The 72,089-nt window shown below is 42.7% G+C and overlaps 1 protein-coding gene and 1 long non-coding RNA gene across 3 annotated transcripts; one reads left to right on the top strand and one right to left on the bottom strand.

Moving 5' to 3' along the window:
- Nucleotides 1-663: 663 nt before the first annotated feature.
- HILPDA (hypoxia inducible lipid droplet associated) lies at nt 664-4,514 on the bottom strand. Of its 2 annotated transcripts, none has more exons than XM_060196531.1 (2): nt 4,399-4,514; nt 664-1,464 (listed from the first exon to the last, which is right to left on the bottom strand). In XM_060196531.1, the coding sequence occupies exon 2, from the start codon at nt 1,429-1,431 to the stop codon at nt 1,237-1,239; it is 195 nt and encodes a 64-aa protein (XP_060052514.1). In that variant the 5' UTR covers nt 1,432-1,464; nt 4,399-4,514; the 3' UTR covers nt 664-1,236. The 2 variants fall into 2 exon arrangements, with proteins under 2 accessions (XP_060052514.1, XP_016045129.1); XM_016189643.2 differs by lacking the exon at nt 4,399-4,514 and adding an exon at nt 3,515-3,679.
- A 9,931-nt stretch (nt 4,515-14,445) lies between these two features.
- Nucleotides 14,446-33,313, top strand: LOC132539796 (uncharacterized). The gene is made up of 2 exons (XR_009551089.1): nt 14,446-14,639; nt 33,067-33,313. It is a non-coding gene; the product is annotated as an uncharacterized LOC132539796 (long non-coding RNA).
- Nucleotides 33,314-72,089: the final 38,776 nt, after the last annotated feature.

Genomic DNA, 72,089 nt, shown 5'->3' with positions numbered 1-72,089 from the left:
CTTTTTGAAGAGGCTTTGAAAATGGGGGAGAGGGGTGGTCTTGCTGTACAAAGAGTAGCTGCTTATTTCAAGTCAATCACTGATAAAGTCAGTGTTATCATCCAAGAAATCAGCACTGTCAAAGTCTATTGTACTACTGGTGCTCTCTTGCCAGCCCTTGCATTATATTTTTATTGAACAATGCTTGATTAGACCTTATCTGCCAACCCCAACAGCCTGACACCTTTCTTAAGCTCTAAGCCCTTGGCGATCAGAAAGCTTTACACAACACAAAGCATTTTCTTCTTAGATTCCACTAGATGGCATTAGAGTTAAGATTGTGAGTTATTAACAGGGCTTTATTTACTTTAGAAAGATATTTATTCATGAAGAAAATAGGTGTTGAGAGAGACAGAACCAGACATCACTGTGGTACATGTGCTGCTGGGGGTTGAATTGAGAACCTCACGCTCAAGAGTCAGTGCTTTATCCACTGTGCCACCTCTGGGACCACAAGGCTTTCTTTAAATATCTATATCTACATGTATGTATGTATGTATGTATGTATGTATATCCATTGTGATCTCCCCAGCCCCCTCTCCAAAGTTTTAAGGTGTTAACTCAGATGTAGGAAGTAAGTCCCTTCCCTATCATTAATGTTAAGGCAACATGACACACTGTGGAAATAGCCATTCAACTTTTATTTCATTAGAAAAAAATCTTGCATAAGCCACACAGTGGCCATAATGCCCGTACTCTGAGTAGGTTCTGTCGTCACTTCACCGCTTCTAGGCCAACAGACAATGTACTTAGTGTTGGGAGCAAGGCATGAAAAATGTAAAACCAGGAGAACTGAACACTGGACAGTTCATCTTCCCCCTCCCTGAGCGGAGAGCAGAAGATGCCCCCCAAGTCTAAAGGCCACCTGGATAAGTGCTTAAAGGAGGAAGGAAAACCTCAGCGTCGTCCAGGGGTTGAGGCTGGAGCACCAGTGCCCCCGCGTGTCCAGGAGGTGTGAGCGCAGGGAGCCCGGGAGGGCGGAGCCAAAGGAAAGAGCAAAGCAGGAGCAACCCACTCACACCTAGAATATTTCTAGGCTCTTTTCCCAGGTCAGGGTGCAGCCGGATGGCGAGGCTCTTCGGAGCTTACTAACAGGCTCTGACAGAGCCGATGGCTCTGCATCTTCCCAAGCACACCTGGCTGGGGGTGTTCAGGTCAGAGTTCAAGGTTATGTGGCCATGTGGTCGGGGAGGAGCCTTACTGCACGGCCCTGGATGGGTGGTCTGGAAGGCCCTTGGGAGGCTCCGCACTGGCCAGCTGACCTCTGGTGGTCCAGGAATCGCCAGGCGCCGGGCCGTCCAGTAAGCCCCCCAGGGATTCCATCAGCCGCACGAAGAGGGAGAGGACTGTCAGCACCACACCGAGGAGGTAGAGGTTCAGCACATTCTTCATGGCTGCCCACTGCTTCTGGGAGATTCTAGGGGCCTGAGGAAAGAGAGGTCTGGGGTGAATTTACAGCCTGGCCTTTTGGGGATGTGCATGAACCTAACCCTGATCCTCTCGTCTTCCTGGGGAGCTGAGGTAGAGGCTTTGGCAGCCAGGGGGACACAGCCCCAAGCTCCCACACTGCAGAATATCCAAGTGTAGTCATACTGTCAGCTCAGCTCGAGGGCGGCTGACCCCCTCCATACTTCCTGGACCAAATCTCGAACATTCTTTACAACTTTTTCTTCCCCTGCAGTAAAAGCGTATTTCTGCAACCCAGGATGTGACGCAGCGGATAAATTACTGGTCTCTCGAGCCTCAAGTTTGATTCCGATAGCACATGTAATCAGAGTGATGTTTGTTTCTCTCTCTCCTCCTATCTCTCTCATAAAAATAAAACAAAGGGAGTCGGGGTGGTAGCGCAGCGGGTTAAGCGCATGTGGAGCAAAGCACAAGGACCGGCCTAAGGATCTCGGTTTGAGCCCCCGGCTCCCCACCTGCATGGGAGTCTCTTCACAGGCGGTGAAGCAGGTCTGCAGGTGTCTGTCTTTCTCTCCTCCTTTCTGTCTTCCCCTCCTCTCTCAATTTCTCTGTCCTATCCAACAATGACAACATCAATAACCAACAATAATGACAACAAAAGGGAATAAATAGATATTAAAAAGATATAAAAAAAACCTTCAAAAAATAAAACAAAAATGCATTTTTAATTTTAAAATTATCATTATTTATTGAATAATAAGAAATCAAAGGGGGAAGACAGACACCTGCAGCACTGCTTCACCATTTGCAAAGCTTTCCCCCTGAAGGTGGGGACCAGGGGGCTCGAACCTGGGGCCTTGTGCATTGAAATATGTGCGCTCAACCAGGTGCCGCCACCTGGCCCCACAAAAAATGCATTTCTCCTCCAGGTGCAAGGCCTAACTGCTGTGTCCTTTGTCCTCAATACAGGAACCTGTGGCCTTTCTCAAGGAGAGACAGACTCCTGTCCTTCTGTGGAGGTGATATTGTCAATACTACAGATTGAAGTTAATCCCAAACTTTTTTTTTTAACTTTATTTATTTATTATTGGAATCCCAAACTTTTTGAAAGTAAAAAAAAGCACCAAAGAAAACGTTGAGTGGGTCACATTTATCAAATCCACTTATTTAAGAAAATGCACCCTGGAGGCCAGCAGGAGCGCACAGCACAATGGAGCAGGCAGGACTTTCATGCCCGCGGCTGTAAGGCAATAATAAGACAGCTGAGCAGTGCTCTGCCCTCAAAACAAAATCTGCCATGTATTAGGCAGCCAGGAGGCTCCCGGGAACAAAGATTCTGCAGGAGTGAATCCTAGCCTCAGGGGGTGACAGACAAGAAAAGGAGCCTTTAGGCAGGGCCAGGAGATAGTCCCTGTGGTAGAAAATGCATTTTTCACCATGTGGAAAAGAAACCGGGTTCAAGGCCTCGGCCACACCACATGGAAGCACAGTGCGCAGGGGAAGCAGCTTCACGACCACCTTCTCTCCCTCTCTCTGTCCTTCACTCTCTAGCTGCAAGAAGGAATGAAGGAAGGTGGGAAGAAGAGGAGGAAGGAAGGAAAAAGAGAGAAAGAGAGAGAAAGGGAACGTGAGCCAGAAGCGGTGGAACCAACCAACCGCACAGGCACACTGCTCCAGTCCTTGCTGGGGAGGAAGTATAGAGGTGATGCGGAAAAAGTCTTTCATGCCTGAGGCGCCCAGGGTGCCAGGTTCAATCCCCAGCACCACCATATATATATACCAGAGCTGAGTAGTGTTCTGAGCGGGGGGGAAAAAAATTCCAGCAAAAGCCCTTGTGGCAACAACAATATAATCAGTAAATATGAAAGTGCTGAAAATTAAAAAATAATTAAAAGGGCAGAGGTTAAGGGTGCTTTGGGAGGGCAGGGCTGAGCCGCCGGAGCCCGCGCGGGCGAGCAGGACGTGGCTCCTGGAAGGAGCAGGGCTGCAGGCGGCCTGGAGGCGCAGATGCACCTCGGGGCCCCGCCACGCCGCCCGCGGAACTGGGGGCGCCCACAGGGCCGCTTACCTCCAGGAGGAAGGGTCGGGGGTGACCCGCTCGCTGTCACAAGGGGCCGTGCAGGCGTCTGGAGGACCGAGGGCCCAGGAGCCGCGCCAGAGACCAGCGCAGACAGCTTCACACAGGGAACGCGCAGCCTGCAGCCCAGCGCCGAGCCAGGCCGTTGCACCGCCCACTTATAGGCGCGTCCGACCGCGACCCCGCGCACGCGCACTCGAGCGCACAGGCCTCCAGCATGGCGGCGCAGGGGGGCCCCGCCCCCTTGAGTGGGGCCGCCTGGGCGGCGCTCGACGTCACTGCGCTTTCTCAACTCCAGAGCCAGGCGCTTCTGAGTCAGTCAGGCCGGGCAGCGGGATTCCACCCGGGGGGGCCCCTCAGGTGTGTGTCACCTCCCTGGCTTTTACCCGCTTTTTACTAGAAACACTGATTCTTCACCAGAGATGTCAACAGAGCGCAGTCTGTCACAGGACATCCGCTCTGTGTCCGTACAGTTTCACATCACCCCATGATAGGTGTCAGCATTACCTACTCCTTCACCAAATTGCCATCGCCCTCCACCATGGGGCGTTGAACCCCCGACGCCCTTCCCCTCCTCTTCCAGGTCCCCTAGGATCTGCGGAAACAGACCTCATTGTACGGATGTTTCACGCTGCCTTTTCCCCTGGCTGCTTTTAAAGTCATCGGCTGCTTGGTGAGAATGCGCTGAGATTCCACTGAAGATCTAGGTGCTTGCAGACCAACTTTCTGCCCAGATGTTGGAGTTGGGAAGACTTTGTACGCACCAGCCTCACAGCTCCCCACCCCACACCCCTAAGACGTGCTGTCTCCACGGCAGTCAGTGGTGGAGATACTGGAAAGCACATGTTTAACACAGGGGAAAAAAAGCAGAAGACCTTAGGCAGGGTCACTGAACTCCACCGCTGGCGATTCCGCTTGTCCAGGCCAAGTGCGAGGGCTACACGACACAGCAGCCCGGAGTTCCCACGCCTCTGCCTGCCTCGTTGAAAAGGGGATTGAAACAGCAGGAAGGGCGGAGTCTGAACCAGCCTCGACCTTTCCCCTACTTTTCCTGGCCCTGGGTCCTGCATGGTTGGGCCCGAGTGGGTGGGGAGGACTGGAAGGGAGAAATTCAGGGAGGCAGACGTGCTGGTAGGCAGGCAGGCAGGCTCTTTGAGATGATTTGTTTTACTCATCTTGGAGGAATTTCACTTACTGAGGTTTTATGCTCAGATCTGTGACTCTCTTAAGTCTCAAATTCTGAAATTACATTTCCAGGCATCAGAAACGCCACTGTTTGCTGGTTGGGGGACCTTGGACTAATCCTTCACCTTTCTGTGTTTGTGTTCCTGTTACATGGGATCAGAGCAGACGTTGCCTGGAAATGTTTTTATTTTATTTTATTTCATTTCATTTCATTTCATTCTTTTTAACTAATTAATTTTATTTAGGGTCAGGGAGATAGCTCAGTGGCTACACAAAAGACTATTTCTGAGGTTCTGAAGCCCCAGGTTCAACCCCAGACATCATAAGCCCGAGCTGAACAGTGCTCTGGTTAAAAAAAAAAAAATACTAGTAGTAGAACCAGAGCATCATTCTGGCATAAGTGACACTGAGGATAAAATTCAGGACCTCATGTGGGGCCAGGTGGTGGCACACTCAGTTGAGGGCACATGTTACCATGTGCAAGAAGGGGGGCCCAACCTCACCCACCCCCAACTGCAGAGGGGAAGGTTCACAAGCAGGGAAGCAGTGCTGCAAGTGTCTATCCCTTTCTATCCTCTCTCCCTTCAATTTCTCTGTCCTATTAAATTTAAATAAATAAATAAGTTATGTGTGTGTCCATAAAAAAAAAAAAAGAAGAATCTCATGTATGCAAGTCCAGCACTGCTACCCCTTTGCCCTTCCCCAGGTTGCTTTACCCAGAAATTGAGTTAATTCATATAAAGTACTGAGAACTAATAACCCAAGGGATAACAAAAGTGATGGTTGGAAACAGACTGACTTGAGTGTGAATTCTGTGATTTGCTGCCTATTTTCCTTGGGCTCTGTTCCCCTCCGTTTCGTTTCTTCTTAAGATTTTATTTATTTACCACATCAAATCAATGGGGTTTACAATCAACAATATTTATACACCTTTTTCATATTTGGGAGCTACTCTCTTCCCTGATCCAGCTTTCTGGTCCTTCTGCCAGCCATAACATCGTCTCCCCAGATAATAATTAGGATCCACCTGCATGTCAAATTTCAGGCTCAGGCCAAAAAAACACTAGTATAGCCACAGACTCTTTGGAATATAACTAAAATATGCCTAGTAGCTATCTATAAAGGAGACCCCCCCCCTTCATTTGCACTATTCCAGCCTTTAGGTCCATGACTGGTCAACAATTTGTTTGGCTTTGTATTTTCACTTTTTCTTTCAACCACTAGGTTCCAGATGCTATCATGATGTTGACCAGACTTCCCTGGACAGACAACCCCACCAATATGTCCTGGAGCTCTTATTCCTCAGAGCCCTTCCCCACTAGGGAAAGAGAAAGACAGGCTGGGAGTACGGATCGACCTGTCAACACCCATGTTCAGCAGGGAAGCAATTACAGAAGCCAGACCTTCCACCTTCTGCATCCCACAAAGACCTTGGGTCCATACTCCCAGAGGGATAAAGAATAGGAAAGCTATCAGGGGAGGGGATGGAATACAGAGTTCTGGTGGTGGAATTGTGTGAAGTTGTACCCCTCTTGTCCTATGGTTTAGTCAATGTTTAATTTTTATAAACAAAAACTTTAAAAAAGATTTTATTTATTTATTGATGAGAAAAATAGGAGGAGAGAGAGAAAGAACCAGACGTCACTCTGGTACACATGCTGCGCGGGACTGAACTTGGGACCTCATGCTTGAGAGTCCAGTGCTTAATCCACTGCACCACCTCCCGGACCACCCCCTCAGTTTCTTCATTTATAAAATGGGGGTAATGATAGTTTTTACCTACTAAGGTTGTTATGAAGATTAAATTAAATAAGGGGCAGAGTGGTGGCACACCTGGTTGAGCATATATGTTAAGGTGCTTAAGGACCCCGGTTTGAGACCCCGGTCCCCAACTGCAAGGGGAAAGCTTTGTGAGTGGTGAAGCAGAGCTGCAGGTGTCTCTCTCTGTCTCTCTCCCTTCCCTCTCAATTTATTGCTGTCTCTATCCAATAAATAAAAGTTAAAAATTTAAAAATAATAAATTAAATAATGGATTTGGAGTACTTAGTGGATGATGGCAAAATAAGGGGTAGTTATGAATCTAATTATCTTCTAAAGTCACTTTTGATAAATTTTCTGCAAAGCTTGGGAACTCAAAATGGAAGAAGAGAAAAGACAGGTTGATAGAGAAATATAAAGTAAGAGTATAACCAGAGTGACAGTGCTTTACTTGGGGATTTGGAATTTGAATATTTGCCATGTAGTGAATGCAACAGTAGAAATGAAGTAAACACTCACCAAGTAAATGACTTGTACCAAGAATTTTATGAAATATATATAATAAATTACATTTTTAGTATTTATTTATTTATTCCCTTTTGTTGCCCTTGTTTTATTGTTGTAGTTATTGATATCGTCATTGTCGGATAGAACAGAAAGAAATGGAGAGAGGAGGGGAAGACAGAGAGGGGGAGAGAAAGATAGACACCTGCAGACCTGCTTCACCGCCTGTGAAGCGACTCCCCTGCAGGTGGGGATAAATTACATTTATTACCTAAATTAATTTTCATAATAATCTGTTAAGTAGGTGCTATCACTTCCCTTCTGTATTTGTTAACCACATTTTAAAAAGACCTATTTAGGGGCCAAGTGGTGGCACACTTGGTAGAGCGCACATGTCACCATGCACAAAGACTTGGGTTCAAGGCCCTGGTCTCCCCTACAGGGGGAAGCTTCATGAGTGGTGAAGCAGTGTTCACCTGCTCTCTCTCTCTCTCTCTCTCTCTCTCTCTCTCTCTCTCTCTCCACCTCTATGCCCTCTCCCTTCTCAATTTCTCTGTCTCTTTAAAATGAATGAATAAATGAACATTTAAAGTAGATCTATATACTTACTTTTTCCCTCTTTATTTACTTATTAATGAGAAAGAGAGAGCTGGGGGAGAGAGAATCAGAGCATCAGCCTGGCACATATGATAGCAAGAATCAAACTCAGGACCCTAAGACTGAGGGTCCAGCACTATTCACTGGGTCACCTCCTGGGCCACACCACAGTTTTTTCCACCAAACGGGGGTAGAGAAGAATGCTTCAACGAGTCCTTTTTCATTCTCTATCTTTGTATTCAATTATCTTTCTTCTAGGGATCTTTGTGATGCTCATATAGCAGTAACAGGAACTATTTATTTATTAACTAGAGCACTGCTCAACTCTGGCTTATGGTGGTACAGGGGATTGACTTTGGAGTCTTGGGCAAGAGGGTCTCTGCATAACCTTGATGCTGTCTCCCCCACCCGAGATTTATCTATTAACAAGAGAGAGAACCAGAGCATTACAAGGGTGAATTGGATCGACCTTCCTGTGGTGCATCCCATGAGTACCCATTCATTGGGGAAACTGACGATCCTTCCTAGCCGACTGAATCCACATGGATCCCAGTCACTTTCAAAGCCAGCAACAAGCAGCTCCTGACAGATTTCAACCTGACGCTGTTGACTGGCTACGGAAGAAGGGCAAACACTAGAAGAAGAACAAGGGTGAATGCAATGCCGAAGGTCAAAATTGGAAGTTTACGATTTTAGAACCAATACTTCTGCCACTGTACCACCTCCTGGGTCTCACCTAGCGTTGGTTTCAATGGCATGTTGCTCCCTTTCCTGTTATTCCTTGCCCTTTTATTAGTGCCTATGTCCCTTCAGAAACCTGGAAAAAATCAATAGAATGAGTGCGTACTGTAATTTTGTTTTTATTCCATTCCATCACTAGCATCACCTAGTAGACTCTCAGAAAACACTGAAGCTGGACCAACAGAGCTTATTTGAACAGTTCACTTGCTTCGTCATGGACATGATCCAGGCTCAAACTTGGCCCCTTGTTGCACTTCGGTGCTGTCGTGTTTTTGTCTCTCTGTCTATATCTTAAAAAAAAAAAAAAAAAGGCAGGTAATGCAAAGAGATTCTCGGGCCTGAGGCTCCAAAATTATTATAGGTTCAATCCCTGTGCACCACCATAAACTAGAGTTGAGCTGTACTCTGGTAAAAAAAAATAATAATAATACATTTAAAAAGTAAAACATATAAACAAACAAAACAAAACAAAAAAAAACACAGTGGAGAACGTAGAGGAGGTTAAATTGTTATGTAGAAAACTGAGAAATAGGGGGCCAGGTGGTGGTGCACTTGGTTGAGTTCACATGTTATAATGCGCAAGGACCCAAGTTCAAACCCCTGATCCCCATCTGTAGGGGGAAGCTTTGTGAATGGTGAAGCAGGGCTGCAGGTGTCTCTCTGCCACTTTCCCTCTGTATCTCCCCCACCCCTCTCAATTTCTTTCACTCTCTATAAATAATAAATAAATGAATAAATAGAAAACTGAGAAATGTTACACATATACAAACTACTGTATTTTATTGTTGACTGTAAACCATTAAACCTCCCCCCCCAATAAAGAAAAAAAAAAAAAACAGCTTGTAGCAGTGAATCCCCAGTGGTGGTCAATAGAAAAACAACATGGGTCTAGGTAGTGGTGTACAAGTTACCATGCACAAGGTCCCGGGTTCAAGCCCCCACTCCGTAACTGCAGTGGGGATGCTTCATGAGTGTGGAAGCAGGGCTGTAGGTATCTATCTTTCTCTTTCCTTATCTCCCTCATTCCTTCTCAATTTCTTTCTGTCCTACCAGATTAAAAAATAATAAAAACCAAACAACAACAGCAACAAGACAAAGCACTGAAGACCTTAAGAAGTGGTTGCATAGTTGACCCACCCAGGAATATCACAGTCATCACAAAATTGATCTGAGGGTCCAAACTCCTTTGGAGAACATGTCCTTACACTGTGGGTGACTATAAGCTGATGTGATCTCTGTGGGAATCTCTTGGCAATATCTATAAAAACGAAAAAATTCACATGCCCTTTACCTTGGAATTCCACTTCTAGAAATGATCATTGTAGACAAACTCCTACATATGGAGACTGAAGTGTTTAGAGATAGTTATTGTCATTTGTAATAGCAAAAGATCATGGTGTGTGTGTGTGTGTGTGTGTGTGTGTGTGTGTGTGTGTAGGCTGCCTTTGACTGGGGCACTACTGGTTAAGTGAACTACTAGCACCAAGATCACACATTCACGCAGACCGTTCCCATAGGGCCAGAAAAAGCAAGCCTTGTGCATACTACCATGGTTTTCACAATAGCTTGTTGCAAATTTTGCTAGTACCAACTTGCAAGACAGGATGTACACAATGAGATGACTATGTCCTATCCACTGGGGCAGAGAGCTATATACACAGACAAATATGGGTTAGGATGCAGAGAAAATGGTATCTTTGTATATGTCTGTTGTGGATGTAAAATGCCCTGGCAACAGTTCCTCAAAAAATTAACAAAATTAATTACCCTATAGCCTAGCAATTCTATTCCTAAGTATAAACCCAAGAGAATCGAGAAGTATATGCTTACACAGAACAAATGTTCATAGCAGGGTCATTCATAGTAGCTTCAAAGTAGAAACAACCCATATATATATATATATATCAATCACTATTTTAAAAAAAAAATGTGTGATAAGAAACGGGGCAGTCGTGGTCCGGGAGGTGGTGCAGTGGATAAAGCGTTAGATTCTCAAGCATGAGGTCCTGAGTTCAATCCCCGGTAGCACATGTACCAGAGTGATATCTGGCCCTTTCTCTCTCTCCTCCTATCTTTCTCATTAATAAAATAAATAAAAGCTTTATATATATATATAAAAGAAACAGGGCAGCGGCAAAGCCAGTAGAATGCTTAACATTAGCACGTGCAGTGACCTTGATTCAGCCCCTGGGTCATCACCTGCAGGGTGGAAGCTTCATGAGTGATGAAGAAGTGCTTTGGGCATCTCTCCTTCTCTCTTCCTCTCAATATTACCTCTTCTTTTCAATCTCTATGCCTCTATATACAAAAGAAAGGGGGGGAGTCACTGGGAGAGGTGGAGTTGTTGTATGGGTATTAAATTTCAGCAATAACCCTGGTAACAATTAAAAAGAAAAGAACAATATAGTGTGATGGAAGATTATTTAGTTTTGTTTTTTTTTTAAAAAAAATCCTGCTCCACACTATAATATGGCTGAGCCTTGGAAACCTTCCACTAAGTGAGAGAAGTCAGATACAGAAGGGCAGACATTATATGGTTCCATTTACATGAACTGAACCTGAGTAGGCAAACCCATAGAGACAGAAAGTAGGTTGGTGGTTGCAGGGAGTGGGAGTGGGGTGGGGAGATGGGAGTGTGGGGGAGGGACTGGGGAATAACAGCTAACGGGCACAGGGTTTCCTTGGGGATGATGAAAATGTCCTAAATTTAGACAGTGGTGGTGGTTGCACAACTATCTGTAAATAGACTTTAAACCACTGGGTTGTACACTTTAAAAGGATGGGCTTTCAGATGTGAACCATATCTGAATACAACCATTATTTTTCAGAAAGGAAGACAAAATATGCCTGACTTAAGAGGACAAACAAAACTAGAATGAGTCACCATCCAGCCTTATGAAAGAAACTTAATTCATTAAGTTTTTTAGACATGGGAGGAGGGAGAGGAAGAGATCACAGCACCAAAGCTTCCTTCAACACAGTGTGGTCTAGGCTTGAACCTGGGGTTGAAAACATGGCAAAGGAGCACACTATTCAGGTGAACTATTACGGAAACTTCTAAAGCACATACCTAAGAAGGAAACAACCTAGAAGGAAATATCGAGGGCTGAGAGAAGAGGTGAGCAAACACTTAGCAAGCATCTGGCTAAATCTAGAGAAATTATGACTCCTCAAAACAATCTCTGATAGCAATGAGTACTTTGGCAAAATGAACATCTAAAAAATGTACTGAAAGTTGGCAAACTTCGAAGATGGGGATGGGGATGGAAAGCTGAGAAAACTGAATAAGACTTTTTTTTTTTTTTTTTTTTTTACCAGACCACTGCTCAGCTCTGGTTTATGGTGGGGCTGGGAATTGGACCTGGGACTTTGGAGCCTCAGGCATGAGATTTCCTTTACATAACCATTATGTACCCCCATCCATGTTTAAGACTTTTTATTTGGGAAAGGGAGGATGATAAATACTGAATGTTTTCAGACATTTTATGTCTGTATTAAAATTGTAGGGACATTTGATGCAATGGCACTGGAACTTTGGTGGTGGAATGTGCTGAGTCTTGCACAAACACAAGTACACATTAATGTGTGTGTGTGTGTGTGTGTGTGTGTGTGTGTGTGTGTGTGTAGCTAGTCTGAGTTGTTACACAGTCATAAACCAATGTTGAAGTTTTAAAAAGTTGGGTAGGGTTAGGGGTTATGTAAAAGACTGTATATGCCTGAGGTTCTGAGGTTTGCCACAGCAAAATAAACAATCAAAAAGTCATGACACTTCACAAAAGTTAAGATGGGCTTCCTGGGAGATGGCACACTGGATAGGACACTGGACTCTCAAGCATGAGGTCCTGAGTTTAATCTCTGGCATTGCATGTGCCAGAATGATGCTTTTGTTCTATCTTCCCACTCTCTTTCTCCCTTCTCTTTGTCTTCTTCTTCTTCTTCTTCTTTTTTTTTAAGCCAGAGCACTGCTCAGCTCTAGTTTATGGTCCTGTAGGGGATTGAACCTGGGACTTTGGAGCCTCAGCCATGAAAATCTTTTTGTATAACCATTATGCCATCTCCCCAGCCTGCTTCCTTTCTTCCTAATCGATAAACAAATAAATCTGTAAAGGCCAGTAAAGTAGCTCCCTTGTATAGTGCAGCTTTGCCATGCACACGACCCAGGTTTAGCCTGCCACCCACTGCACTGAAGGAAGCTTTCACTCTGTAGGGTCTCTTCTTCTCCCTGTCTCAGAAAAAAAAAAAAAAGTCAAGTTAACTCTTCCTTATCTTTCCCTTACTAAACAATTCAGCCTTCAAGCCATCAGGTAGAACAGAGGGGATGTTTTCACTGAAGAGGAGATGGTATTTTTTAAATTTTCTGTTGTGTCCTCAGTGCCTGAAATATGTGCGTTAAGTATCTGATGAATGAACATGTGCATGAATGGATGACTTGCTCCCTCTCCCCTCTGGACCCAATCACATGCCAACTTTCAGGGAGGACACCCCCACCAGCCTATATAAACATAACTCTTCACCCTCTCCACCTCCCTTACTCTGCTTTATTATTATTATTTTTCTCTCCATAATAGTCACCTTCAGCAAGGCTCCTTTCTATATTTATCAGCTAAATCTTCTATTCCCACCCCCCTTTCAGTGTGGTTCCTTGAGGTCAAGGACTTGTAGTAGCTTGTCAATTACTAGGTACTGAGTCCAGAGCAGTACCTGGCAAGTGTTTAGCACATACTTACTGGATAAATGAGTAATACATTCTGCATGTTTAAGGTATGTCCTATATGTTTTCTAAAGGAAAGCTGCTCAGTGGTTGGTTCTGTGTATCTATGTTTTGCATTCATTAACATTTTTTTTTAATTTTAAGAGCATCTATTTTATTCTATTATTAGCTTTTGGTAAAGAAAGAGAGAAATTGAAAGGGGAGGGGGAGATAGAGAAGGAGAGAGAAATAGACAGAGAGATACCTGCAGCACTTCACTGTTAGTGAGGCTTCCCTTGCAGGTGGGGACAGGGCCTTGAACCCAGATCCTTGTGCATGGTAATGTGTGCCCTTTACTGAGTGTGCCACTACTGGCCCCAGGCCTCTCAGTAGCATTTTATTTTTATTTTCTAACCTACTTGTTTTTGTTTTATTGGATAGAGAAATTCAAAAGGAAAGGAGAGATAGAAAGGAAAAAAAATCCATGATGGATGATGAATGACATAGTGGGGGTTGTATTGTTAAATGGGAATCTGGGGAATGTTATGCATGTACAAACTATTGTATTTACTGTTGAATGTAAAGCATTAATTCCCCAATAAAGAAATAAATTATTTAAAAAAAAGAAGAAGAAAGGAAAAAAAAAAAAAAGACCGTGGTCCGGGAGGTGGTGCAGTGGAAAAAAGCATTGGACTCTCAAGCATGAGGTCCTGAGTTCAATACCTGGCAGCACATCTACCAGAGTGATACCTGGTTCTTTCTCTCTCCTTCTATCTTTCTCATGAATGAATAAATAAATAAATAAATAAAATATTTTTTAAAAAAAAGAAAGAAAGACCTGCAGCACTGGTTCACAGACGTGAAGCTTCCCCCTGTAGGTGGGCACTGGAGGCTTGAACCCAGGTCTTTGAACATTGTAATGTGTGTTCTCTGTTGGGTGCGTCACTACCTTGTCCCTTCAATAACATTTTCATTCCATTTTATTATTTATTTTTCATATATATAGACAGGACTGAGAGAAATAGAGAGGAGAGGGGGAAACAGAAAGGGAGAGGGACAGAGACCTGCGGATCTGCTTCACCACTCATGAAGTGTCCATCCTGCAGGTGTGGACCAGGGGCGTGAACACTTGTCCTTGAGCATGATAATGTGTACATTCGACCCAGTACACCACCACTCAGCCCCTTCAATAATATTTTAACAACCACCACCTCAGTGTGATCCAAACCCGGAGCTTGCTTTCTGTTCCTTTGCTCTACCCCTACACTATCTCCCCTGCACATGGGCTACTTTTATAACCAGGGAAAACATTGCTATTTACGGGCATGTTGCAAATTAATTGCTTGTGCAACATTTTGACAACAGGCATGCAGTGAAGGGAAAGCGGCCAAGAGTTTTGGGATGGGGAAACTGGGTGAAGAGCAGTGGCAGCTGTGGGAGGGCCATGGCCATGGCGGTGACCCAGCAGGGCTCGGGAGGACCAGCGGGTCAGGAGGAGTGGGTAGAGCGCAGGCGCACAGTGGGCCTAGCCACTCTGGCTAGTGTTAAGCTAACCTGCTCTACTTGGGCCAGCGGTCACAGCTCTGATGTTGGCTCTTCCCACCAGCCTGGAACCAACCACAATTACTTGGATTCCCATCTGTGAGTATCTGATGTGTGTGTGTGTGTGTGTGTGTGTGTGTGTGTACTCTCACTCTCCAAGCTTTGCAGTCTTAGAGACATATTGGAGTGGGGGAGGGTAGGCATTGGAGGTTCTCAAAGACACAGTTAGTCTTCTCCTCTACCCCCAACTCCATTTGGAAAATTCTGGATGAACTGTGTAGAATACAAAACACCTTCACCCCCCCACCCTGAAAAAAAAAAGAAAATAAAACTATTCAGGGTCATTGAGATAGTTCACCAAGTAGGGTGCATTCCTTGCCATGTGTTGGACCTCAGGGTCCAGCCCTACTACCACAAGGAAGGTGCTGTGGCACTGGAGGAAGCTCATGTGCTGTGGTGTCTCTCCCTCTCTCCATCTCTTGATCTCTGAATGGAAAGCTAGTCCAGAGAGCAGTGAAGTCACACATGTGTGAGGCACTGGCTCTATAAATAAAGAAAAGAGGGAGATCTGGTGGTGGCACACACATATTGCCATGCACAGGGATCTGGGTTCAAGCATCCAGGCCCTACCTACAAGGGGGAAGCTTCATGAACAGTGAAGCAGGGCTTCAGGCCTCTCACTTTCTCTCTTCCTCTTTAACTCTTCTTTCCCTCTCAGTTTTTCTTTGTCCTATCAAATAAAATAAATAAATTTTTTAAAAAGAAAAAATGAGAAGGGACTGGGGAGAAAAATGTTTGTATGAAAAGACTTTCATGCCTGAGGCTCTAAACTTCCAAGTTCAATCCCCCAGGCCAGAATAAGCCAGAGTTGAGCAGAGCTATGGCTTTAATCCTCTAGCCCCTCATCAATGATAAAATATATTTTCAAATAGACAGTTGAAGGGGGCCAGGTGGTGGCACACATTACCATGTGCAGGGTTTAAGCCCCCTGGTCCCCTCAGCAGGGGGCAAGCTTCACAAGTGGGGAAGCAGTGCTGCTGTTGTCTCTCTCTACTTCCCTACCTCCCTCTGACTTCTCAGTTTCTCTCTGTTGTATCAAATAAATAAATTAAATGTTTTTAAAATAAACAGTTGAAACCTAGGTTGACAGAGGGTGGGGGTAGATAGCATAATGGTTATGCAAAGAGGATCCAGAGTCCCAGGTTAATCTCCCCGCACCACCATAAACCAGAGCTGAGCAGTGCTCTGGTAAAAATAAATAAATAAATACCTTAAAACTTGAATTTTTTAATCTTTATTTATGTATTGGATAGAGATAGTCAGATTTCAAGAGGTAAAGATATGATAGAGAGAGAAAGAGAGAGTCAGACAGAGAGACACCTGCAACACTGTTTCACCACTTGCAAAGCTTTCCCCTGCAGTTGGGGACCAGGGGCTTGAACCCAGGTCCTTGTGCACTGTAACGTGTGCTCAACCAGGTGCGCCACCACCTGGCCCAGATCTCAAACCTTTAAAATGAGAGAGCGAGACTGATATGCTTTCAAATATCAATTGACATTAGTTTTCCACACAGTGGGAACTTTTCCTCCATTTGTCACAGTAGGCAAGAGTATCTGGGGGCTGTAGACTTTTCAAAACTAGTTTTTCAAAAGTAGTTGTGATGGGAAAAAATGTAATTCAAGCAAATGTCAAAGGCAAAACTAAAATGAATATTCATTCAATCAAAGTTTCCCAAAATATGATGTGATTCCACCCGGACACACTCAGTTATGCTCAAGAGCCTTTCCTGTGGTTCATGGGTGTATTTTTTTAAATTTTTGCTTCCATGGTTATTGCTGGGGCTCGGTGCTTGCACCATGAACCCACTGCTCCTGGAGGCCATTTTTCCCCCTTTTGTTGCCCTTGTTGTTGTAGCCTTTTGTGATTATTATTGTTATTGTTGATGTCGTTCGTTGTTGGATAGGACAGAGAGAAATGGAGAGAGGAGGGGAAGACAGAGAGGGAGAGAGGAAGATAGACACCTGCAGACCTGCTTCACCGCTTGTGAAGTGACTCCCCTGCAGGTTGGAAGCTGGGGGCTCGATTGGGATCCTTATGCCAGTCCTGCTGGCGCTACTGCCCAACCCCCATGGGTGTATTTTAATATACTGAAGTATCATATGATTACCCATCCAGTCTGGGGAAGTTCTTAAAGTGGGTGGATGGTGGATTTTGGATTCACTTGTTTCCATTTCTCTCGAATGAGAGGAAGGAAGGAAGGAAGGAAGGAAAGAAGGAAGGAAGGAATGAAGGAAGGGAGAAAGGGAGAAAAGAAAAGGAGCAAGCTAAGAAGTAAGCAAGCAAGAAAGTTAACTAAACTGTTTCCTAGACTTTTTGAAAGCAAACATGGTTATTAGAGTGCCTGAATTACTAAGCATTGGGACTCTCAAGTATGAGGTCCCAAGTTTGCCAAGTTTTATTCCCTACATCCTAAATGCCAGGGGTGCATAGGAACTTTGTTGAGGGTTTGCTGTAAGATGTACACAAACTTGCATAGGTGTGAAACTGTACCCATGGGGTTGAGGTGACAACACAATGCTTATGCAAATAAAATTAAAATTACACTGAAAGAAGGGCTTACATCAACAAGTCAGGGAATGACAGGTGTTGGGGAGGCTGTGGAGAAAAGGGGACTCTGCTACACTTCTGGTGGGAATGCAGACTGGTACAGCCCCTTTGGAACACTGTATGGAGAGTTCTTAAACAGATCAAAATGGAATTACCATCTGATCCAGAAATACCACACTCTTGGGCATTTATTCAAAAGATACTGAAACACTAATTTGAAGAGACATATGCACCCCTATGTTCACAGCTGCATTATTCACAATAGCTGGAGAATGGAAGCAGCCTAAATGCCCATGGAAAGATGACTGGTGTGCAACGCACAAGGACCAGTGTAAGGATTCCGGCTCAAGCCCCCAGCTCCCCCCCTGCAGGGGAGTCGTTTCACAGGCAGTGAAGCAGGTCTGTAGGTGTCTATCTTTCTCTCCCCCTCTCTGTCTTCCCCTCCTCTCTCCATTTCTCTCTGTCCTATCCAAGAACAACGACATCAATAACTACAACAATAAAACAACCAGGGCAACAAAAAGGGATAAATAAATTTTTTAAAAAAATTAAATTTAAAAAGAAAGAAAGAAATATGACTGGCTAAAGAAGTTATGGGATAGCTAGTCCATGGAATACTACTCTGCAATCAAAAAAGATGAAATTGTGTCCTTTGGGACAAAATGGATAGAACTGGAGGTGATTATGCTTAGTGAAACAAGTAAAGATATGAAAGACAACATTCATATGTTGAATCTAGACATTTGATTCACATGAAAGTGCAAAAAAAAGGAAGAAGAAGGAGGAGAAGAAGAAGAGGAAGAGGAAGAAAGAGAAGAAAGAGAAGAAGAAGGAGGAGGAGGAAGAGGAGGAGGAGGAAGAGGAGAAGGAGGAGGAGGAGAAACAAAGAAAACCACCAGAAGCAAACTGTTTCTAAGACTCTCACTGTGGTGGTTATCTTTGGGAGGTTGGGAGCACAGAACTTTGGTGGTAGGTGTGGTGTGGAGCTATACACTATAATCTTACAATTTTGTAACCTAATATCAGTAACATAAAACATTTTAAAATGGTCATGCAAATAGACTTCCATGCCTGAGGTTCCAAAGTCTCAGGTTCAGTCCCCTGCAACACCATAAACCAGAGCTGAGCAGTGTTCTGAGGTCTTTTTCTTTGTGTGTATCTTTCTTCTCTCTGTCTCTCTCTTCTTTAAATAAAAATAAATAAATAAAATTTAAAAAATTGTACCCATGAAGTTTTATAATTCAGTCCCCAGCCTCCACATAAGGACACTGCAAAGGGGAAGCTTCACAAGCTGGAAGTGGTGGAATCATGCAGGCGTTAAGGCCAGGCAGCAAAGAAAGAATCAAAAGGAAAACTCATTTCAAAGGAAAACTCATTGAAAATATTTACTTCAGTAAATAAATATTTCAGAAAATCATTCTGGTGGTCCAGGAGGTGGCGCAGTGGATAAAGCATCGGATTCTTAAGCCTGAGGTCCTGAGTTCAATCCCTGGCAGCACATGTACCAGAGAGATGTCTGGCTCTTTCTCTTTCCTCCTATGTTTCTCATTAATAAACAAATAAAATCTTTTAAAAAATTATTCTGTGCTGCACCTGGTAGAGTGAACACATTGCCATGCACAAGGACTCTGGTTCAAACCCCAGATCCCCACCTGCAGAGGGAAAGTGTCATGAATGATGAAGCAGTGCTGCAGTTATCCTATCTCTCTTTCTCTTTCACTCTCTATCTCCCCCTTCCCTCTCAATTTCTTTCTGTCCTCATCAATTTCTTTCTATCCCCATATAAAAGAAAGAAAATTATTCTATCCTTTCCACCAGTGTTGCCCTAATCATTTAGGCTAAATCAATGCCTTAATACTTTACTCTCTCCTTCCCTCACAGAAACATGAAATTATTCTATGTTAACGCCCGTTAAGTGTGGCTTTTTTCCTTTTGTTGTTTTTACTCTAGCGCATCACGGTGGGTTTTATGGAGGGGGAGGGTCAGGTCAGCCTGTCCTGGAGTGAACTCTGAGTTACAGGAGAGGGATTGGTCGCTGAGGAGGACCATGTCGGGGTAGAGGACTTGGGAGGGATGTAGAGGTGGCATAGGGCTCCTGATTTCTGCACTGCTGTGGTGTGTGGACACACACACACACACACACACACACACACTATGATTCTTTACACAGATCTACATTCACAGGCAGAGTGTCCCTGGTCCTGACCAGCTAGCACCTTTCCCCCAGACACAGATGCCCAGACGTGTCTGCCGACAGCCGCTAAAGCTGCTGGGCTGAGTGCCAGGTCTGCTGGTGGCAGGCAGGGGCTGCCCTGTGGCCTCTCACCCTTGCCAAAAAGGGCAGAAGCTGCTGTGGGAAGCATTTGGGAGAGAAGGGAGAACATGACAACTGGCCCCCATCCTTTACTCCTTTTTCCAAGTGATCCCTCTGCTTTGACTGTGACTATTGAACAGGAGAGCAAAGACTGCCAGGTCTAAGCTCTCCCTTGGGCTGGGTAGACAGCATAATGGTGATGCAAAAAGACCTTCATGCCTGAGGCATGCAAAGTCCCAGTTTCACTCCCCTGAGCAGTGCGCTAGTATACAACAACAACAAAATAAACCCTTCCTTCCAGTGGTGGCCCAGATCCTCTTGAGCCCTGTCACCACCACTCTATGCCTAACAGATCTTGATATTTGTGCTTTTGTTTTAGTGAGAGCAGTGCTCAGCTCTGGCATAAGGTAGTGCTAAGGCTTGAACCTGGGACCTCGTGGCATGAAAGTATTTTGCAGAAACATTAAGCTACCTTCCTTCCCAGCCCTTCCTAAAAGGCAGTGCAAATCTCTCCATCCTCCAGCCCTGCTTGTTTTGCTTTATTGTACTAGCCCTTCCTGATATAACAATATTCAGTGTTTATATCTTTCAACTGATAAGCATGCCCTGTCTAGAGAAACTTCTTTTTTTTTTTTAACATTTTATTTTAATGAGAGAAAGAAGAGCACTGCTCAACTCTGGCTTGTGGTGGTGCTGGGGACTAAACCTGGGTCCTTGGAGCCTTAGGTATAAAAGTCTTTTGCAGAACTGTTCTTATTTATTTATCTAGTCAAAACATTTTTCTATTTATTTGCTTTTTATTTGATAGGACAGAGAGACACTGAGAAAGGGGGGAGACAAGGAGAGAGAAGGAGACACCTGCAACATTGCTTTACTTCTTTTTTTAAAAGATTTTATTTATTTTTTTTAAATGTTTATTTATTTATTTATTTTCCCTTTGTTTTTGCCCTTGTTGTTTTATTGTTGTAGTCATTATTGTTGTTGTTATTGATGCAGAGAGAAATGGAGAGAGGAGGGGGAGACAAGGAGAGAGAAAGATAGACACCTGCAGACCTGCTTCACCGCTTGTGAAGCGACTCCCCTGCAGGTGGGGAGCCGGGGGCTTGAACCGAGACCCTTATGCCGGTCCTTGTGCTTTGCGCCACCTGCGCTTAACCGCTGCGCTACCGCCCGACTCCCTTATTTATTTATTAATGAGAAACATAGGAGAAAGAGCCAGACATCACTCTGGTACATGTGCTGCTGGGGATTGAACTCAGGACCTCATGCTTGAGAGTCCGATGCTTTATCCACTGCGCCACTTCCCAGACCACACTTTACTTCTCATGAAGCACTCCTCCTACAACTGTCACAGGTAGGGTGTGTGTGTGGGGGGTTAAACCTGGGTCCTTGCACACAGTAATGTGTGTGCTCAACTGGGTGTGCCGCCTCCTGGCCCCCAGGACCTCATGTTTTTAAGTCTGACACTTCAGCTTCTGAGCTATCTCCTAGACCACTGTTTTGGTTCACTTATCTCTGCTGTGAGATATTATTTTTATTATTATCTTTATTTATTTGTTGGATAGAGACAGCCAGAAATCAAGAGGAAAGAAGGCGACAGAGAGGGAAAGACAAAGAATACACCTACATTACTGCTTCACCATTTGTGAAGATTTCCCCTTGCAGGTGGGGACTGGGGGCTTGATCCCAGGTCCTTGCCATTGTATCCTGTGCACTCAATTAGGTGTGCCACCATACAGCCCCACTGCTGTGAGATAATAAGGACTTTGATAGGAAGAGTAATCTTTTTTAAAGATTTTATTTATTAATTAATGAGAAAGGAGGAGTGAGAGAAAGAACCAGATAACACTCTGGTACATGTGCAGCCAGGGATTGAACTTGGGACCTCATACTTGAGAGTCCAATGCTTTATCCACTGCTTCATCTCCCAGACCACACAGGAAGAGTTATCTTTAAGATTTTAAAATAAGGGGTTGGACAGTAACACACCTACATACATTACCACATACATTACCACACTCAAGGACCAGGATTTAAGCCCCCAGTTCCCACCTGCAGAAGGGAAGTTTCATGAGTACTGGAGTAGTGAAGAAGATGCCTCTATTCCTCCTCCTATCTCTATTTCATGATTTTATTCTTTTAATGAAAGAGAGAGAGAGAGAGAGAATACTGCCCAGCTCTGACTCTTGATGATGCAAGGGATTGAACCTGAGACCTCAGAGCCTCAGGCATCAAAGTCTTTTTGCATCACCATTATGCTCTCTCCAGCCCTATCCAGTAGATTTTAAGTCATTGTTCTAATTGAATTTCGTTATTATTATGGCTTACAGTATAGTCTATTTTTTTCTAAACACTCCCATTACCAAAGGTCTGTGTCCCCATCCCCACCCCCATAGATCACCACTGTAGTTCTCCCACAGTCTTAGATAGAGGTGGACATTTTCCCCCACATTTGTATGTTCAGTTTTCTATATCCCACATATGAGTGAAGCCACTCTGTAGCTGTCCTTTACCTCTTTTTTAAATTTTTTATTTATAAAAAGGAAACATTTACTAAATGATAGGATAAGAGGGGTACAACTTCACACAATTCCACCACCAGAACTCTGTATCCCATCCCCTCCCCTGATAGCTTTCTTATTCTTTAACCCTCTGGGAGTATGGACCCAAGGTCCTTGTGGGATGCAGAAGGTGGGAGGTCTGGCTTCTATAATTGCTTCCCCACTGAACATGGGCTTTGACAGGTCAATCCTTACTCCCAGCCTGTGTCTCTCTTTCCCTAGTGGGGAAGGGCTCTGGGGACGCAGAGCTCCAGGACACATTGGTGGGGTTGTCTGTCCAGGGAAGTCTGGTCGGCATCCTGCTAGCATCTGAATCCTGGTGGCTGTTAACCAATGATGGACCTAAAGGCTGGAATAGTGCAGGTGAAGTGATGGGGGGGGGGGCTATGTTTTGTAGATAGCTCGTAGGCATATTTTATTTCGTATAGCCTGTGGCTATACTAGTGTTTTTTGTTTGTTTGTTTTTACCTGACCCTGAAATCTGATATGCAGGTAGATCCTAATTATTGTCTGGGGAGATGATGTCATGGCTGGCAGAAGAACCAGAAAGCTGGATCAGGGAAGAGAGTAGCTCCCAAATATGGGAAAGGTGTATAAATATTGTTGATTATAAACCCCACCGATTTGATGTGATCTGGAGCTAATGTTCAGCTTAGGAGTCTATGTGACCTCTGCATCCCTGCAGATCTGAGTTCACATTCTGTGGTCATAAGTAGGAACGTTCCAATATCAGGACCCATCTTCCTCAGGTGTACCATAGAGTATATTGTCCAGCCTCCCTTCAGAGGATGGATCATTCTCTACCATTGTTGATCCAAGTTGAGGGCAAGGTCCTACGAGGGCCCACCAAGGGATCTGTTGTGTTGTTCCTGATAAAGATGACCAATAACAATGGAGAGAGAGATTTATTTGAGGTCTAGGCCCATCATGTCTGTTTGGTGTCCTTTGCCTCTTTACTAGCTTCACTAAACATAATTTTTTCCAGTTCCACCCACTTTATCCCAAAGGACACAATATCATATTTTTATTTCTGAATAATACTCCACTGAGTATATGTCACATAATTTTTTTTATTTTTATCTATTTATTTTATTTTTCATTTTATTGGATAGGACAGAAAGAAATTGAGAGAGGAGGGGGAGAGAGATAGGGAGAGAGAAATATAGACACCTGCAGATCTGCTTGCAAAGTGACCCCCCTGCAGGTGGAAAGCCGGGGGGCTCCTTGACCAGATCCTTGTGCTTCCTACTCTGTGCACTTAACCCAGTGGGCCACCGCCTGAACACCTTCCCTTTTATTCAGTCATCTCTTGAAGGGAATTTTGGTTGTTTCCAAGTTTTTGCTATTGTGAATAAAGCTATTCTGAATATGAGGGTGCATATACCCCTTCACATCATTGTTATTATATCTTTTGAGTGAATGCCTCAGAGTGGACTTGCTGGGTCATAAGGTACGTCCATTTGTATTTGTTTAAGCATCCTCTATACTGTTCTCCACATTGACTGCACCAATTTGCCCTTCCACAATAAGTGAAAGATAAGTGTAGTAGAGTTCCTCTCTCTCCACAGCCTCTCCAACACACCTTTTTCTTGTTTTATCAATAGAGCCCATTCTCACAAGTGCGAGGTGGAATCTCAGTGTGGTTTTAATATTTGCATTTCTCTAATGATGTTAGGTGAACTGGAGCACTTCCACACCTGTCTGTGACCCACGTGCATCTCTTCTTTAGAGAACCATCTATTCCTGCCTTCTGCCCACTTTTTTTTTTTATTGGACTGTTCTTTTTCTTTGTGTTGAGCTGTATGAGTCTTTTTATAGATGTTCGCTATCAACTGTTTGTCTGAAGTGTAGTGTGCAAATAAATACCTTTTCCCATTTTCGGGGTTTCCTGTTCATCCTTATGAAGTTTTCTTTTGATGTGTATAGAAGATTTTCAATTTAATATAGTCTCACATGTTCATTATTGTTTTTGCTTCCTTTGCCTATGGGATGGAGTCTCCAAATACATCTTTAATGTTAAGGTCCTAAAATGTTTCACCGATATATTCTCCTATGTATGTTATAGTTTGAGGTCTAACATCCAGATCTTTGGTCCATTTTCAGTTAATTTTGGTACGTGGTATTAGGTGGTGGTCTAGTTTCATTTTTCTACATGTGGTTGTCCAATTCACCAAAAACTATTTGTTAAAGAAACTTTCTTTCCCTCCTTAGGTAATTTTGGCCCCTTTATTGTGACTTTGGAGCCTCAGCCATGAGAGAGAGTCTGTTTGCATAACCATTATGCTATCTCCCCTGCCCTGGCCCAACTTTTGTATAAACAAATGCCATAGATTTATGAGTATTGATTTACTACTTTACTGAATTTATTGATGATTTCCAATAGTTTTTGGGAGAGTTTGGGGAATCCTCAAAGTATAACAGCATATCATCTGCAAGTAATAATAATTTAACTTCAGCCTTTCCTATGTGAATTCCTTTAATATCTTTCTCTCTCTCTCTCTCTTTTTTTTTTTTTTTGCCTCCAGGGTTATTTCTGGGACTCCATGCCTGCACTACAAATCCACTGCTGCTGGAGGCTATTTTTTCCCTTTCGTTGCCCTTGTTGTTATTGTTATTGCTGTTGTTGTTGTTGGATAAGACCAAGAGATATGGAGAGAGGAGGGGAAGACAGGGGGAAAGATAGACATCTGCAGACCTGTTTCACCACCTGTGAAGTGACTCCCCTGCAGGTAGGGAGCTGGGGGCTCGAACTAGGATCTTTAAGCTGGTCCTTGGGTTTGTGGGCTTCAAGGCATGTGCGCTTAACCTGCTGCACCACCACCCAGCTCCCCCTCCCCCCCATATCTTTCTTGCCTGACTACAATGGCAAGGATGTCTAGTACTATGTTAAATACAAGTGGTGAGAGTGGACATCCTTGCCTAATTCCTGATTTTAGGGGGAAAACTTAAGTTTTCCCTGTTGAGCACAATGTTAGACATGTGTTTGTTATATAAAGCCTCTTATTTTCCTTCCAGTCCCAATTTCTTGAGGAATTTTCCTCCCAGTCCCAATTTCTGGAGAACCTTTATTGGGTGTTGGACCTTATCAAATGCTTTGGAAGCTTCAATTGATAAGATTGTGTGATTTTTATCTTTCTTTTTATGAATTACATTGATTAGCTTGCAGATGTTGAACCATCCCTGTTTCCTAGGGATGAATCCCATATGATTTATTTTTTTAAACCAGGGCACTACTAAGCTCTGGTTTATGGTTGTGGGGATTGAATTTGGGACTTTGGAGCCTCAGGCATGAGAGTGTTTTTGCATAACCAATATGCTATCTACCCACTCTCATTTGATCTTGATGGATCTCTCTCTCTCTTTCTCTCTTTTATTTTATTTTTTTTTATTGGGGAATTAATGTTTTACATTCAACAGTAAATACAATAGTTTGTATATGCATAACATTCCCCAGTTTCCCATTTAACAATACAACCCCCACTATGTCATTTATCATCCTTCATGGACCTGTATTCTCCCCACCCACCCACCCCAGAGTCTTTTACTTGGGGGCAATACGCCAATTCCATTTCAGGTTCTACTTGTGTTTTCTTTTCTGATCTTGTTTTTCAACTTCTGCCTGAGAGTGAGATCATCCCATATTCAGCCTTCTGTTTCTGACTTATTTCACTCAACATGATTTTTTCAAGGTCCATCCAAGATCGGCTGAAAACGGTGAAGTCACCATTTTTTACAGCTGAGTAGTATTCTTTTGTTGGACACCTGGGTTGCTTCCAGGTTTTGGCTATTACAAATTGTGCTGCCAAGAACATATGTGTACACAGATCTTTTTGGATGGATGTGTTGGGTTCTTTAGGATCTATCCCCAGGAGAGGAATTGCAGGGTCATAGTGTAGGTCCATTTCTAGCCTTCTGAGAGTTCTCCAGACTGTTCTCCACAGAGGTTGGACCAATTGACATTCCCACCAGCAGTGCAGGAGGGTTCCTTTGACCCCACACCCTCTCCAGCATTTGCTGCTGTTACCTTTTCTGATGTATGACATTCTCACAGGAGTGAAGTGATATCTCATTGTTGTCTTGATTTGCATTTCTCTGACAATCAGAGACTTGGAGCACTTTTTCATGTGTTTCTTGGCCTTTTGGATCTCTTCTGTGGTGAATATTCTGTCCAAGTCCTCCCCCCATTTTTGGATGGGGTTATTTGTTGTCTTGTTGTTGAGTCTGGCAAGCTCTTTATATATATTGGTTATTAAACTCTTATCTGATGTATGGCATGGAAAGATCTTCTCCCATTCTGTGAGGGGTCTCTTGGTTTGGGTAGTGGTTTCTTTTGCTGTGAAGAAGCTTTTTAATTTGATGTAGTCCCATATGTTTATACTTGCCTTAGTCTTCTTTGTAATTGGATTCGTTTCATTGAAAATGTCTTTAAAATTTATGCGGAAAAGAGTTCTGCCAATATTTTCCTCTAAGTATCTGATAGTTTGTGGTCTAACATCCAAGTCCTTGATCCACTTGGAATTTACTTTTGTATTTGGTGAAATACAGTGATTCAGTTTCACTCTTCTGCATGTTTCAACCCATTGTTTCCAACACCATTTGTTGAAGAGACTCTGCTTTCCCCATGTAATAGTCTGGGCCCCTTTGTCAAAGGTTAGATGTCCATAGGTGTGGGGCCTCATTTCTGGGCTCTCAATTCTATTCCACTGGCCAACGTGTCTATTCATGTTCCAGTAACAAGCAGTTTTGATGACAATGGCCCTATAATATACTTTGAGATCTGGGAGTGTGATGCCTCCAGTTCTGTTCTTTTTTCTCAAGACTGTCTTGGCAATTCTAGGTCTTTTCTTGTTCCAGATAAACATTTGTAGCATTTGTTCTATTCTCCTAAAAAATGTGCTTGGGATCTTGATGGGGATAGCATTAAATTTGTAGATGGCTCTGGGTAATATATTCATTTTGATGATGTTAATTCTTCCAACCCATGAACATGGAATATCTTTCCACTTCTTTGTGTCTTTTTCAATTTCTTTGAGTAGTGACTCATAATTTTCAGTATACAAGTCTTTCACTACTTTGGTTAGATTTACTCCTAGATATTTTATTGTTTCTGTTGCTATAGTAAAAGGAATTGATTTCTGGATTTCAATTTCTTCTAACTTAGTGTTTGCATAGAGGAATGCCACTGACTTTTGAATGTTAATTTTGTAGCCTGACACCTTACTGTATTTCCTGATGATTTCCAAAAGCTTCTTGCTGGATTCCTTAGGTTTTTCCATGTATACTATCATGTCATCTGCAAATAAGGAGAGTTTGACTTCTTTTTTTTTTATTTTATTTTATTTTTATTTTTTTATTTTTTTTGAGTTTGACTTCATCTCTTCCAATTTGTATCCCTTGAATTTCTTGCTCCTGCCTGATTGCTATGGCAAGAACTTCCAACACTATGTTGAATAGTAATGGTGATAGTGGGCAGCCCTGTCTAGTACCTGATCTGAGTGGAAATGCTTCCAGTTTTTCACCATTGAGTATGATGTTGGCTGTAGGTTTGCTATATATAGACTCCACTATCTTTAGGAATTTTCCATCTATTCCCATTTTTTGTAATGTTTTGATCATAAAGGGCTGTTGTATTTTGTCAAAGGCTTTCTCTGCATCTATTGATATGACCATGTGGTTTTTGGTCTTGCCTTTGTTGATGTGGTGGATCACATTGATTGATTTACGTATATTAAACCAACCTTGAATGCCTAGGATAAACCCCACTTGGTCATGATGAACAATCTTTTTGATATACTGCTGTATCCGGTTGGCTAGAATTTTGTTCAATATTTTCGCATCTATGTTCATGAGAGATATTGTTCTGTAGTTTTCTTTTTTGGTTGTGTCCCTGTCTGCTTTTGGTATCAGGGTGATGTTGGCTTCATAGAAGCTGGCAGGGAGTATTCCAGTGTCTTCAATTTTCTGGAAGACTTTTAAAAGTAGATGTATTAGTTCTTCTTTGAAGGTTTTATAGAATTCATTTGTAAAACCATCTGGTCTAGGACTTTTATTTTTGGGGAGATTTTTGTTAACTGTTTCAATTTCATTAGCTGTGATGGGCCTGTTCATGTTATCCACTTCCTCTTTACTTAGTTTTGGAAGTTGGTAGGTATCTAGGAAATCGTCCATTTCTTCCAGGTTCTCAAGCTTGGTGGCATATAGTTGTTCATAGAAGCCTCGCATGATATGTTGAATTTCTGCAGTGTCTGTTGTGATATCTCCTCTTTCATTTACTATCTGATTTATTTGGGTTTTCTCCCTTTTTTGTTTTGTGAGTCTGGCTAAAGGTTTGTCGATTTTGTTTACTCTTTCGAAGAACCAACATTTACTTTCATTGATCTTTTTTTTTATTTTTTTATTTATTAATGAGAAAGGTAGGAGGAGAGAGAAAGCTCCAGACATCACTCTGGTACATGTGCTGCGGGGGATTGAACTCAGGACTTCATGCTTGAGAGTTGGATGCTTTATCTACTAGGCAACCTCCCGAACCACTTCATTGATCTTTTGTATGGTTTTCCTATTCTCAATGTTATTTATTTCTGCCCTAACTTTAGTGATTTCTGACCTTCTCGTTGCTTTAGGGTTCCTTTGTTGTTCTTCTTCTAGGTCTTTAAGATGTGCAATCAGGCTGTTTATTTCTGCCTTTTCTTGTTCCCTAATGTGTGCTTGTATAGCTATGAACTTCCCTCTTAGGACTGCTTTAGCTGTGTCCCAATATTTTGATAGCTTGTGTCTTCATTTTCATTGAACTCTTGAAACATTTTGATTTCTTCCTTGATTTCCTCTTTGACCCAGAAGTTGTTAAGAAGTGTACTGTTGAGCTTCCACATTTTGGCACTGTTACTAATCTTTTGTTGATTGTTAAGTGTTAGTTTAATTCCACTGTGGTCTGAGAAGATGCTTGGGATGATTTCAATGCTCTTGAATTGGCTGATGCTGTCTTTGTGGCCTAACATATGGTCTGTCCTTGAGAATGACCCATGTGGATTTGAGTAAAATGTGTATTCCAGTTTCTTGGGATGAATGACTCTGAAAATGTCCAATAGTTTTAGTTTATCTATCTCTTCATTTAGCTCCCTTATGTCTTTATTGATTTTCTGCCTGGATGATCTGTCAAGTTGAGAGAGTGGGGTGTTGAAGTCCCCTACTATGATTGTGTTACTGTTAATATATTGCTGTAGCTCTTTCAGTAGATGTTTGATGTATTTAAATGGCTTCTCATTGGGTGCATAGATGTTAATAATTGTTAAGTCCTCTTGATTGACTGATCCTCTGAGCATTAATTAGTGTCCATTCCTATCTTTTTTAATCTTATCTATTTTCAAGTCTATCATGTCAGATATGAGAATAGCTGTTCCTGCCCTTTTTTGTCGGCCATTGGCTTGTATGATAGTTTTCCATCCTTTCACTTTAAGTCTGTGTTTGTCTTGTTGAGTTAGGTGGGTTTCCTGTAGACAGCATATTGTTGGGTTGTGTTTTCTGATCCATCTTCCTACTCTGTGTCTTTTAATAGGTGAATTCAGGCCATTGACATTTATTGATATCAAAGATTGAAGATATTTTAACACCCTTCTTGTAGAGTTTTAGAGTGTTTTGATATATGTCCTATTTGTGGTGGTCTGGTTGTTTATAGGAGACCTTTCAGAACTTCTTTCATGGCAGGCTTCGTGATGGTTGCTTCCTTCAACTGTTGCCTGTCTGAGAAGGTTTTGATGCCTCTATCTAGTGTGAATGACAGTCTAGCAGGATATAGTATTCTAGGCTGAAAGCCTTTCTCATTGAGCACTCAATAGATATCTTGCCATTCTCTTCTGGCCTGTAGTGTTTGTATGGAGAAGTCTGCTGCTAATCTTATGGGTTTTCCTTTGTAGGTGACTCTTTGTTTTTCTCTTGCAGCCTTGAGGATCCTTTCTTTATCCTTATTCCTTTCCATTCTAAGTATGGTATGTCTTGGTATCTTTAGGTCTGGGTTAATTCTGTTTGGGACCCTCTGTGCTTCTTGAATCTTTATGTCTTTGATGTTGTCTAGACTAGAGAAATTTTCAGCTATTATGGCCTGGAAAATGCTTTCTTCCTCTCCTTGTCTTTCTTCCTCTGGTATGCCAATAATGTGTATATTGTTTCTTTTGAAGTCATCCCATAGGACTCTGTTGTTGTTTTCAGCTTCTCTTAATCTCTTTTTGAGATCTCTTAGTTCTTTTTTAGTTGTCTCTAATTCATCTTCGATCTTGCTAATTCTGTCTTCAGCCTCATAGATTCTATTCTCTCTGTCCTGTACTGTTTTCTGGAGTTCATCTATTTTGTTGCCTTGCTCTGATATTGTTTTAGCTTGTTCAGCTAGTTGCATTCTTAGCTCAGCGATTTCAGCTTTCAGTTCTCTAATAACCATGAGATAATTAGTATTTTCTTCCATATTCTCATTTCTTGTTCCTGCATTTCTGATTACAATTTTTTCAAATTCTTTACTCACTCCTGTTATTATTTCCTTAGCTAATGTTTGGATGTTGAACTCGTTATTTTGTGCTTCACCCTCTGGAGGACTTTTAGCTGGACTCTTGTCCTGGTTCGAGTCTCCAATATTTTTTCTTGTTGTTTTAACCATTTTATATATTATGTTATGTGTTCCCTTTATCAGTACTTTTCAAATTATTGATCACTATTGCCTGGATTGACTTGTGTCTAAGTAAGTTAATTAAAGGGTTCACAGTGGTGGAAGTTAACAGTTGTTTCAATCCCTGAGTTGGAGCTCAGTGGTTTAAAAGCTTCTTTTTTTTTCTCCCTGTAGGCTATGGGAGCCTGAGGGCTTTTAAACTATCAATAGGCTTCTTTGCTTAATCACTGACTCCAGACCAAGAGATAAAGCAGGGTGTGGCAGAGATAATCCAGTGGTTATGCAAAGAGACTTTCTCAGCCCCTCAGCTATGCCACCAAGGTATAGGTCTTCTCCTGAGTTTCCCGGTTAGCTTTCTGTCCCCTGGTGTCCCTCCCTGTTGCTGCTCCAGATTCTGAGGGTAGTAGCAATAGAGACTCAGAGTTGCACTTGGTGAGTCTCTGGGGAGTCCTCTCCTCCCTTAAGCTGTCCCCTTGTTGGTGGAGCAGACTGGAGGTGGTGTCTCCACTGATAAACTTCTGAACTGTTAGCCGTCACTTAATCTCTCCTTAGGCCCCTCTCTCCTCTCTGTCACCAGCCACATGTGTTTGTACTGGGTTCCTGTGGTCATTCTAGTCCTGTCTTGTTTCGGTCCCGGGTGGTCTCCTTTGGTATTCCTAGTTGATCCGGCAGAGGAGAGGAGAAGAGAGGAGAGGAGAGGAGAGAAGAGGAAAGGAGAGGAGAGGAGAGAAAGCGATCTGCTGCTCGTAGCTCCGCCTTTGGAAGTCGAATCTATTTTATTTTTTATTTTTTGGATCTCTTAATATATTGTTGAATTCATGATCTGGGAGGCCACTTCAGTGGATAAACCTTTGGACTCTCAAGCAGAAGTCCCGAGTCCAATCCCTGGCAGCATATGTACCAGAGTGATATCTGGTTCTTTCTTTCTCTCTTCCTATCTTTATCACTAATAAATAAATTAAAAAACAATATTAAAATGCATTGTTGGATTCAAATAGCCAACATTTTGTTGAGAATCTTTGCATCAATGTTCATCAGAGATATAGGTCTATAGTTTCCTTTCCTCTCTTTCTTCCTTTCTTTCTTTCTTTTTTTTTTTTTTGTGTGTGGAGTTCTTTCCTGTTTTGGGGATCAGTGATATTAGCCTCATAAGATGCTTTTTGGAGTGTTTCCTCTTCTATTTTCTAGAAGAGTTTGAAGAGAAGGGGTGTTAGTTCTTCTTTGAATGTTCTATAAAATTTATTAGCATAGTCATCAGACCTGGCTCCCGCCTCTTTCTCTCTACTTCACTCTGTCCCTATCAGAAAAAAGAAAGATAATAAGGGAGGGGGGAAGCCACGGGGAACATGTAGTCATTATGCTGGGAATAGTCCCAGTGATAACCCTGGTGGCAAAAATAAATAAATACAGGGGCAGGGCGGTGGTGCAAGGATCTCCCTTTTCCCCTCTCAATTTCTCTTTGTCCTACCCAATAAAATGGAAAAAAAAATAGCTACCAGGAGCAATGGACTAATAGTGCTGGCACCAAGCCCCAGGGATAATGCTGGAGACAATAAATAAATAAATAAATAAATTTTTAAAAAATTAAGGGCTGGGTAAACAGCACAGTGATTATGCAAAAATAATTTCTGAGGTCCCAGGTTCAATCCCATCAGCCAGAGCTAATCAGTGACCTGGTATTTGTTTATCTTTCTCTCCTCGTATCTCTCTCATTAAAATAAATAAATAAATAAATGCAACAATTATTACTATTATTATTTTCTATAAGGGGGTTGGTGCCAGCACTATGAATCCACCACTCCAAATGGCAGTGTTTTCCTCTTTTCTCTTTCCTTCCTTTTTATTTTGTTTTGATAGGACAGAGAGAATTTGAGAAAGGAAGGGAAGATAGGGAAAGAGAAATATAGATATCTGCAGACCTGTTTCACTGCTCCTGAAGCATCCCCCCCTGCAGGTGATGAGCAGGGGCTTGAACCCAAATCCTTGTGCATAGTAATGTGTTTGCTTAATAGGGTGCACCACCACAGGAACGTTTTCCTTTCTTAGTCTGTGCCTTGCATACACTCAGGGTTGTCCATTGTTTGAACTCTTGTGACTCACACCACTAATGACTACTTAGCCCTTTGGCTAGACTGGACCTGAATCCTCTCCACCCACCCCACTTATGTGACCCAGCTTGGAGCACTGGTCTAATAGTACCCCCCTGCCTCACTCCAACTTCAGCATTCTCACCACCAGTGCAAACTGAGGGCTCAGTGTCAAATGCTTGATTGGTCCTTCAAGTTGGGTAGCTTCCAGAACTCAGTGCTTTCAGGGCTTCTTTTTGCTTCTCATCCTCACGCTTCTGGAATGAACTCAGAACCGTCTCTTACCTCTACTTTCCTTATCAAACAGGGAGAAGAAATTGTGAGTAAGAAGGAGAAAAGGCAGTATGGAGAATTCTCTTTTACCACCAAGAAACTCAGAGCTGGACTGAAGGAAGAACATAATGGTGATGAAGAGAGACTTTAATGCCTGAGGCTCTACGGCACCAGGTTCAACCCCCAACACTACCATAAGCCAGAACTGAACAGTGTTCTGGTCTCTCACTCTGTATCTCTCTCATTAAAATAAAAATCATACTATCAATCAGAAACCCAGAGCTTTGGAACTTGTTCTTTTTGCTTTGGTAAGTTGTGGGATGTGGGGGCATTAGGGTCTCTGAGTGTGTACATTGGGGTAGGGGTGTGTGTGTGTGTGTGTGTGTGTGTGTGTGCTATCTGGGGCAGGGGTGTGTGTGTGTGTGTGTGTGTGTGTGTTTGTGTGTGTGTGTATGTATTTTCTGGCACTGTTAGTGGCTCCAAACCTGCTGGTGTCCTCATTGTCAGCATGACACTCAATGCCCTGGAGTGCCTGGGTGTGTGGCTGTCATAGCCTCCTGGTACAGGTGACTAGTCAAGGAGCATGTGACTGCAGGGATTTCTGTGTACCTGACACCATGTGCTGGGTTCATTAGCGCAGAAAGTTTAGGTTCTCCGGCTGGCTTAGTAAATCACCCAGTAAACAGTGGCTCTGAGCTGTCTGCAGCTCCATTACTGCTAAACCAGGAAAGGTGGGAGGCACCTCCACTTCCTCCTCTTTCAAGAGACCAGCACATCTAAAGAGCCCCTTCCCACAAAAGGGGGAGCATGGTGAGTCACCCTCCTGCCCTGTAGGTGAGGCCCAATTTATGAGCCCTTAGTGGGAAAGGCATGAACTCAAAGGCATTGCACAACCTGTAGACAAGACAGGGGCCTATAACCACATTCAGTCAGCAGCCCTCCTCAGTTCCTACTCACATCATCCTTTACCAGGGGGAACAAAGAAAAAGCTCATTCACATGACTCAGTCAGGTAGGACTGCAAAGTTGCTGCTGTCACCAGGACCTCTGGTTTTAAATCTCTTTGTCCCTGCAGCTGGGGATTGTGCTCTGGCTTCACTCTCTGTGTGTCTTTCTCTCTGTATCTCTCTTATTAAAATAAAATAAAATTTGGAGCCAGGTGGTGGCGCACCTGGTTGAGCGACATGTTACAGTGCGAAAAGACACAAGTTCAAGCCCCTGACCTTCACCTGCAGGGGGAAAGCTTTGCAAGTGGTAAAGCAGGGCTGCAGGTGTCTATCTCCTCCTTCCCTCTCAATTTCTGGCTGTTTCTATCCAATAAATAAAGATAATTTAAAAAATTAAAATAAATAAAATAAAATCTAAAGGAAGAAGAAGAAATATATTTATTTTTGTTTTGTGGCTCCAGGACCTCAAGTATGAATGATCTCCCTACTCCCTGGTGATTTTTTTTTTAATTAAAAAAAAAAAATTCAAGTAGAGAGAGACAGAGAAGACAATAGGGACAAAGGGAGTAGAAACAAAATTAAGGAGAAAGACATACAGAGAAAGGAGAGACACCATACACTACTCCACCATCCATGGAGCTCTCCTGCCTCCACCCCCAACACACACACCCAGTCACTGTCTATGGTACTTCTATGAGAGATTGGCAAGGCTAGGGACAAAAGAAAATAAATGACCAGATGACTGAGTGATCAGCCAAAATGCGCATGTGTGTGGGCAATGATTGCCTCCAAAGAAACCATATGACGTGATTGTTATGACCCAGAACAAAGAGCAAAGGGTCAGAAAATTTAATTATGAAATCGTACCCAAACTGTCTTTGATCTAAGTGTATACTGATGTTATCTGAATTTGGTGTTGGAAAACTCCATTTCATTAGATAGAGCTTGAGTGTGAGGAGTGGAGCCAGACTTTAATATCCCTAGGGCAGGTGGATCAGAGACCCTGTTTGTCTTGCTCGTTGCTATATCCTCAGCACCCAGTAGAATCCTTGGCATATCATGCAATGATCATAGCAACAGTGATGAGAAGACATTTGGGCCAAGGCACAGCTCACCTGTAGGGAGCACAATTTACTATGTGGGAAGTTCCAGTTTAGAGTCCCAGTACCCTATGGAAGTGTATACAGTGATGGATGGTATCTTGGTTCGCCCGCACATTCTGATGGGATATCAGAGGAAGAATCAATAGGACATCGTCAGACTCAGGCTAGTAAAGTGTTTGTTGAAGTAGGAAAGCAAAGGAAAGTGCCTGCATAGGCACCATTGGCTTTCAAGGATGAGAAGCAGAAGGAAAGATAATGAATAGATACATGTGTAGACACACAGGTAGGTCCCCAAAGGATGAGTGACCACAAGCTCTCCAGGAAAGTCTTTTTTACATTTTTTTATGGGACAAAGAATCTTTGGGAGCGTCATTAATGAAGAGGCAGTGCTGTAGTTGTCTCTCAGTGTTTTATCTTGGGGAAGCTATCCCTTCCTCTAGCTCTAAGCTTGCTTGAAATAGACTGGAGTAAGGCGTCTAGAAATGCACAGATCATCCAATAAAACTTTCACTATGCACAGCCCCACTAGAACCCTTCCTTTATGGGACCCTATGATTGGGGAGGTGAATTAATGCATGTACTAAAGCCATCCTCAGAAAGAAAAAAAAAGTTTCATGCTTGCTTTGGCAGCATATATACAGAAAAAAAAAGTTTTCCCAGCCCTGCTGTAGGGGAAGGGGTTTTTCTGGCTACAAAATCCTTCCCTACCTTTTTTCCAGCCATAACATCATCTCCCCAGACAATAACCTGGGTCTACCTGCATATCAGATGTCAGGCTCAGACTAAAACTAGTAATACTGGCATGGGCCCTTTGTAATATACCTAAAACAGATCTACTAGCTATTTCCAAACTAGAGACCCCAAATCTTCATCTGCAATATTCCAGACTTTAGGTTCATGATTAGTCAACAATTTGTTCTGCTTTATATATATTTTTTAAATAATTTATTTATTTATGAGAAAGATAGGAGGAGAGAGAGAAAGAACCAGACATCACTCTGGTACATGTGCTGCCTGGGATTGAACTCGGGACCTCATGCTTGAGAGTCCAATGCTTCATCCACTGTGCCACCTCCCGGACCACTCTGCTTTATATTTTAACTCTTTTTTTCAACCACCAGGTTCCAGATGCTACCATGATGCCAACCTGACTTCCCTGGGCAAACCATCCTACCAAAGTGTCCTGGAACCTCACCTCCCCAGAGCTCTTCCCCACTAAGGAAAGAGAGACAGGCTGGGAGTATGGATCAACCTGTCAATACCCATGTTCAGCAGGGAAGCAACTACAGAAGCCAGACCTTCCACCTTCTGCACCCCATAATGACCCTAGGTCCATGCTTCCAGAGGGATAAAGAATAGGAAAGCTTCAAGGGAGGGGATGAGACACAGAGTTCTGGTGGTGGGAATTGTGTGGAGTTGCGCTCCTCTTATCTGATGGTCTTGTCAGTGTTTCTGTTTTATAAATAAAGGAGCTTGGAGCAAGAAAGATTGTTTAATTTGGGGGAGTGAAGGTACAAATTACCTCAAGGATGCTGACCTGGAAACTCTAGATTGATTGGATTAAAATTCCTCTCTCTCTGCGCCATTACTGGTCACTTCCATCAGTAATGTCATTCTGTTAATTCTTCTTTTAAAATTACTTACTTGTTGGGTAGGAGACAGAGGGGAGCTGGAGCTGGAGATAGAGGAAAAAGAGAGATGCCTGCAAACACTATTTTGTTGTTGTTGTTGTTGTTTTTAAATATTTATTTTATTTATTTATTCCCTTTTTTTGCCCTTGTTGTTTTATTGTTGTAGTTATTATTGTTGTTGTCGTTGTTGGATAGGACAGAGAGAAATGGAGAGAGGAGGGGAATACAGAGAGGAGGAGAGAAAGATAGACACCTGCAGACCTGCTTCACCGCCTGTGAAGCGACTCCCCTGCAGGTGGGGAGCCGGGGTTCGAACAGGGATCCTTATGCCGGTCCTTGTGCTTTGCGCCACGTGTGCTTAACCCACTGCGCTACAGCCCGACTCCCCATTTTGTTGTTTTTGAAGCTTCTCCCCTGAAAGTGGGGACCTTGGATTTGAACTCAGGTCATTGTACATGATAACATGTGCACTCTACCAGGTGTGTCACCTCCCAGTCCCACTTCCTATTAACTTTATTTTTGTTCCTTCATTATTATTTACTGTTATTTTTTGAAACATTCTTGTTTATTAATCTTTATTTGCTTATTGGCTAGAGACATCCAGAAATTGAGAGAAGGAAGAGAAAGAAAGGGAGGGAGACAGAGAGATACCTGTAGCCCTGCTTCACCACTTGTGAAACTTTCCCCCTGCTAGTGGGGGGTGAGGGGCTTGAACCAGGTTCTTGCACATTGTAACGTAACATGTACGCTCAACCAGGTGCAAGACTACGTGCCATCCCTTCATTATTATTTTATTTTTGTTGTTGCCACAGTAGCTTCACTGATTCAAGCTGACTTTTTTTTTTTCTTTTCAGATAGAAATGAAGACAGAGGCCCCACACCTATGGACATCTAATCTTTGACAAAGGGGCCCAGACTATTACATGAGGAAAGCAGAGTCTCTTCAACAAATGGTGTTGGAAACAATGGGTTGAAACATGCAGAAGAATGAAACTGAATCACTGTATTTCACCAAATACAAAAGTAAATTCCAAGTGGATCAAGGACTTGGATGTTAGACCACAAACTATCAGATACTTAGAGGAAAACATTGGCAGAACTCTTTTCCGCATAAATTTTAAAGACATTTTCAATGAAACGAATCCAATTACAAAGAAGACTAAGGCAAGTATAAATCTATGGGACTACATCAAATTAAAAAGCTTCTTCACAGCAAAAGAAACCACTACCCAAACCAAGAGACCCCTCACAGAATGGGAGAAGATCTTTCCATGCCATACATCAGATAAGAGTTTAATAAAGAGCTTGCCAGACTCAACAACAAGACAACAAATAACCCCATCCAAAAATGGAGGGAGGAATTGGACAGAATATTCACCACAGAAGAGATCCAAAAGACCGAGAAACACATGAAAAAATGCTCCAAGTCTCTGATTGTCAGAGAAATGCAAATCAAGACAACAATGAGATATCACTTCACTCCTGTGAGAATGTCATACATCAGAAAAGGTAACAGCAGCAAATGCTGGAGAGGGTGTGGGGTCAAAGGAACCCTCCTGCACTGCTGGTGGGAATGTCAATTGGTCCAACCTCTGTGGAGAACAGTCTGGAGAACTCTCAGAAGGCTAGAAATGGACCTACCCTATGACCCTGCAATTCCCCTCCTGGGGATATATCCTAAGGAACCCAACACATCCATCCAAAAAGATCTGTGTACACATATGTTCTTGGCGGCACAATTTGTAATAGCCAAAACCTGGAATCAACCCAGGTGTCCAACAAAAGAATACTACTCAGCTGTAAAAAATGGTGACTTCACCGTTTTCAGCCGATCTTGGATGGACCTTGAAAAAATCATGTTGAGTGAAATAAGTCAGAAACAGAAGGATGAATATGGGATGATCTCACTCTCAGGCAGAAGTTGAAAAACAAGATCAGAAAAGAAAACACAAGTAGAACCTGAAATGGAATAGGCATATTGCACCCAAGTAAAAGACTCTTGGGTGGGTGGGTGGGAAGAATACAGGTCCATGAAGGATGATAAATGACATAGTGGGGGTTGTATTGTTAAATGGGAAACTGGGGAATGTTATACATGTACAAACTATTGTATTTACTGTTGAATGTAAAACATTAATTCCCCAATAAAGAAATAAATTTTTTAAAAAAAGAAATGAAGACAGAGACAGAGAGAGACATCATAGAACCAAGCTTCCTCCAGTACGGTGGTGGCTGGGTTGGAACCTGAGCCTTTCACATGACAAAGCAGGTGCACTGACAGATAAGCTGTCTCACCTACCCTCTGTTAATCCCTTTACTTCCTTCTGAGAGGAGGAAGTTTTGCTCTTTCATGCAAGTGTCTAACTGTATCTGTTTGTGGCTGAAGGGAGGGAGAAAGCAAAACAGATCCCAGGGATGGCCTGCTGCAGTCTGACGCACGGGAGAGCTGAGGTCCAACAGTTTGTCAGCCCTATTTGTTCAGTCCAGAGGATAAATGAGGTGTTCTGCTGGAGGCTGGGACTGAGCTGGTGACTGGGACTCTCCCAAAGTTAACTCAGCAGGAAGCTGCCCTGGGCTGCTGGTAATGGGACAGAACCTCACCTTTATCCTACAACAAAGCCACTGGAGGGAAGAAGAGTCCTCACCCACCCCGGAGCTAGAAGTCTCAGGTCATGGTCCTAGAACTCTACCTGCCTGAGGAGGGGCCTCAAGGAGCCCCCAGACCCTATATCAGAATCCTAAGTCCTCTGTGGGTGGCAGAATCTGGCACCCCCCACCCCATCCCTGCCACCCTCCACCCAGCAGAGTGAGTGTGTGTAAGAGGAGGTGAGTGGGACAGAAAGGAGGTGAGAGGTCCCTGACAGCTCCACCTCCCAAGGTCAGCAAACCTGACCCAGGCAGGGAGGGACAAGTGGTGACTGGGTCTGTTCCCAAAGCTGTGAGGGTAAAGGTTATGTCCCGGTCACAGGCAGGTAAAGTCTTCAGTGGCTTCCTCTCTTGCAGTATCTCCTTGGGCACTGGATGGTGGTGCACCAGGTTAAGTGCACTCAGTAAAAACAAATAAAAATGTATGGAGGCTGGGCAGTGGTGTGCCCTGTTGAACACATATATTAGGATGCGTAAGGACCTGGGTTCAAGCTCCTCACACCCCACCTGTAGTAGTGAAGCATCATACATTCTGAAACAGGTGTCTGTCTCTCTCCCACTTTATCTCCCCCTCCTCTCAATTTCTCACTGCTTTAACAAATAAAACAGAAAAGGGGGGGAAATGGTCACCAGATGTAATAAACTCATAGTGCTGGCACTGAGCCCCAGTGATAACCCTGATGTCAAAATAAATAAATATTTATTAGTAAAAAATAACTAAATTCATGGGCCGCTAGGAACATACCTAAAATAGACTTCCTACCTTCGATCCACCCTAAGATCTCTATTCTCATTTGCTCTGTTCCTACCTTTTGGTTTCTGTTTACTAAACATTTGTCCTGCTTTTTATCTTATTGCTTGTCAACTACCAAGTTGTAGGTGCTACTATGATTCTTCTTGATTTCCCTGGGCAGATGACCTAACCAATATGTCCTGGAACCTCGCCTCTTCAGAGCCCTACCCCAGTAGGGAAAGACAGAGACAAGCTGGGGATATGGACTGGAATGTCAACACTAAGGCCTAGCAGAGAAGCAATTACAGAAGCCAAAAATCCCACCTTCTGCACCCCAAAAAGAATTTTGGTCCATACTCCCAGGGTGGGGATAAATGTTAGGGAACCATGACTAGAGGGCCCTGAGCCCCAATTCCATCAGGACCCGGAAAGAGAAGAAAAAAGGAAGTAGTAATAGGTGTAAGTGTGACTTAGGGAGAGAAGATAGGACTATAGAAAAAAAAAAAAGATAGTTATAGAAATAATAATCAACTGGGGTCGGGGCAGTAGCACAGTGGGTTAAGTGCACATGGTGCAAAGCACAAGGACTGGTGCAAGAATCCCAGTTCAAGGCCCTGTCTCCCCACCTGCAGGGGGGTCGCTTCACAAGCAGTGAAGCAGGTCTGCAGGTGTCTTATCTTTCTCTCCCCATCTCTGTCTTCCCTTCCTCTCTTGATTTCTCTCTGTCCCATCCAACAACAACGATATACAACAAGGGCAACAAAAAGAGGGGGGGGAATAATAATCAGTCTATACTTGGGAAAACTACCGCACTTTCCATTGGAGGGAATGGTGACACAGAACTCCAGTGGTGGGAATGGTATAGCATCATACCACTGTTACCTTATAATCTTGTAAATTAATATTAAATAAAAATTTTGAAAACTAAAAAATAATACTTTGTTTCATATGAAGACAATTTTATTTGTTTTTGGATAGAGGGAGAGAGAGAGAAAGAGAGAGAGAGAGAGAGATCACAGTATTGAAGTTTCCTTCAATGCAGTGGGAGCTGTGCTCAAACCTAGGTTGCACACAAGGCATAGCAGTGCACTATCCAGATGATTTAGTTCACTGCTCTGAAGACAGAATTTCACGAGAGAGAGAGAGAGAGAGAGAGAGGGAGAGAGAGATGTGGAGAGAGAAGTCAGATCACCACTCTGACATGGCATCAGGGAAGCTCAGTCATACAAGCCTGATGCTCTACCCATTGATCCACTTTCCCAGCTTCTGACTTTTTTTTTTTTTTTTAATTGTTGCTGGGGCTTCACTGTTCCAAGCTGAGTTGAGAAAATGTTGAGAAAGAGAGAGACATGCAACATTGTAGGCTTGAACCTGGGTCCTTGTGCACTGTAATATATGCACTCAGTCAGGTCACCACTCTCCCTCACAACCCCTACACACCCTGCCCCCACCTCCTCTGAGGCATTCATTATTATTATTATTATTATTATTATTATTATTTTATCAGAATACTTTTCAGTTCTGGCTTATGGTGTTTCTGGGGATTGAACCTAGGAACCCAGAGCCTTGAGCATGAAAGTCTGTTACATAGCCACTATGCTATCATCCTCTGCCCAAGAGGCAAATACTATGTCTCACCCAGCAAGTGATTGAACTGCAGGTCAGCTGCTTGGAAGGAAGTGGAAACAGCAGCAATGTCCTGAGCACATTCATTGCATAAGTATCTAGTGAGCGTCTACTATGAGCTAGGGGCACAGGGGCAGCAATGAGATACAGTCAGTGTCCTCAGGCTCACAGTCTAAGGAAGGACATAGGTGATTCCCTGTGGTCTAGATGGTCCCATGTGGTCTAGATGGGCTAGGTTAAAGGAGTAGATGTAGACAGAGTTCACTGGGCCCAGACTCAAATTTCAGCCAACACTGGCTGGAAAAAGTGACATCAAGACTGACACTTACAGAATAAGGAAGAATTAGCTAAAAGAGGGACATGAGGAGCACAGCAGGGAGAGGAAATGGGATGAGGGCCTGGGCGGTAGCGCAGCAGGTTAAGTGCACGTGGCACAAAGTGCAAGGGCCAGAGTAAGGATCCCAGTTCAAGCCCCCAGCTCCCCACCTGCAGGGGGTCTCTTCACAAGTGGTGAAGCAGGCCTGCGGTGCTATCTTTCTCTGTTTCTCTCTGTCTTCCCCTCCTCTCTTGATTTCTTTTTTTTTTTTTGTCTTTTTTTTTATTTTTTATTTTTTATTTAAGAAAGGATTAATTAACAAAACCATAGGGTAGGAGGGGTACAACTCCACACAATTCCCACCACCCAATCTCCATATCCCACCCCCTCCCCCGATAGCTTTCCCATTCTCTATCCCTCTGGGAGCATGGACCCAGGGTCATTGAGGGTTGCAGAAGGTAGAAGGTCTGGCTTCTGTAATTGCTTCCTTGCTGAACATGGGCGTTGACTGGTCGGTCCATACTCCCAGTCTGCCTCTCTCTTTCCCTAGTAGGATGGGTCTCTGGGGAAGCTGAGCTCCAGGACACATTGGTGGTGTCTTCAATCCAGGGAAGTCTGGCCGGCATCCTGATGACACCTGGAACCTGGTGACTGAAAAGAGAGTTAACATACAAAGCCAAACAAATTGTTGAGCAATCATGGACCCAAAGCTTGGAAAAGTGGAGAGGAAGTATTAGGGAGGTACTCACTGCAAACTCTAGTATACTTCTGCTTTCTTACTTTGGTGCCATACTCCAAACTCAGTCAATTTCTGCTTTGCGTTTCTACTTCTTTTTTTTTTTTTTTTTTTTTACATGCATAACATTCCCCAGATTCCCATTTAGCAATACAACCCCCACTATTTCATTCATCATTTTTCATGGACCTGTATTCTCCCCACCCACCCACCCACCCACCCCAGAGTCTTTTACTTTGGTGTAAATACTCCAATTCCATTTCAGGTTCGACTTGTGTTTTCTTTTCTAATCTTGTTTTTCAACTTCGGCCTGAGAGTGAGATCATCCCATATTCATCCTTCTGTTTCTGACTTATTTCACTCAACATGATTTTTTCAAGGTCCATCCAAGATCGGCTGAAAACGGTGAAGTCACCATTTTTTACAGCTGAGTAGTATTCCATTGTGTATATATACCACAACTTGCTCAGCCACTCATCTGTTGTTGGACACCTGGGTTGTTTCCAGGTTTTGGCTATTACAAATTGTGCTGCCAAGAACATATGTGTACACAGATCTTTTTGGATGGATGTATTGGGTTCCTTAGGATATATCCCCAGGAGGGGAATTGCAGGGTCATAGGGTAGGTCCATTTCTAGCCTTCTGAGAGTTCTCCAGACTGTTCTCCACAGAGGTTGGACCAATTGACATTCCCACCAGCAGTGCAGGAGGGTTCCTTTGACCCCACACCCTCTCCAGCATTTGCTGCTGTTACCTTTTCTGATGTGTGACATTCTCACAGGAGTGAAGTGATATCTCATTGTTGTCTTGATTTGCATTTCTCTGACAATCAGAGACTTGGAGCATTTTTTCATGTGTTTCTCAGCCTTTTGGATCTCTTCTGTGGTGAATATTCTGTCCAATTCCTCCCCCCATTTTTGGATGGGGTTATTTGTTGTCTTGTTGTTGAGTCTGGTAAGTTCTTTATATATATTGGTTATTAAACTCTTATCTGATGTATGGCATGTAAAGATCTTCTCCCATTCTGTGAGGGGTCTCTTGATTTGGGTAGTGGTTTCTTTTGCTGTGAAGAAGCTTTTTAATTTGATGTAGTCCCATAGGTTTATACTTGCCTTAGTCTTCCTTGTAATTGGATTCATTTCATTGAAAATGTCTTTAAAATTTATGCGGAAAAAAGTTCTTCCAATATTTTCCTCTAAATATCTGATAGTTTCTGGTCTAACATCCAAGTCCTTGATCCACTTGGAATTTACTTTTGTATTTGGTGAAATACAGTGATTCAGCTTCATTCTTCTGCATGTTTCAACCCATTGTTTCCAACACCATTTGTTGAAGAGACTCTGCTTTCCCCATGTAATAGTCTGGGCCCCTTTGTCAAAGATTAGATGTCCATAGGTGTGGGGCCTCATTTCTGGGCTCTCAATTCTATTCCACTGGTCAGTGTGTCTGTTCATGTTCCAGTACCAAGCAGTTTTGATGACAATGGCCCTATAATATAGTTTGAGATCTGGCAGTGTGATGCCTCCGGTTCTGTTCTTTTTTCTCAAGATTGTTTTGGCAATTCTAGGTCTTTTCTGGTTCCAGATAAACATTTGTAGCATTTGTTCTATTCTCCTAAAAAATGTGCTTGGGATCTTGATGGGGATAGCATTAAATTTGTAGATGGCTCTGGGTAATATATTCATTTTGATGATGTTAATTCTTCCAACCCATGAGCATGGAATATCTTTCCACTTCTTTGTGTCTTTTTCAATTTCTTTGAGTAGTGACTCATAATTTTCAGTATACAAGTCTTTCACTTCTTTGGTTAGGTTTATTCCTAGATATTTTATTGTTTTTGTTGCTATAGAAAAAGGAACTGATTTCTGGATTTCAATTTCTTCTAACTTAGTGTTTGCATAGAGGAATGCCACTGACTTTTGAATGTTAATTTTATAGCCTGACACATTACTGTATTGCCTGATGATTTCCAAAAGCTTCTTGCTAGATTCCTTAGGTTTTTCCATGTATACTATCATGTCATCTGCAAATAAGGAGAGTTTGACTTCTTCTCTTCCAATCTGTATGCCTTTAATTCCTTGCTCCTGCCTGATTGCTATGGCAAGAACTTCCAACACTATGTTGAATAGTAATGGTGATAGTGGGCAGCCCTGTCTAGTACCTGATCTGAGGGGAAATGCTTCCAGTTTTTCACCATTGAGTATGATGTTGGCTGTAGGTTTGCTATATATAGACTCCACTATCTTCAGGAATTTTCCATCTATTCCTATTTTTTGTAGTGTTTTGATCATAAAGGGATGTTGTATTTTGTCAAAGGCTTTCTCTGCATCTATTGATATGACCATGTGGTTTTTGGTTTTGCTTTTGTTGATGTGGTGGATCACATTGATTGATTTACGTATATTAAACCAACCTTGCATGCCTGGGATAAACCCCACTTGGTCATGATGAACAATCTTTTTGATATACTGCTGTATCCGGTTGGCTAGAATTTTGTTCAATATTTTCGCATCTATGTTCATGAGAGATATTGTTCTGTAGTTTTCTTTTTTGATTGTGTCCCTGTCTGCTTTTGGTATCAGGGTGATGTTGGCTTCATAGAAGCTGGCAGGGAGTATTCCAGTGTCTTCAATCTTCTGGAAGACTTTTAAAAGTAGAGGTATTAGTTCTTCTTTGAAGGTTTTGTAGAATTCATTTGTAAAACCATCTGGTCCAGGACTTTTATTTTTGGGAAGATTTTTGATAACTGTTTCAATTTCATTAGCTGTGATGGGCCTGTTCATGTTATCCACTTCCTCTTTACTTAATTTTGGAAGTTGGTAGGTATCTAGGAAATCATTCATTTCTTTCAGGTTCTCTAACTTGGTGGCATATAGTTGTTCATAGAAGCCTCGCATGATATGTTGAATTTCTGCAGTGTCTGTTGTGATATCTCCTCTTTCATTTACTATCCGATTTATTTGGGTCTTCTCCCTTTTTTGTTTTGTGAGTCTGGCTAAAGGTTTGTCGATTTTGTTTACTCTTTCGAAGAACCAACATTTACTTTCATTGATCTTTTGTATGGTTTTCCTATTCTCAATGTTATTTATTTCTGCCCTAACTTTAGTAATTTCTGTCCTTCTGGTTGCTTTAGGGTTCCTTTGTTGTTCTTCTTCTAGGTCTTTAAGATGTGCAATCAGGCTGTTTATTTGTGCCTTTTCTTGTTTCCTAATGTGTGCTTGTATAGCTATGAACTTCCCTCTTAGGACTGCTTTAGCTGTGTCCCAATATTTTGATAGCTTGTGTCTTCATTTTCATTGAACTCTTGAAACATTTTGATTTCTTCCTTGATTTCCTCTTTGACCCAGAAGTTGTTAAGAAGTGTACTGTTGAGCTTCCACATTTTGGCACTGTTACTAATCTTTTGTTGATTGTTAAGTGTTAGTTTAATTCCACTGTGGTCTGAGAAGATGCTTGGGATGATTTCAATGCTCTTGAATTGGCTGATGCTGTCTTTGTGGCCTAACATATGGTCTGTCCTTGAGAATGACCCATGTGGATTTGAGTAAAATGTGTATTCCAGTTTTTTGGGATGAATGACTCTGAAAATGTCCAATAGTTCTAGTTTATCTATCTCTTCATTTAGCTCCCTTGTGTCTTTACTGATTTTCTTCCTGGATGATCTGTCAAGTTGAGATAGTGGGATGTTGAAGTCCCCTACTATGATTGTGTTACTGTTAATATATTGTTGTAGCTCTTTCAGTAGAAGTTTGATGTATTTAGATGGCTTCTCATTGGGTGCATAGATATTAATAATTGTTAAGTCCTCTTGATTGACTGATCCTCTGAGCATTAAGTAGTGTCCATTCCTATCTTTTTTAATCTTATCTATTTTAAAGTCTATCATGTCAGATATGAGAATAGCTGTTCCTGCCCTTTTTTGTGGGCCATTGACTTGAATGATAGTTTTCCATCCTTTCACTTTAAGTCTGTGTTTGTCTTGTTGCGTTAGGTGAGTTTCCTGTAGACAACATATTGTTGGGTTGTGTTTTCTGATCCATCTTCCTACTCTGTGTCTTTTAATAGGTGAATTCAGGCCATTCACATTTATTGATATCAAAGATTGAAGATATTTTAACACCATTCTTGTAGAGTTTTAGAGTGTTTTGATATATGTTCTATTTGTGGTGGTCTGGTTGTTTATAGGAAACCTTTCAGAACTTCTTTCAAGGCAGGCTTGGTGATGGTTGCTTCCTTCAACTGTTGCTTGTCTGAGAAGGTTTCGATGCTTCCATCTAGTCTGAATGACAATTTAGCAGGATATAGTATTCTTGGCTGAAAGCCTTTCTCATTGAGCACTCGATAGATATCTTGCCATTCTCTTCTGGCCTGTAGTGTTTGTATGGAGAAGTCTGCTGTTAATCTTATGGGTTTTCCTTTGTAGGTGATTCTTTGTTTTTCTCTTGCAGCCTTGAGGATCCTTTCTTTATCCTTATTCCTTTCCATTCTAAGTATGGTATGTCTTGGTGTCTTTAGGTCTGGGTTAATTCTGTTTGGGACCCTCTGGGCTTCTTGAATCTTTATGTCTTTGGTGTTGTCTAGACTAGAGAAATTTTCAGCTATTATGGCCTGGAGAACGCTTTCTTCCTCCCCTTCTCTTTCTTCCTCTGGTAAGCCAATAATGCGTATATTGTTTCTTTTGAAGTCATCCGATAGGACTCTGTTGTTGTTTTCAGCATCTCTTAATCTCTTTTTGAGATCTCTTACTTCTTTTTTAGTTGTCTCTAATTCATCCTCAATCTTGCTAATTCTGTCTTCAGCCTCATTGATTCTATTCTCTCTGCCCTCTATTGCTTTCTGGAGTTCATCTATTTTGTTGCCCTGCTCTGATACTGTTTTAGCTTGTTCAGCTAGTTGCCTCCTTAGCTCAGCGATTTCAGCTTTCAGCTCTCTAATAACCATGAGATAATTAGAATTTTCTTCCATATTCTCATTTGTTGTTCCTGCAGTTCTGATTACAATTTTTTCAAATTCTTTACTCACTCCTGTTATTATTTCCTTAGCTAATGTTTGGATGTTGAACTCGTTTTTTTGTGCTTCGCCCTCTGGAGGACTTTTAGCTGGACTGTTGTCCTGGTTCGAGTCTCCATTATTTTTTCTTGTTGTTTTAACCATTTTATATAAGTTAACAGTTTTTTCAATCCCTGAGTTGGAGTTCAGTGGTGTAAAAGCCTTTTTTTTTTTTCCCCTATAGGCTATGGTAGCCTGAGGGCTTTTAAACTATCAATAGGCTTCTTGGCTTAATCAATGACTCCTGACCAAGAGATAAAGCAGGGTGTGGCAGAGATAATCCAGTGGTTATGCAAAGAGACTTTCACAGCCCCTCAGCTATGCCAAGGAGGTATAGGTCTTCTCCTGAGTTTCCCGGTTAGATCTCTGTCCCCTGGTGTCCCTCCCTGTTGCTGCTCCAGATTCTGAGGGTAGTAGCAATGGAGACTCAGAGTTGCACTTGGTGAGTCTCTGGGGAGTCCTTTCCTCCCTTCTGCTGTCCCCTTGTTGTGGAGCAGACTGGAGGTGGTGTCTCCACTGATAAACTGCTGAATGTTAGCAGTCACTTAATCTCTCCTTAGGCCCCTCTCTCCTCTCTGTCACCAGCCACGCGTGTTTGTACTCACGGGTGAATTACTGGGTTTCTGTGGTCATTCTAGTCCTGTCTTGTTTCAGTCTGGGTGGTCTCCTTTGGTATTCCTAGTTGATCCGGGAGAGGAGAGGAGAGGAGAGGAGAGAAAGCGATCTGCTGCTCGTAGCTCTCAGGATTATGGTTTTATATGTCCTCTTTAGGAGGTTGTCATAGCTCTATTGAGTTGTAGTTTCCTTCTTGTTGCTACCTTGGTCCAAAAGTGGAGGTAATTCCCTCTGTCTGTTCATTTTGTCTGATGCTCTGTAAGAACCTGAACCTAGGGATCTGTGTTTGAATCTGAGTACAACCTAAAACTGGGTGTTGCAAGTGCTCAGTGGTCACTGTTGTGGGGGGATCACAGTCTAGGTTGAGATGATTGACTCTGCACCTGGCTGGGAACAGGATCTGCAGGCTATGAACCAGGAATCTGCCCCTAAGGGTCTATTGCTATGGAAACTAAATTCCAGTATGGTGTTTTTCAGAGGTCTGGGAAGCCACCCTATCTGGTGAGCTACAGTCCCAACTTCCCCTCCTTCATTTACCAATTTGCTGCTCTTAATTTATGCAAGGCTCTATAGAGTTGTAAACTTAAGGCGCAGTATCTAGTAGGCTAGGAACAAAGCCTCTCCAAATCCACCTCCAGGATCTGAATTCCAATGTGGTCACATCGTCCTATTTCTATTCTGAGTTCCAACAAGCTTCTGCCAGTAAGCTGCCACTTATTCCCCTCCCCACTTCCCTACCCCCCCCTTCTCTTTCTCTCTCCTTTTGCTGCCAGACTTATCTTGGGGTTTGGTGCCTGTGTCACTCTACCACTCCCAGCAACTTATTTATGGGAGGTGAGAGATATATTCAGACCAAGAGATAGAGAGGGAGAAAAAGAGAGAAGGAGAGATACCTGCAACAATGCTTCCCTCCTGCAGGTGAGGCTTGAACCTGGGTCCTTATGGATGGCAACCTATGTAGTTTACCAGGTAAGCCATCACCCAGCCTCATCCCTACATTTCTTAAATTCTCATTTTGGGTTGTTGCAGAGTTGTAGGAATTTGGTTGGGGTACCAGGATTTTGGCACACCTTGCTCCCACTTGTTCAATACTGTATAGATATTTTCCCCCTGGAGTTTACTGTTAAATATCAGAGATTTCATCTTTTTGAGTGAAAAATTTCTTTTTCCTGTGCTAAGCCCACCCCTACACCCTCCTATCTCAGGCTGTTGACCTTTCTGTCTCTTGTTGAGGAAAGTCAGTTTCTGTGTGAGTTTTCCCATGTACTCCTGTGGTCTTGCTGTTGATGCCTAAGGAAGGATACACAGGCACTGTACTAGTCTGCCATCTTGGCTAATCTGATCTTCTGTACTTGCCCTGTTAAACTTCTTGTGATTCTCCTTCCTAGATAGCAATTCTGGTTTGGCTCTTGGTTGCCATACATGGTGTCATACTTTGGATTCTATCAGCCCTGAAGAAAAAGTTTCAGGCTAGTATGAGATTAATACACACACACACACACACACACACACACACACACACACACACACACACACACATTTAATCATCTATCTATCAGGGATTGGACTGTGGTATACCTAATTGAGCACACACATTACAGTATTCAAGAATTCAGGTTCAAACCTTTAGTCCTCACCTGTTGGGGGGTGGGGGAAGTATCCCAAGTGTTGAAATAGCACTACAGATGTCTCTCACCTCTCTCCCTATCTCTCTTTCCTTCTCAATTTCTCTGTGTTTCTATCCAAAATAAATGATAGATCCAAAATATAATTATATTGGGTATATCCAAAATATATATATATATATATATATTAACCAGAACACTCCTGAGCTCTGGCTTATAGTGGTACTGGGGATTGAACCAGGGACCTTGAAGCTTCAGGTATAGAAGGCTCTTTGTGTAACCATTATGCTATCTCCCCAACTCAGTAAATATGTATATATATATATTTTTATTTTTAAAAAAATTTTATTTATAAAAAGGAAACACTGACAAGATAGTATAAGAGGGGTACAACTCCACACAATTCCCACCACCAGAGCTCCATATCCCATCCCCTCCCATGACAGCTTTCCTATTCTTTTTTTATTATTTATTTATTTATTTATTTCCTTTTTTTTGCCTTTGTTTTTATTATTGTTGTAGTTATTATTGTTGTTGATGTCATTATTGTTGGACAGGACAGGAAGAAATGGAGAGAGGAGGAGAAGACAGAGAGGGGGAGAGAAAGCTTGACACCTGCAGACCTGCTTCACTGCCTGTGAAGAAACTCCCCTACAGGTGGGGAGCCGGGAGCTTGAACTGGGATCATTATGCCAGTCCTTGAGCTTTGCCCCCTGCTTTTGGAAATCATCAGGCAATGCAATAAGGTGTCAGACTACAAAATTAACCTTCAAAAGTCAGTGGTATTTCTCTATCCAAATACTAATGTAGAAGAAGATGAAATCCAGAAATCCGCTCCTTTTACTATAGCAACAAAAACAATAAAGTATCTAGGAACTATACCTAACCAAAGAAGTGAAAGACTTTTATACTGAAATTTTATTAGTCATTACTCAAGGAAATTGAAAAAGACATGAAATGGAAAGATATTCCATGTTCATGGGTTGGAAGAATTAACATCATCAAAATGAATATACTACCAAGAGACATCTACAAAGTTAATGCTATCCCCATCAAGATACCAACCACATTTTTTAGGAGAATAGAACAAATTCTACAAATGTTTATCTGGAACCAGAAAAGACCTAGAATTGACAAAACAATCTTGAGAAGAAAGAACAGAACTGGAGGCAACACACTTCCAGATCTCAAATTATACTATAGGGCGGTTGTCATCAAAACTGTTTGGTACTGGAACATGAATAGAAACAATGACCAGTGGAGTAGAATTGAGATCCCAGAAGTAAGCCCCCAAACCATGGACATATAAACTTTGACAAAGGGGCCCAGACTATTCAATGAGGAAAGCAGAGTCTCTTCAACAAATGGTGTTGGAAAAAAATGGGTTCAAACATGCAGAAGAATGAAACTGAACCACTGTATTTCACCAAATACAAAAGTAAATTCCAAATGGATCAAGGACTTGGATGTTAGACCAGAAACTATCAGGTACTTAGAAGGAAATATTGGCAGAACTCTTTTCCACCTAAATTTTAAAGACATCTTCAATGAAACAAATCCAATTACAAAGAAAACTAAGGCAAGCATAAACCTATGGGACTACATCAAATTAAAAAGCTTCTGCACAGCAGAAGTTGAAAAACAAGATCAGAAAAGAAAACATAAGTAGAAGATCAACTGGAATTGGCATATTGCACCAAAGTAAAGGACTCTGAGAATACAGGTCCAAGAAGGATGACAGAGGACCTAGTGGTGTTTGTATTGTTATATGCAAAACTGGGAAATGTTATGCATGTACAAACTATTGTATTTACCATTGAATGCTCCCCATTGACATATATTGATACTAAAGACTGAAGATATTTTAGTGCCATTATTATAGATTTTTAGAGTGTTCTGATACATGGCCTATTTATGGTGGTCTGACTGTTTATAGGAGTCCTTTCAGAACTTCTTTCAGGGCAGGCTTGGTAATAGTTGCTTTCAACTGTTGCTTGTCTGAGAAGTTTTTTATGCCTCCATCTAGTCTGAATGACAGTATAACAGGATACAGTAGTCTTGATTGTAAGCCTTTCTCACTGAGTGCTGGCTCACATGGGGTGGCTCCAGCCAGGAGGCAAGTCACCAATCTCCCCTCACTAGCACAAGGGCTCAGTGTTTCAGAAAGGAAGACTCGGGGAGCATTTTGGTACAAGCACTCATTTTATTTGGGGGGTGGGCTTGAGTTTATATAGAGATTTAAACAAAGAACATTTTTCAAATACATCAGAAATTACAGGTTTCTTAAAGGTCAGCTTGCTCCTATGGTAGCGGGCTGGAATGACAAGAATTGATGCGATACATAAAGCTCAAGAAAATTAGTCTCCATGATGTGGGCAAGTTAATTATCCAAAGGCATTTGAGAGAAGCATAGGGGTTAAACCAGTAAGATGCAATAGGGAGAAGAAAAACAAGGATTGATATAAATCATAGATATCAAAGAACATAAGGAAATAGAAGTTTTGGGGGTTTCTATATCTGGTGTTTGAGGTGTATGATAGAGTGTGTTCTTCTTTGTGATCAAAAGGTGAAGTGGATGTGTGAACTTTGAGTTACTATGTGAACTTTGAGTGAACTTTAAAGCAGGCAGCCATGTGGCCTGCTAGCAGGGAGAAACTAAGTGTGACAGACCTGTAATATTTCTGTGAGCTTGAGATACTGACAAGGAGAAACTGAGTCTGGGAGATTTTTCCCTCTTGGCTCATCTCTATAAGGAGAGAGGCTAACAAGTGGGGTGTCTTTCCAGACCTCCATCCAAGGACTGGAGAGCTTCCCTAAGCTCTACCAAGCTTTCACAAGTCCTACAATTGAGCACTCAATAGATACCTTGCCATTCTCTTCTTGCCTGAAGTGTTTGTGTGGAAAAGTCTGCTGCTAATATTATGGGTTTTCCTCTGTAGGTGACTGTTTTTCTCTTGCAGCCTTTAGGATCCTTTCTTTATCCTTATTCCTTTCCATTCTAAATATGATGTGTCTTGGTATCTTTAAGTCTGGGTTAATTCTGTTTGGGACCCTCTGGCCTTCTTGAACCTTTATGTATTTGATGTTGTCTAGACTAAGGAAGTTCTCATCAATTATGTTCTGAAGAATTCTTTCTTCCCCTCCCTCTCTTTCTTCCTCTGGTAAGCCAAAAATGCGTATATTATTTCTTTTGAAGTCATCCCATAGGACTCTGTTGTTGTTTTCAGTATCTCTTAATCTCTTTTTGAGATCTCATACTTATTTTTTAGTTGTCTCTAATTTGTCCTTGGTCTTGCTAATTCTGTCTTCAGCCTCATTTATTCTGTTCTCTCTCCCCTCTACTGTTTTCTATTTTGTTACTCTGTTATGATACTGTTTTAGTTTGTTCAGCTAGTTGTGTTCTTAGCTCAGCTATTTCAGCTTTCAGTTCTCTAATAACCTTGAGATAATTGGTGTTTTCTTCCAGGGTCTCATTTGTTGTTTCTGCATTTCCGACGACAACTCTTTCAAACTCTTTATTCACTCCTGTGATTATTTCCTTAACTAGTGTTTGGATGTTGACCTCATTGTTTTGTGCTTCAACCTTTGAGAGGCTTTTAGATGGACTTTTTGATTTCTCTAATATTTCTTCTTGTTGGTTTAGCCATTTTATATAATATGTTATGAGGTCCCTCTCTCAGTACTTTTCAAATTATTGATCACTCTTACCTGGATTGACTTGTTTCTAAGTAAGGTAATTAAAGGGTTCACAGTTGTGGAAATTGACAGTTGTTTCAATAGTATTTTAATCCCTGAGCTCAGTGGATCCCAGTCACTTTCAAAGCCAGCAACAAGTACCTCCTGACAGCTTTCAAGCTGTTGGTCCTGCTCTTTGAGTCCTCCAACTTAATGTTGAGGGGCTGTCCTTTGCCAAACGCATTCTTATTGGTCAATTGGCGATACAGCATCAGGCAGATGTTATCTGCCTACATGAAACACATATAGCAATCGATGAAGCTGCTCGATTCACCATCAGTGGATTCGATTTAATATGCTATAATCTCCATCCTAAACACGGCCAAGCCACCTACACCAAATCGTGTCTTGCGGACGTTTACCATACGGCCTCTTCGACCTTCTACGACTCCATTACTATTGGAACTATTCAGCTCGTCAACGTATATAAGCCTCCCAGTGCCTCATGGGATAATGAGGTCCTGCCTAGCCCGAATCACCCAGCCGTTTACGTTGGAGACTTTAATAGTCATCACCAAGACTGGGGATATTCCTCCACTCGTGCTGACGGCTCTATCTTAGCCGACTGGGCTTCAGCGAATGACCTCTCCCTGTTATACGATCCCAAACAGCCAGGCTCTTTTCACAGTGCTAGATGGAATAAAGACTCGTCACCTGATCTGTGCTGGACTATCACAGTCAACGGCCAAGCCTTTCCCGCTACGAGACAAGTTCTTAAGATCTTCCCGCACAGTCATCACCACCCAGCTATCATCCACATTGGTCTCCAGCTCCCACTGATTCTGTGCTCGAAGAAACTAAGATGGAACTTTCGGAAAGCAAACTGGCGTCTGTTCAGTGATCTTACCAACAAATCTATTCCTGCAATTCCAATTAACTCTATCCCCTCTGAAGATTCCTACAGGCGCTTCCGCCAAGCCATCTTCAAAGCAGCTTCCCAAGCCATTCCTCGTGGGAGACGTGCTAACTATACGCCTTGTCTTGATGCTGAATGCGAGCAACTACTAAAGCAGTATGAGTCAGGCGACCCAGATGTGGCTGACCATCTCATTGCCTCCCTGGATGCAGCACGCCAAGCCCGCTGGCAACAACTCACGGAAAGTCTGAACTTCACCCACTCAAGTAGGAAGGCCTGGAAGCTTCTTCACAGATTGGGTGCCGGTAGCCAACTCCCTCCCGTCTCCCATTCTCCCGTATCTCCAAACTCAGTGGCCAGTCACCTAACTCAAGTTGGATGTGCTAAGATCGACCCAGTCTGGAAAAGAGAAATTTCCCACAAGTGGTCATCCCACTTCTGGTTATCTTGTCCATCTCCAAAATTCTCTCCCTTTACACTGTCTGAACTGGAAGACGCTTTGAAGAGGGTTAAACCGGGAACAGCTGCTGGCTATGATAACATCACCCCAGAACTCATTCTTAACCTGGGTCCCACAGCAAAGAAGTGGCTCGCTTCATTCCTGTCCCACATCTTGGAATCTGAGTCTATGCCCAAAGTTTGGCGTCATGCAAAGATAATAGCGGTTTTGAAACCAAAGAAAGACCCAACACTGGCCTCCAGCTATAGACCAATTTCTCTTCTCTCCGTGTGTTACAAACTCCTTGAGAGGCTGCTTCTGTCACGTATTTCTCATCATACAGAGAAATTCCTATCACCCGCCCAAGCTGGTTTCCGCCCAGGAAGATCTACCTGCGAACAAGCCCTGGCCCTCTCAACTTACATTGAAAATGGATTCCAGAAGAATTTAAAGACGGGTGCTGTCTTTGTTGATCTCACAGCAGCCTATGACACGGTCTGGCACTGTGGTCTCCTAGTCAAGATCTCAAGATGCCTGCCTCCATGGGTGGCCAACACTATATCGTTTCTTCTCCAAAACAGAAGATTCCGGGTGCATCTGGGTGACAAGTCTAGCAGATGGAGACTTGTCTCAAGTGGCCTCCCCCAGGGCTCTGTTCTGGCTCCTACACTATTTAATATTTACATCAATGACCTCCCAGAAACTTCTTCAAGGAAGTTCATCTACGCCGATGACATCTGCTGTGCAACTCAGGCATCAAAGTTCGACATCCTTGAGGAAACACTCACGAAAGACATGTCTCTGATATCTGATTACTGTAAAAAATGGCGACTAATCCCTAGCACTGCAAAAACGGTATCATCTGTTTTCCATCTACACCATGCCTCGGCCTCACGTGAGCTTAATGTGCAGCTTGGCGATACGAGAATCTGGCATGAAGCCCAGCCAGTCTATCTTGGCGTTACTCTCGATCGCACTCTGTCATTTCACAAACATCTCATAAAAACTGTAGCAAAGGTGGGCGCGAGGAATCACATCATTGCAAGACTGGCCAGCTCCTCATGGGGCGCGAGTGCTTCCACACTACGATCATCCTCTCTGGCATGATGCTATTCCACTGCAGAATACTGTGCCCCAGTATGGTTCCGTAGCCCCCATGTCCACTTGGTCGATTCCAAATTATATTCCTCCATGAGGATAATTTCTGGAACCATCCGTTCCACCCCGGTTCCATGGCTGCCAGTTCTTAGCAACATCGCCCTGCCAGATATTCGTCGGGATGCAGCATCATCTAAGTTCATTTCCCACTTCTACGCTCGACCGGACCTGCCAATATACGCGGATATCTTCACCCACCCTGTCCAACACTTGACGTCTCGTCACCCAATCTGGTCCCCTATGCCTACACTGAACTTCTCTGTTCCAGACTCTTGGAAACAGAGTTGACAGTCAGCTGAGGTAAAGAACAAACACCTCATCACAGACCCCTGCAAGCGTCAACCCGGCTTTGACCTAGCACGTTATGATTGGGCCCTCCTCAATCGCTATCGAACAGGCCATGGCCGGTGCGCTGCTATGTTCCATCGCTGGGGAGCCAGAGACGACCCGAACTGCCCCTGCGGCTACAGACAGACTATGACTCACATAGTCAATGACTGCCAGCTCTCCAGATTCAAAGGAGGTCTTGAAACTTTACATCAGGCTCAACCTGACGCTGTTGACTGGCTATGGAAGAAGGGCAAACGCTAGAAGAAGAAGAAGTGGCTTAAAAGCCTCTTTTGTTTTTTTACTTCCCTATAGGCTATGGGAGCCTGAGGGCTCTTAAACTATAAGTAGGCTTCTTAGCTTAATCACTGACTCCTGGCCAAGAGATAAAGCAGGGTGGGGCAGAGATAATCCAGTGGTTATGCAAAGAGACTTTCACAGCCCTTGAGCTAGGCCACTGAGGTATAGATCTTCTCCTGAGTTTCCTGATTAGTTCTCAGTCCCCTGGTGTCAGCACAGGGCCTCCCTGCCGCTGCTCCAGATTCTGAAGGCAGTAGCAATGGAGACTAATAGTTGCATTTAGTGAGAGGAGGAATCCTCTCCTTCCTTCAGCTGTCCCCTTGTTGGTGAAACAGACCGGAGGTTGTGTCTCAACTGGTAAACTGCTGGACTGTTACCAGCCACTTAATCTCTCCCTAGACTCCTCTCTGTCCACAAGCCACAAGTGTTTGCACTCACCAGTGATTTCGTGGATTCCTGAAGTCATTCTAGTCCTGTCTTGTGGTCTCCTTTGGTATTCCTAGACCAGGGAGAGGAAAGAAGCACAGCTGCTGATTCTCTGTAGCCCCGCCTCAATAAAGATGTTTTTTTACAGAGCTAAACAAGACATAAATAAACAAACAAAAATATTTATTCAGAAAGGGGAGATACATAGCTCAGTCTACTAGAGTCCTGAATTGTATGCCTGATACTCCAGAGGCCACAAGTCTGATCCCTGGCACCACTGTATGCCAGAGCTGAGCAATGCTCTTGCCCTCTGGTTGGTTGGTTCGTTTTCTCTCACTCTCTCTCTCTCTCTTTCCTCTCTCATCCTCTCTTATAATGAACACATAAATCATCTTTTTTCCACATGCAGTACTGGGGATTAAATCCAAGGCTTCAGACATTCTAGTCTTGTATTCTACACTCTGAGCCACCTTCCCAGCTCTAAGATGATATTTTCTTGTTATCTGAGGGTAGGACAGCAGCATTCTGACCATAACTGAGGAGATGATTTGGTTTATTTGATTTAAATTTTCAGAGCCCCCACTGTGGTACCCAGGAGGCCAAGGTGGGTGGTGTTAGAATAATTATTCTTATGGAAGCAATTACAGAAGCCAGACCTTCTGCCTTCTGCAACCCACAATGACCCTGGGTCCATGCTCCCAGAGGGATAGAGAATGGGAAAGCTATCAGGGGAGGGGGTGGGATATGGAGATTGGGTGGTGGGAATTGTACCCCTCCTACCCTATGGTTTTGTTAATTAATCCTTTCTTAAATAATAAATAAATAAATAAATAATAATTATTTTTAACACTTTTGTCATTTTAATGCCCATGTAATGATATTTAGGTACATCATTCCAGGCCAGTCCTGGAATAGGCTAAAACACCAACCTCATTGTGTCTATAAATTACCAACTTTACTCCCATGAATTAAACTATTACTGAGAGCCAGAAGATAGCTTAGTTGGTACAGTGCACACTTTACCATGTACAAGGATTAGAGCTTGAGTCCCCCATTCCACATGGGAGAACCATGAATAGCACCAAGGTAGCTGGAAACATTTCCCTGCTCCCTTCAGAGACTGAAGCCTAGGGAAAAGTGGCAAAAATGACATTTACTTTAAGAGAAAAAAACAAAAACTGTTTTTTTAATACTGATGTGGTGCTCTGATATCTCTCCTTTTCTCTCTGTCTCTCTCTTTGTTTATATTTGAAATTAAAAGAACCAGTGGTTTGGAAAACAAAACATAGCATACTGTGACAATTGGAAGTATGAATTCTAAATATTTCAAAATGGCCACACTGACATATTGAATGTAATTTCTGTGACTAAAAGAAACCCAAGTATTTAAGTTGCTAAACTGTCTCTCAGACTGTGAGAACTATAGTGGCTATTAGGTGGCAAAGCATATGCCATTAGTGAAGGGTGTTTTAATTATGCATCCCATATGTTGGTGAGGAATTATATCCCTGAAATCTTATAATTTGTAAAGCAGTAAGTTATTAATAATAATAAATTTATAAGACAGAAAGAAAAAAAAAAAAAGAACAAGTGGTGACCCAGGAGGCGGTGCAGTGAATAAAGCATTGGACTCTCAACCATGAAGTCCTAAATTCAGTCCCAGGCATCACATGTCCCTGGTTCTTTCCCCTTTCTATTCCTCCTTTTTTAAAAGGGAGAAACAAAAAGTTCATGGTAGGGGGGATAGGTGGTGGCACACCCAGCTGAGACCACACATTACAATGTACAAGGACACGGGTTCAAACCCCCAGTCCTGACCAACAACGGGGAAGCTTCACAAGCGGTGAAATGGTGCTACTGATCTCTGTATCTTTCTCATTAAAATAAATAAAACATTAAGAAATTTATAATAAGTGTGCAGGCACTTGGGAGGTAGCACAGTGGATATAATGTTGGATTAAAAAGCGTGAGGTCCTAAGTTTGATCCTTGGCAATACATATACCAAAATGTTTCATGCTTGAGTTCTCGTCTCCTCTATCTATCACTAACAAATCTTTCTAAAACTTTACTTACGGGAGTCGGGTGGTAGCACAGTGGAGGTGGAACAAAGCACAAGGAATGGAGTAAAGATCCCCCAGCTCCCCACCTGCAGGGAAGTCGCTTCACAGGCAGTGAAGCAGGTTTGCTGTTGTCTTTCTTTCTATCCCCCTCTCTGTCTTCCCCTCCTCTCTCCATTTCTCTCTGTCCTATCCAACAACCATGACATCAATAACAACAACAGTAATAACTACAACAATAAAACAACAAGAGTAACAAAAGGGAATAAATAAATATTTTTAAAACTTTATTTCTTTTTAATATTTATTTATTTTCTGTTTTTGTTGCCCTTGTTGTTTTTCATTGTTGTTGTAGTTATTATTGTTGTTGTTGTTAGCTAGGACGAGAGAAATGGAGAGAGATGGGGAAGACAGAAAGCGGGAGAGAAAGGCACCTGCAGACCTGCTTCACCTATTGTGAAGTGACTCCCCTGCAGGTGGGGAGCCGGGGGCTGGAACCAGGATCCTTAGGCTAGTCCTTGCGCTTTGCGCCACCTGCGCTTAACCCGCTGCGCTACCGCCCGACTCCCGAAAAGTTTATTTATTTCTGTAAGATAAACTTTATAGGGGCTAAGCGGTGGCTCGCCTGGTTAAGCACACACTTTACAGTGTTCAAGCCCCTGGTCCCCACCTCTAGGGGGAAAGCTTCATAAGTGGTGAAGCAGGGTAGCAGGTGTCTCTCTGTCTCTTTTCCTCTTTATCTCCCCCACCACTTCCAAATTCTCTCTATCTCTATCCAATAATAAATAAATAAATAAAAATGTTTTTTAAATAAACTTTATTTTTCTAGGACAGGGAGAAATTAAGGAGAGGGTTAGAGAGGGAAAGAGGAAAAAAAAAAAAGACACCTGCAGCACTGCTTCACTCTTGTGGAGCATTGCCCTTGCAGATAGAGATTGGGAGCTTGAACCCAGCCCTTGTACATGATAACACGTGCTCTTAACTAGGTGTGCCACAGCCTGGCCTGTGGTGCTTATCATTAGCGGAAGGGGGGTGGTGGGAGTGGTCTAGAACTATAACCTTGTTATTTTATAACATTTTAAATCACTAATTAAAAAAGATGAGCTTGTATCATTAAGAACAAAATGGATGGAACTGGAAGTGATTATGCTGAGTGAAATAAGCAAAGAGGTGAAAGACATCTACTAGGTGGTTTTGCTCATATGTGTAACATCGAGAACTAAAGCAAATGAACATAAGGACACAAAAATGCTGTGAAAACTGGTTATTGGGGGCAGGAGAACACAGGAACTTTGGTGAGGGGTGGAGTTGTAGGTATGAAACTCTTCTTCTGATATTTTATAATCTTGTAAGCAAATATTGAATCAATAGCAATATGTCATTTCTACCCATTTTAATTTTTCCGGCTTTTTTGGGGGGAGGGTGGGTGTTTTATTTTTACTTATTTATATTTGGTGGGGTGCTAAGGAGCAAACCCAGGGCCTCATTCAGGGTAGTGTTTTATTTATTTATTTTTTTATTTACTGTTTTTTAAATAATTTATTTCTTTGTAGTGTTTTATTTTAAGGTTAAAAATAGTTTTTAAATTTAATTTTATTGAGATAGAAAGATAAGAGAGAGAGAGAGGGAGAGAGAGAGAGAGAGACCAGAGCACAGCTCTGTCATTTTCTGTAGTATTGGAGATTGAACTCAGGGCCTTATACCCAGGAGGTATGCACTTACCTCTAACCCCTCCCCACACCGCACACACAAAAAAGCATTTTTATTGATCCTGTTTTAGCCTGTTTTTCATTTTTATTGCTGCTAATCTAATCAACCTGAAAAGTAATTTGAATAAAATCCAACCTGTTCTGGAAATGCAAGTAATTTTTCCAGTATACCAATTTTTTTTCCCCAGAAAAATTTTCAGTTACAGTTTATGGTGGTGTTAGGAATTAAACCCAAGACCTGAGACCCTCAGGCATAAAAGTCTTTTTGAATAACCACTTTGCATAATCTCCCCAGCCTCACCACATTTCAAATATCGAAGTGTGGAATAAAAATGAAAATTATTTCTAGGTACCACAAGGTATTTATGTATCTATTTTGGTGTCATGACCCCAAGCTGACTTTTTTCAGATAGAGAGAGGTGGATGGGGGGAAGATGTCTTAGCTCCAAAACTTCCTCCAATTTGGTGGGAGCCCAGTTGAATCTGGAGTGGTGCGCATGGGAAAGCAAATACACTATCCACTATTTTGCTAGTCCTACAGCACAGTATTCTCAGTAATAAAGTAAAGCTCACAATAAATTCATAATATGATTCACATCAAAACTCTCACTTGGACAACTTGACTGAAGCCTAACCATTAAAAATGCAAAATGGAGAACCCCCCCCAAAAAAAAACTCTTCATCTGCACTATTCCAGCCTTTAGGTTCATGACTGGTCAACAATTTGTTTGGCTTTGTATGTTAACTCACTTTTCAGCCGCCAGGTTCCAGATGCTAGCATGATGCCGACCAGATTTCCCTGGACTGACAACCCCACCAATATATCCTGGAGCTAAGCTTCCCCAAAGCCCCACCCTACTAGGGAAAGAGAGAGACAGGCTGGGAGTATGGATTGACCTGCCAACACCCATGTTCAGTGGGGAAGAAATTACAGAAGCCAGACCTCCCACCTTCTGTATCCCACAATGACCTTGGGTCCATACTCGTAGAAGGATAAAGAATAGGAAAGCTATCAGGGGAGGGGATGGGATACGGAGATCTGGTGGTGAAAATTGAATTGTGTGGAGTTGTACCCCTCTTATCCTATGGTTTTGTCAATGCTTCCTTTTTATATATAAAAATGTATTTTATTTTTTAGAGATGAGAGAGACAGAGACAGAACTGCATGTAAGTTTCCTTCCATGCAGCCGGATCCGGTCTCTATCCTAGGTAACACACATGACAAAGCAGCACACTATCCACGTAAGCTCTTTCGTCAGCCCTAAAAACTCATTCTTAAATTACCACATTTACTATGGAATATCTGTGACTGTTGGGCTTTGCATTACTTCCCTAATTCATTTCCTGTTACACACTGATTTCATGTTGAACATGCAAATTTTTTTGCAACGGCATGACGTCATCGAAGACTTTAGCGCCACCTGCTGTAGACATGGTGAACTGCCTTGCGTGAGCAGTTCTGTATATGTCCAGTACTGCTGTCTGCTGGAACATTTGCAAATATCCTTGGGGACCTCACTGTGGCGACTTGGATCATCTTGGTGCACAGTTTGGTAACTGTGGTATCAGCAACTCTCCAAGGTCACTTGGGACAATAACTTATTCTTTTTGTGGCACTGGGGATTGGACCTGAAGCCTGTCGGTAATAATTCCTAGTTGACTAGATGATCATATTGTGATGAAGTTTATTTATTTTTTAAATACTCACTTAGGGAACTCAGATATTTATTTATGTTTATTTTAATAATATTTTTAAAATATATTTATTTCTTTTAAATATTTATTTATTTATTCCTTTTTGTTACCCTTGTTTTATTGTTGTTATTGATGTTGTAGTTGTTGGATAGGACAGAGAGAAATGGAAAGAGGAGGGGAAGACAGAGAGGGGGAGAGAAAGATAAGATACTTGCAGACCTGCTTCACTGCTTATGAAGGGACTCCCCTGCAGGTTGGGAGCCAGGGGCTCGAACCACGATCCTTATGTCAGTCCTTGCACTTCGCTCCATTTGCGCTTAACCTGCTGTGCTACAGCCCGACTCCCTTAATAATATTTTTTAAACCAGAATACTGCTCAGCTCTGGCTTATTGCGATACTGGGGACTTAACCTGGGACCTCAGAGGCTCAGACATGAAAGTCATTTTGCAGAATCATTACACTGTCTTCCCAGCTCTTGTTATGAAGTTTAGATAAGGATCTCTGAAGTACAATGCCACTTTGTGTTCTATATGGGTATAACTTAGGAGTGTAAATGGCCATCACAGATGACTAGAAGCGTTATAGGACAGAGGGAAATTGCAAGAGGAAGGGGAGATGGGGGAGAGGAAAGGGGAGAGAGAGAGAGAGACCTGCATCTCTGCTTGTGAAGCTTCCCCTCTGCAGGTGTGTCCTGAAGGCTTGAACCTAGGTCCTTATACATGATAACATGTGTGCTCAACTGGGTGTGCCAGCAACCCTAGCCACAGTCTGTCATAATTAGTCTGGATTGGGTTCTGATATAGGGGTTTCTTTTTTAAGCATCCCAGGAGATTTGACTGTGCCAGCGGGGACTGATAATCACTGACCTAGCACATAGTAAATAGGCTATTCTTAATTGTTCTCAGAGCCAGGGTAAGTGCATGCATGACTTGACCTCACCTGAGCTGACTCTTTTTTTCCCCTTTAAGATATACAGAGCCAGCAGAAGAGCTTCCCTGGATAGTGTACCTGCTTCACCATGCATGAGACCTGATTTGTGCCTAATTCTCGCAGCACTGGAGGAAGCTTAGAAGCTATGATACTTTCGTCTCTGTCTCTTTCTACCAGAATAAGTTAGCCCAGAGAAGTGAGATTCCTGTGATGATAAAGACAGATATATGTCTTTGTGTCTCTGTCTCTATCTGAAAAAAAAAACACTTGAAAAAAGTTATATATGTATGTTTAATTGTCATCAGGGTTACCACTGGGGCTTGGTGCCTGCACAACAAATCCACCTTTTTGGTGGTCTTTCTTTCTTTCTTTCTTTCTTTCTTCCTTTTTTATAGACAGAGAGACAAAAGGAGATATAGAGAGGTCCCCTTAGCACTGCTTCATCACTTGTGAAGCTTTGCCTATGCAGGTGGGGACTGAGGGTTAGAACCCAGGTCTTTGGGCATATTAATGCTTTACTCTAACTGGTGTTCCACTACCTGGTTTCCAAAGAAACATTTTTACCATTGTTAGGGGAAAAAAAAAAAAAAAGACCACAAAGCTGGGTACCAGGAGGTCTGAATTCTAGAATTTCTTCTTCTTTATTTTTAATTTGTATTTTCTTGACTGTGTAATCTTTTTTGTTGTTGTTAAGCTTTTATTTATTTATTTATTTATTTTCCCTTTTGTTGCCCTTATTGTTTAACATTGTTGTGGTTACTGATGTCATTGTTCTTGGATAGGACAGAGAGAAATGGAGAGAGAAGGGGGAGACAGAGAGGGGTAGAGAAAGACAGACACCTGTAGACCTGCTTCACCACTTGTGAAGCGACTCCCCGCAGGTGGGGAGTCAGGGGCTCCAATCGTGATCCTTATGCTGGTCCTTGGGCTTGGTGCCACGTGCTTGACTATGTAATCTTAAGCAAATTGATTGCTGCCTTGAAACTTATTAAGAGCTATATTTGCACATGTAAAACAAATGTGTTTTTGTTTGTTTGTTTTACGAGAGCACTGCTCACCTCTCATTTATGGTGGTCGGGAGGTGGAGGTGGGGATTGAACCTGGGACTTTGGAGCCTCAGGCATGAGAATCTCTTTGTATAACCATTATGCAATCCACCCCCATCCCAGTAATGGTTTGTATGTAGGGCCAGCAAGATAGCTTACATTGATAGTATACCTACTTTGTTGTGTGCTTGACCCAGATCTGAACTCATCCTCCACCACCCTAGAGGAAGCTCCAGTAACATGAAATCTTCCCTTCTGTCTCTTTTTCTAGCTGAAAAATTTGACCCAGAATATTGAAGCCTCAGTGATAACAACAACAAAACATTTGTACACAGTCTTAATCCATAGGGTTATCACAATGTGTAAAGTAATGTATGCAGTGACCTGAGACATGGCACAGTGAATTAAGCGTTAGACTCTCAAGCATGAGGTTCCAAGTTTGATCTCAGGGATCACATGTGCAAGACTGATGTTCTGTCTCTTTCTCCCTCTCTCTTTCATTAATAAATAAGTACATCTTTTTATTGCTTATTTATTTATTTTGTATAAAGTCAGAGATAAATTGGGCGGAGAGGGGGTGATAGAAAGGAGAAGAAAGAAAGACACTTGCAACACTGCTTCACAGCTCGTCAAGCTTCCCTTTTAAAGGTGGAGACTGGGGACTTGAACCAGGGTCCCTCTGTATGGTAATGTGTGTGCTCAACTAGGTACAACATCACCTTATCCCTAAATAAATACATCTTAAAAATTATAATTAAGGATTGAGCCCCTGGCTCTCCACCTGCTGGGGAGTTGCTTCACAGGCGGTGAAGTAGGTCTGCAGGTGTCTATCTTTCTCTCCCCCTCTCTGTTTTCCACTCCTCTCTTCATTTCTCTCTGTCCTATCCAACAACAATGACATCAACAACAACAACAATAAAACAACAATGGCAACAAAAGAAAATAAATAAATATTTTAAAAATCTAAAAAAAATTATAATGGGTGGAAGAGACAGCATAATGGATATGCAAAATGACTTTCATGCCCAAAGTTCCAAAATTCCAGGTTTAAACCCAAGCACCCCTATCTCATGGGACCTGGTCTATATCTAGGTTTCCGGACTTTGTTAGGAAGTGAACCACCCGAAATGGAATTAGAGAATCCCATGAAAGGAATGGTTTTACCTGAGTAATGAGGCTGAAGGGTTGACATTCCACAACTCTGGACATTCCACTCTGGACACAGTCAGAAGTGAAGCATGGTGAGTTGGTACTCATTGCGTTGATTAGGTTGGGATTGGCGGATGTAAAATCATTTGGTATGAACTGAGAGAAGCATGCATACACAAAAGTGAGCCCCACTCTAGAGGTTCCAGGACTGGGAAAATACACATCAGTGCAATTTCTCATTTCTCCATGATAGGTGTCTGCAAAACACTCTTACCCCCAACTCTTTTTCCATCATCATACATCAGGACCCCAAAGTCCCCACGCCTCACCCCAGCCCCCTCCCTGTCCTCCTTCCTCAGAGTCATTTGCTTTTGTGCAAAAGAGCAAATCCAGTCCAAGTTTTACTTTGTGGTTCCCCTTTCTGTTTTTGTTTCTTGAGTTCTTACTATGAGTGTGATCATCCCATACTCATCCTTCTCTTTTTGGCTTATCTTACTATGATTTCTCCCAGTTCCATCCAAGATTAGGTGAAGAAGGTGATGTCATCATGATAGAAGTCTGGAGGTAGGGGATCACCACCGTTTATTAAGCAGCTACTGTGGGCCCATAGCTTCACTGACAAACTGCCATTCTTAGTGCCTTAACAAAGGTCATGATAGTTCTCATTTTCCAAATGAAGAACCAGCTTAAGACTGCCCACAGTGGCACAGTTAACAGGGGAGGCTGTGGGGAGGGAAGGCTATGGGGAGAAGGGGTGATGCCTCTAGAGAATGGGTGGGATAGGTGGGAGCAGAAGGATAGGAGCCCATTAGCTTTGTGCCCTCCCTAGGATGGATAAAGCTGGGTGGGTGGCAGTGACTGGGCTGGAGGGAGGTTGGGAGAGAGAGACAGGACTCCCAGACCACTGACTAGGTCCACTGGCCACAACCTGTCATCGAGGCCTTCGTGTGGAGGAGGAACAGCCCCTGTTTACCTCTGTCCTCTGTTCTGCTTTCCCCTAAGGCCTGGAAGGGGTTAGTAGGAGGCAGGGGCTTAGCCAGGCAGGAGGGGCAGTGGGGTCTTTCCAGACCTGGAGCCTGACTGTCCTCCCAGCCTGGATAGGGTCTGGTGGTGGCACACCCGAGTGAGCACACACATTACCAACCTGAATGGATAAATTTTAAAAATTATTTATTAATATGAGGAAGAGGAGAGAGAACTGGAGCATGATTCTGGCATGTAGGATTCCAAGGATCAAGCTCGGGACCACATGCTTCAGAGTCCAATGCGTCATCCATTGGACCACCACTCAGACTGCTAAAATCTTTCCAGGTGCAGGAGGTAGAATAATGGTTATGCAGACAGACTCTCATGCCTGAGGCTTCCAGATCCCTGGTTGAATTCCCCACACCGCCATAAGCCAGAGTTGAGCAGTGAAATAGCCCTCCCGGGAGTGGGAAGTGGAAGCTCAAACCCTGGTCCTTACATATGGTAACGTGTGTTCAGCCAGGTGTACCACCAAGCCCCCCAAAATATTCTTAAAAATAGATAAATAATAAATAGATAGACAGATTGGCATGGGAGCTTCTGCTAGTGCTGTGATGCTCCCATGTGGTGTACAGGGGCTGGAGCCCAGGCCTAAAGGTTGGCAAAGCAGGTGTCCCCCCTGGTGAGATATTTCACAAAACAAAATTTCACATAAAATTGTAAATACATTTTTCCACCAGTATTACTTCTGGGGCTCAGTGCCTACACGATTTCACCACTCCAGATAGTCATTTTTTCTTCTTTTTAATTTTTTTTATTATCTTTATTTAATTATTGGATAGAGACAGTCAGAGGTTGAGAGGGGAGGGAGAGATAGAGAGGGAGAGAGACAGAGAGACACCTGCAGCCCTGCTTCACCACTTGTGAAGCTTTCCCCCTGTAACTGGGGACTGGGGCTCAAACCCGGGTCCTTGTGCACTGTAACATTAGCACTCAACCAGGTGTGCCACCACCTGGCCCCTCATTCTTCTTCTTTTTAAAAAAAATATATATTTTTTTATTATTTGATAGAGAAAGAGAGAAACTGAGAGAGGAGAGGAAGATAGAAAGGGAAAGAGACAGAGAGACACTTGCAGCTCTGCTTCACCACCTGTGAAACTTTCTCCTTGCAAGTGGGGACCAGGGGCTTGAACTTGGGCCCTTGCACACTGTAATGTGTGTGCTTAACCAGGTGCACCACCTCCTGGCCCCATTTTTCTTATTTTTAATTTATTATTATATTATATTATATTATATTATATTATATTATATTATATTATATTATATTATATTATATTATATTATTATATTAATTTATTTGATAGAGACAGCCAGAAATTGACAGAGAAGGGGGTGACAGTGAGAGACAGAGAGACACCTGCAGCCCTGCTTCACCACTCGTGAAGCTTCCCCCTGCAGGTGGGGATCAGGGGCTTGAACCTGGTCCTTGTGCACTGTAATGTGTGCACTCAACCAGGTGTGCCACCACCAGGCCCCTCTTTTTCTTATCCTTTGGGCTAGAGAGTGAGACAGAGAGATATGTCCCACATCTCTACTGGTCATGAGTCTTCCTTCCTGCAGGCACTCCCATGTGGTGAGTGTAAGGTGTGTGCTCTACTTGGTGAGCCACCTTCTGCTTCAGCCACCGCGTGGTGAGATATCGTGGGGTTCCTGTGCACCGCTCAAGATTCTCTTCTTCCAAACCCTAACCCTTCCCTTCCAGGACCTCGGCAGTCTCAGGTCTGTCCACTTCCTCTTTCCTGCTGTTCCAACTAACAAAACCCACAAGAACTCTCCTGGACTTGTTTGGAAAGGGTTTGATAGACTGTACTCAAGGCCAACGTGCCCAGAATGGGGTTCCACCTCCTCCACACAAAGGCCTCGATGGCAGGTTGTGGCCAGTGGACCTAGTCAGAGGTCTGGGAGTCCCAGATCTGTCTCTCTCTCCCAACCTCCCTCCAGTCCAGTCACTGCCACCCACTAGCTTTATCCATCTCAGGGAGGGCACAAGGCTAATGGGCTCCTATCCTTCTGCTCCCACCTATCCCACCCACTCTCCGGAGGCATCACCCCTTCTCCCCGTAGCCTTCCCTCCCCACAGCCTCCCCAGCTCAGACCTCGCTGGCTGCCCAGGGTTTCCTGAGGGAGACTCATGTCTGCAGCTGATAGATCCCCAGGTGCCCTCCAGCTGCACCTGGTTACATGCAGGCAGCAGTTTCCACAGCCCTGCCTGTCCGCCCTGGGGTGTCAGTGCCAGGGAAGGCAGCAAGGCCAAGGAGGGCAGCCATGTGGTGTTGGGGTGACTCCTTCATTCCAGGAAGGTACCAAGTGAGCCTATGACCCTGTCCATTGAACTTCACTACTCTGGACTGACTTCTTCAGACAGACAGATAAAGGGTTAGGGAGAAAGCACAATGGTTCTTCAAGACTTTCATGCAGGAGCCTCTGAGGTCCCAGGTTCAATCTCCATTATCACTATAAGCCAAAGCTGTGTTCTGATGTGTGTGTGTGTCTGTGTGTGTGTGTGTGTCTTTTTTTTTTTTTTTTTAATTGCCATCAGTGTTATCCCGGAGGCTTGGTGTTGACACTACAAATTGATCACTCCTGGCAGCCATTTGTTCCTTTTCATTTTTTCTTTCTATTTTATTATTTGATAATACAGAAATTGAGAATGGAGGGGGAGAGAGAAGGACAGTAATAAATATTCATTACCAGGTGCTCCGGTAATACATAAATATAAAGAGATTCAACTTCTGGAGGCGGAGCTACTAGCAGCAGATCGCTTTCTCTCCTCTCCTCTCCTCTCCCGGATCAACTAGGAATACCAAAGGAGACCACCCGGGACCGAAACAAGACAGGACTAGAATGACCACAGAAACCCAGTAAATCAGCCGTGAGTACAAACACGCGTGGCTGGTGACAGAGAGGAGAGAGGGGGCTAAGGAGAGATTAAGTGACTGCTAAAAGTTCGACAGTTTGTCAGTGGAGACACCACCTCCAGTCTGCTCCACTAACAAGGGGACAGCTGAAGGGAGGAAAGGACTCCCCAGAGACTCACCAAGTGCAACTCTGAGTCTCCATTGCTACTACCCTCAGAATCTGGAGCAGCAACAGGGAGGGACACCAGGGGACAGAGATCTAACCGGGAAACTCAGGAGAAGACCTATACCTCGGTGGCATAGCTGAGGGGCTGTGAAAGTCTCTTTGCATAACCACTGGATTATCTCTGCCACACCCTGCTTTATCTCTTGGTCAGGAGTCAGTGATTAAGATAAGAAGCCTATTGATAGTTTAAAAGCCCTCAGGCTCCCATAGCCTACAGGGGGAAAAAAAAAGGCTTTTACACCACTGAACTCCAACTCAGGGATTGAAAAAACTGTTAACTTATATAAAATGGTTAAAACAACAAGAAAAAATATTGGAGACTCGAACCAGGACAAGAGTCCAACTAAACGTCCTCCAGAGGGTGAAGCACAAAACAACGAGTTCAACATCCAAACATTAGCTAAGGAAATAATAACAGGAGTGAGTAAAGAATTTGAAAAAATTGTAATCAGAAATGCAGGAACAGCAAATGAGAATATGGAAGAAAATTCTAATTATCTCATGGTTATTAGAGAGCTGAAAGCTGAAATCTCTGAGCTAAGAAGGCAACTAGCTGAACAAGCTAAAACAGTATCAGAGCAGGGCAACAAAATAGATGAACTCCAGAAAGCAGTAGAGGGCAGAGAGAATAGAATCAATGAGGCTGAAGACAGAATTAGCAAGATTGAGGATGAATTAGAGACAACTAAAAAAGAAGTAAGAGATCTCAAAAAGAGATTAAGAGATGCTGAAAACAACAACAGAGTCCTATCGGATGACTTCAAAAGAAACAATATACGCATTATTGGCTTACCAGAGGAAGAAAGAGAAGGGGAGGAAGAAAGCGTTCTCCAGGCCATAATAGCTGAAAATTTCTCTAGTCTAGACAACACCAAAGACATAAAGATTCAAGAAGCCCAGAGGGTCCCAAACAGAATTAACCCAGACCTAAAGACACCAAGACATGTCATACTTAGATTGGAAAGGAATAAGGATTAAGAAAGGATCCTCAAGGCTGCAAGAGAAAAACAAAGAGTCACCTACAAAGGAAAACCCATAAGATTAGCAGCAGACTTCTCCATACAAACACTACAGGCCAGAAGAGAATGGCAAGATATCTATCGAGTGCTCAATGAGAAAGGCTTTCAGCCAAGAATACTATATCCTGCTAGATTGTCATTCAGACTAGATGGAAGCATCAAAACCTTCTCAGACAAGCAACAGTTGAAGGAAGCAGCCATCACCAAGCCTGCCCTGAAAGAAGTTCTGAAAGGTCTCCTATAAACAACCAGACCACCACAAATAGGACATATATCAAAACACTCTAAAACTCTACAAGAATGGCGTTAAAATATCTTAAATCTTTGATATCAATAAATGTCAATGGCCTGAATTCACCTATTAAAAGACACAGAGTAGGAAGATAGATCAGAAAACACAACCCAACAATATGTTGTCTACAGGAAACTCACCTAACGCAACAAGACAAACACAGACTTAAAGTGAAAGGATGGAAAACTATCATTCAAGTCAATGGCCCACAAAAAAGGGCAGGAACAGCTATTCTCATATCTGACATGACAGACTTGAAAATAGATAAGATTAAAAAAGATAGGAATGGACACTACTTAATGCTCAGAGGATCAGTCAATCAAGAGGACTTAACAATTATTAATATCTATGCACCCAATGAGAAGCCATCTAAATACATCAAACTTCTACTGAAAGAGCTACAGCAATATATTAACAGTAACACAATCATAGTAGGGGACTTCAACACCCCACTCTCTCAACTTGACAGATCATCCAGGCAGAAAATCAGTAAAGACATAAGGGAGCTAAATGAAGAGATAGATAAACTAGAACTATTGGACATTTTCAGAGTCATTCATCCCAAGAAACTGGAATACACATTTTACTCAAATCCACATGGGTCATTCTCAAGGATAGACCATATGTTAGGCCACAAAGACAGCATCAGCCTATTCAAGAGCACTGAAATCATCCAAAGCATCTTCTCAGACCACAGTGGAATTAAACTAACACTTAACAATCAACAAAAGATTAGTAACAGTGCCAAAATGTGGAAGCTCAACAGTACACTTCTTAACAA

This window comes from Erinaceus europaeus, chromosome 8 (genome assembly GCF_950295315.1).
Source record: "Erinaceus europaeus chromosome 8, mEriEur2.1, whole genome shotgun sequence".
In the NCBI taxonomy this organism is placed as follows: Eukaryota; Metazoa; Chordata; class Mammalia; order Eulipotyphla; family Erinaceidae; genus Erinaceus; species Erinaceus europaeus.
This window is presented reverse-complemented; position numbering and strand designations above follow the sequence as displayed.

What these genes read in the sequence shown, in the direction of transcription:
- HILPDA (XM_060196531.1), bottom strand. Translation starts at nt 1,431, where the DNA reads ATGAAGAATGTGCTGAACCTCTACCTCCTCGGTGTGGTGCTGACAGTC.